Source organism: Eulemur rufifrons, chromosome 27, assembly GCF_041146395.1.
Source record: "Eulemur rufifrons isolate Redbay chromosome 27, OSU_ERuf_1, whole genome shotgun sequence".
Lineage (NCBI taxonomy): Eukaryota > Metazoa > Chordata > Mammalia > Primates > Lemuridae > Eulemur > Eulemur rufifrons.
Genome location: NC_091009.1, coordinates 31,209,380 through 31,279,588, shown reverse-complemented (window position 1 = coordinate 31,279,588; position 70,209 = coordinate 31,209,380). Strand labels below are relative to the sequence as shown.

Below are 70,209 nucleotides of genomic sequence, written 5' to 3'. Positions count from 1 at the left end.
ACAGAGAGAGACCCTGTCTCAAAAAAAAAAAAAAAGACACCTTATCTAATAATTTAATATATATATTGTTGATTCATTAAAACTGAACTCACAGCCATCAGCACTATAACTCACACCTACACATGCTTATCTTACATATCCATTTCCTAAGTCACAGCCTTCTTGTGCTTATAAACACCAGGCAGCACTTCAGCCCTATGCTTGGTGGCAGTTTGAAACAGTAAAATCACCCACAAAAAGCACAGATATGCAAATGACATGGCACTAAATAGACCAAGAAAAGGACGCTTGCTTACAGGATGAGAACTAAAATGAGAAGCCAGAGCGTCACCTTATTCGACTCCAATTTTTTGACATTCTGTATGACTGCAAATGACCACAGCTCCACAGGTATTGACTGGGGGCTTTAGGGTAAATTTTAGCAAGTAAGCTAACTTGCAAATATGAAATTCACAAATAACACGGATCAGCTGTATTACCCTCACCATCTTACAGGGCAAGACGCTTTGGCTCATTGGGGTAAGCGCCTTGCACCAGACAGCAAGCAGTAGAGCCAGGATTCAGACCCCACTCGCGAGGCTTTCACACCCAGGATTTTAGCACTGCTGCACCCTGTGCTCCAGGCCATGCTTCGTAGCTAAGGCCCTGAGGCCCAGAGAGGTTGCTGAGCCACCTAGGGCCACAAAGGTGTTGGGGGCAGTTCAGGGGCTGTTGATTTTTTCACTTCTTTCATGAAGTGCCTTACCTGCCTGTGCTGTGCCTTCTCGCCTCCCATAATCTTTCTCTTTCACTCCACCCGGGGCTCCTGGGAACGGGCCGGGGGCCGGGGAGCTGCGATGCGTGGCCCCGGGAGATGCAATCAAGACCGCTGCGTTAGATGCTGGGCTGGGACACCTGGCGGGTATGTGCAGATCGGCCGCCAGGGGGCGCGCCCTCCCTCCCCGCTCCCGGCGCGCAGCGGGCGTGGCGCGGCCAGCCCGAGTGGTCCAGGAAAACGCGAGCGGAACAAAGGGGTAATTGATGCAAATGCACCATGAAAGACAAATTGTTCAGATGAAGCGCATTCCGGGCTCCTGCCAAACGCCCAGGGTGTGTGGAATTTCAAGGAAAAGCTGAGCAGATTCAGGCTGTCCGGCTGAGCCGCTGGGCCTCCCGATCCAGCTTGCAGCCGGGGCCACACCCCACTTCCCTGGAATGTTGCGGGCTTGGCCGGGGCTCCCCGGGCCTACCGCGGCGGCGTGGGGGTGGGGAGGCACTGGGAGAGGGGGAAAGGCGGAGAGGTGGGAGGGGGCTCCGCTGGAGAACTGACCCTCTGCAGGAGGGACCCCCCCCAGCCCCCCACTCTCAGGTGGCCTTCCGCCTCCGCGTCCACGCAGCCGCGAATAAACTTCCCGCCGCACACCTCCTCGCCTCCTCCCGGGGCCGGTGTGTGTCCTGGAGCTTCCTCTTACTGCCCGGGTGGCCTCAAGTAAAGCCTTCCACCTCCTAGAACCTGTTTTCTCATCTGTAGAATGGGAGTGATCAGCCTTTGCACGTGTGCCCGGCAGGGTTGTTTCCAGGATCAAATGAGAAACATCTGGAGATCTCAGCATCTCTCCGTTCCTTTCTGTTCAAAGGAGGCCACTCCTCACGCTCCACCAGAAGTCGCCCTGGGCAGCCAATCCCCTGCCTCCCCCAGACTCCAGAAAGCCGGATCTTGCTATCCAGTCCCAGCCCCGGCTCCCTGGAGACCTCCAGGTGACCCCAGCCCCAGCACTGGCCCTGTAGTGTGAGCTCCCAGCCTCCCTCCCACCCCAGGATCTGAACTTCCGACCACCCCCCAAGGCCAGGGAGGGTGGAGCAGGATCTGAAGCCCAGGCCTGCACAAGGGCTCCTTGTCCTGCTGGGCAGCCTGGCACGGCTGTCCTGTCCCAAGGAGGCTCTCTGGGACTACTTTCTTTCTCTTGTGGCTTGGGGGAGGGGCAGATCATGACCCATCAGGGCCAGGCCAGAGTGGCCAGGCTCCTGCCCCAGTTCACCTCCTGGAGTGCTGTGACTATAGGTTTTGAAACCTGCCCCCAACCCCACAATGACCAGGATTTGTTCTGCAGCTTTTGGGCTGCCAAGCACTGTTGTTAATCAAGGTGGCTCTGCCCCTGCCTCCTGCCCCTTGCCGCTTCCAAAAAAAGCTCAATTCCCATCCTATCCTGGTCCCTTTGCTGTCTTCATGAAACTAGTATTTAGTAATTCATACGATGCACTTAGCGGAGTACTGGCTCACAATCAGCATTCAGCAAGATGCTAATCTTGACTAGTCACCACCCTACGTCATCCAGGATGGGGATTTACAACTCCCAAGCCTTTACTCTGGGCCCCATATTCCACTTTTTGTTCGCTTTCCCTCCTGTTGGCCATACTTTTCCTATGTCACCTTCTGGGGACCATTCTCCCACCCCACACCCCTGGGTCCTGATCCCAGCTCTCACACCACACAAACTGTGCAATGTTGAGTGAATTACATACCACCCCGCTCTAGATTCTCAATTTATCCACAAAGTGAGAAGGGATCATCTCCACTCCAGGTGGTGGGGAAGATCAAATAAGATAGTGGTTATGAAAACGCCATAAAAATTTATTACCAGGCCACACAGCACAGAGATTATTACAATTATCAACACGGTAATGAATGGCCTTCCCACCTGCCTGGAGGAGAAGAGTGCTCTCTCCCAGCTTCTTGGAGACCATAATAATAATTATCCCTGAAGTGTGTAATGTCCTAACTTTACTAAGCATTTTCACACCCTTGGAACCAATATAACTTTCCCAAATAGATATGATGTCAGATGAGGGAGAGAGGGAGAATAATTTTGGAGAGCTGGAAACTTTCAGCATCACTCAGGTCATTTACAGAGAATTTGTCATCCACCAAAGATAAACAGGCTCCCGCTCCCTAGACACTTAGAGCCCAGTGAGGAGAGCGCTAAGTAAACCGCTGGATCTCGGCAGCCCCGCCCTGGGGCCAGTGAGCAGATTTCCAGCAGGTCCAGGGTTCATCCCAGGGCCTGACAGAGTCTAGTTCTGAACAAAGGCCTTTTGGATGCCAGTGATGGCTGGAGAGAAGGCTCACGTGGCCCAGACAACATCCTTCCTGCCGTGGTCCAGGCCAGCCACACCAGGGTTAACCAGACCCAGCCCTTCCTGGCTGCTGGCAGCATGGGAAGTCTCCAGTCCCCTCAATAAACAATACTGGGGCCACTTGCCAGCATCACACACACTAGCAGGAGCTCTGCTTGGACCCACAAGCCCCCGACCCCTTCCCAGCTCGGGTGCAGGGAGGGGTTATGCAGGCCTGGAAAGGGTTAAGTCCACAGTATATGCCCAGGCCCAGCTGTTTCCCGTGGGCCGGGGGGATTTACAGCCTCCCCCACTGTGGGGCTACCAAGCCTGTGCTGGGAAAAGATGCGTCTCTCAGGGAGAGAGAAAGAAGAGTCCTTGCTCTGAGGCCAGACGCCCCTGTCACGCAGCCAGGGCCTCCCACGCAGGCGCCAGCAGAAAGGAGGGGGCAGGACAGAGGAGCCAGGGGATCCACGACAAGCAGGCTGGGCCCTAGATACCAAAATGGGCAGAGGTGGAGCTGGCCCTGTCTGTCCTGGCCCTCATCTCAGTTGGGGATGGCTGCGTGTGGCAGAGAAGTTGGTCTGGGAGTTCAGACACCAGGCTTCAATTTCCAGATGAAAATAACGAGGTTGTGCTGCTCTGTGCCACGGTTTCTCCCCTTCTGGCCACACCGTTTGGGGTAGCTTAATAATGGCCCCCCCAGGATGTCCACTCTCTAATACCTGGAAACTGCGACTGTTACTTACATGACAAAGACTTTGCAAATGGGATTGCCTTAAGGATCTTGAAATGATGAGATTAGTAACATGCTGGACAGTCCAGGTGGGCTGTCAGTGTTTTCACAGGTACCTTTGTAAGAGGCAGGCATGTGGGGGTTACAGACAGAGGAGAAGGCAGTGTGAGCACAGAGGCAGAGATGAAAGAGCCATCCCACAGGCCAAGCGGCACCTGCAGCCACCAGAAGCTGGAAGAGGTGAGAAACCTATTTTCACCCAGAGCCTCCCGAAGGACCACGCCCTGCCAACACCTCGACTTCAGCCCAGTGGTGCTGACTCCACACATTTGGCCTCCAGAACTGTGAGAGAAGAAATTTCTGTTAAGTCTGGATAACAGACTTAACCCTGAGGCATGAAACCTTAAGAATACTAGAAGAAAATGTTGTGAGACCTCTTATAGACATTGGCCTAGGCAAAGAATTTATGACGAAGACCCCCAAAGCAATCACAGCAACAACAAAAATAAATAAATGGGACCTGATCAAATTAAAAAGCTTCTGCACAGCCAAGGACACTATCGTGAGAGCAAATAGACAACCCACAGAATGGGAGAAAATATTTGCTCTCTGCACATCCGATAAAGGGCTGATAACAAGAATCTATATAGAACTTAAGAAAATTAACAAGAAAAAATCAAACAACCCCATAAAAAAGTGGGCAAAAGACATGTACTGAGACTTTTCAAGAGAAGACAGAATAATGCCCAGCAAACATATAAAAAAGTGCTCAACATCTCTGATCATTAGGGAAATGCAAATCAAAACCACAATGAGATATCACGTAACTCCTTTGAGAATAGCGTTTATCAAAAAGTCTCAAAACAACAAATGCTGGCATGGATGTGGAGAGATAGGAACACTCTTACACTGCTGGTGGGACTGCAAATTAGTACAACCCCTGTGGAAAGTAATTTGGAGATACCTCAAAGAACTAAACATAGAAATACCATTTGATCCAGCAATCCCACTACTAGTCATCTACCCAAAGGAAAAAAAGACATTCTATAATAAAGACATCTGCACTTGAATGTTTATTGCAGCACAATTCACAATTGCAAAAATGTGGCAACAACTCAAGTGCCCATCAATCCACGAGTGGGTCAATACAATGTGGTCTATGTATACCATGGAGTTCTACTCAGCCACAAAGAACAGTGGTGATCTAGCACCTCTTGTATTATCCTGGATAGAGCTGGAGCCCAGCCTTCGAAATAAAGTATCACAAGAATGGGAAAACAAGCACCACGTGTGCTCACGATTAAATTGGTACTAACTGATCGACACTGAGGTGCTCACACGGAAGTAACAGTCATCAGGTGCTGGTCAGGTGGGAGGGGTGGCGGGGGTGGGTAAACTCACAACTAATGGGTGCCCAGCGCACCGTATGGGGGAAGGGCACGCTTGCAGCCCTGGCTTGGGCGAGGCAAAGGCATTACATGTAACCAAAATGCTTGTACCCCCATAATATTCTGAAATTAAAAATAATAATAATAATAAAAAGAAAACAGTACTGTACCTGCATGCAGCCAGTTTGCTTTGTACTGCGTGCTCACCTGTGTCATGTGCTGGACCTTAGTGATTTACATAGTATTCCTGCACGGAGGGAGGACAATGGTTCCTACTCTGTATTTATGGAAACTGAGGCCCAGACCAGTAACAGTGTGGCCAAAAGCCAATTGCCCCTAGGGGCTCCCTTCTCCGGGGAACATTTTGGCATGGGTGGAATCCGACAGAAAACTACAAAAGCTGAGCCCCAGTCTGAGGGAGACACCAGAAATGGGGGAATGAGGTTGCCCGTGTTGCCAGCTGGCGCTCCGCAGGACCCTGGCACGGGAGGCGAAGTGGACGCATGTGAGCTTGCAGTGTGTGTGTGTGTGTGTGTGTGGCACGCATAACAACATCCGGTTCAGCAGGCTCCATTCAATAAATCTCCCCCAAGCACCTGGGCCTAAACCCTAGGGCCAGGACAGTGGCCTTGATTTTTCTATACCCTGAGCTCCTGAGGAATGTCACTATCAGAGATCACTGAGCATCATCCCTGCGGGCTGGCAGCTTCTGAATCACCATGGGAACGTACTCAGAATACGGATTCCTGGGCCCCAGCTCCCAAGGTTCAGAATCAGTGGGTTGCAGGCAGCGCCAGGGCTCCAGGGCTCTGTGCTTTTCACAAGCACCCAGGGAGTCTGACCCTCGGCTGGACTTGGAACCTACTGATCCACTTCGACTCCTTTGTTTTACAAGTGAGGAAAATGAGGCCCAGCAAGGAGGGACTTGCCCAGGGTCACGGAGCTGGGTAATGGCCCAGCCTGAGTGAGGGCCCAGAAGTGCCGCCTCCTGCCAGCATTCCCGCTGAGAGCCACCTGGGTGTCCTCTCGGTGCTGCGTTCTGCCTGACTACACACCTGCCTGGTGTCTTCCAGGCCCTGCTCATTTGAAGTGTGCCAGGAGCTCCCAGGAGCCCAGCCCATGTGCACCCACTCACAGAAGGCCCTTGCCCTGGGAGCAAATGAGCCCCTAACTCGGTACAGTACAGTAGACACACACGCTCACACACACACTCACATGCACTCACAGCGCAGTAAGCAAATGCAGGCCCTGCCCTCTTGCACTTTCCAGTCTAGGGCAGTGAATCCGGGGGCTGCTTCTCGCCAGTTCTAGCAGGCGGGCTCCGCCCAGGCCCAGGAGCAGCTGAGCAAAGGAGTTTGGCTGCTGGGGTCAGGGTGGACCCCTCACCAGACTATGCAGGCAGAAGATCCCTCAGCTCTGCATCTGGGGACTCTGGGGGCACTGAGCAGAGCAAGGTGGACCCAGGTCCCCTGCGTGCTCCCAGGACCCTGGGCTTACTAAGGTCTCCCATGTTGAAATCTCTGCCCGGCAGTGGGCACTGGCAGCAAGTGCCGACAGCACACGGGACCGTTCGGCTAGCTTGCAGGAGCCCCCCAATGTCCTGCAGAGGCCAGGGAGACAGAGCTGGAGACTGTCACCTCCCTGCACTCCCGACTGGCCCAGAGGCATGCATGCCGCAGCCTTCAGCAGAGGACCTTGGATGGGAACATTTGTCTTTCTAATTCCAGACTCAGTGTTAGACCAGGGACCCTGGCTCAACCATGGGGAGGACAGTCTACTTCCCAGAGCCTTAGACTGACCGTCTTTAATCCTCCAGCAAATACTCCCGGCTCTTCCGACCTCACAGGGCTGTTGTGATAATATGATGAGGTCACATCCGAAGGTTCTTTGAGTCAGAGCCCTGGAAAACAACACAAGGGTGATGACGAAGATCACAGGATTGAAAGGTGAAGATGGGGGGGGGGGTCTTCCAGAGCCCTCACGGGAAGGGGCCTACGTTCTACCCGGATGGAGAAATAGACCGTTCTGGGCTAGCAGGAGCCACGTAGGAGACCACCCAGACCGTGAGAAGTGCTGGTTGGCCGTGTGTGTCTTGGAAATGGTGCAAGCACAGGGCGCCCTGCAGCCCCCCTTTGCATAAATAGCTGAAAATCCAAACCGCACCCCTGACCACCCCAGTCAAGTATAATTAATAGATGCTGTTGGCTCTTTGGGGCTGCTTTCCGAGCACAGCTGGGCCATCTGCGCCGTCTCGGTTAGCGTGGAGGTCCACCTCCCTCGCAACAGGGAGTCAGCCAAGGGTTCTCCGGGGCCCAGCTTGCCTGTTCTCCTCCTGGCGCGGTTGGCAACAAGCTCTGTGAACTCAGATGAGTTGTGCAACTTGCCCTCTCTTCCCTGGCAGGGGGATGGGGCCTTCGTGTGTGCGAAGGGCTCCGAGCCATCGCAATGGAGCGTGGTTAGCGGTCCCGGGGAAGAGAATGACAGTGCTGCACAACCCGATGACAAAGAGATCGTGATGAAGGGATGCCTGCTCTCTCCAGCCTCGCTGCTAGCCAGGAAGTTTAAATGCCAGGGAGCAAGAGCTGAGAGCCCCAGTGAAAACAAAAGCGAAAACAAAAACACCTAAGAAACAAACAAACAAAAACCACCAGGGAGGTACAGAGAGGTAGCAAGAAGCCATGGGATCCAGGCTCAGGATGCGAGAAGCCATGGGATCCAGGCTCAGGCTGCAGGGGCAGGAATCCACGCTGAGCCCCTGGCTGGCTGGGGCATCTCAGGCAGCTGCTCTAACTTCTCTGAGTTCCAGCTTGAGCCTCTGTAAGATGAGGATACTTATCTTGAAGGGGTGTCGATCCAGCATAAAGTCTGAAATTTAGACCATACTTCATGAAAACTAGGAATTAGGATTAGATAAAAGCGCTCGGTAAGTGTTACTAATTTAAGTTGTTAATTACATGCAGTTTTCTAAGTAGGGAAAAGTCGCTGAGAGATTATTATACTCCTGTAATAACAAACATTTATCGTGCACTATCTATGTACTTTATCTCCTTCACAGCCATTCTCTCAATTAATTCTCAAAATGATCTTAGGAAGACGGGCTATCATCATTTCCATTTTCATGGAAGGCCAAATGACGCGCCCCAGTCACAGGGCTGGCATGAGGCACAGTGGGAACGCACACTCGGGTCTGTGATTAGAGCCTAAGTTCTTTGCTGCTACCGGAATGCCTCCGCCTGGTTCCACGGGCGCTCACGCATCTGCTCCCCGGTCGGCATTTGCTGACTAGTCGCCATCTCGTCAGTAACGCCCACTCCCCTTCCGTTCCCACTGCTTGTCCGTGGGCTCTCATTACTCATTATCCAGACCCCTCATTGACTCCCCTGCTCCCAGGTCTCCCTTCTCCATCACCGCTACAACCCCAGGTTCTTCCTAAACACAGTGCTCACGACACCTCTGTCCCTCCTCCAGTGGGGACACGGCCATTCCACCTGAAGAATCGTCCTGAAGAAACAACCACAGACAAAAACAGATTTACATAGGCAAATGGTCATAGAAGCCTTTTATATAACAGAGAAAAATATGAAAAAGAACATGAATGTCCAACAATGAAGGATGAACTTGCTGAATAACTAATAGTAAATATAACAAAATAACATACAGACATTAAAAGAACATTTAATGGCATGGCCTCATAACCACATTGTATTGACACATTAAAAGCCAGGAAATAATAGAGCACACGTCGTATGACTCTACGTGTGAAAAACAATTACATATCATATATATGTAATAATTACATATTACTCATTTGCATAGAAATACATGTAGACGGAAATGCACCAAATGTTAACAGAGATGATCTGTGAGAGACAGGAACGTGAAGGTGATTATTTGTTTTCATCTTTATAATTTTCTGTGCTTTCACATTTTTCTTCCAAGAACGTATTTTTATTATCATAAAAATGAAGGGCTGTACCCGTGTGCGTGTGTGTGTGGGGGGGGGTGGGGAACAGAGCTCTGGGAGGGGACCCCACTGCCTATAGAAAGAAGCCAAGACCCCCCTAGGCCCTCAGCCCCCATCTCTGCAGGCTGGGGTGACCCTGCGCCAGGCTCTGAGACAAAGAGCATCTCAGAGCAACAACGCCCTGAGCCTGGAACACCGCTCATTGCCCGCAGTTTTCACTGCCCCTTCCCAGCCCGGGGTCCCCTCGTCCTTCCAGGCTGTTCCTGCCCGGGCCTTGCTCCTGTGGGCACGCACAGATCCTCCCAGCCCGTGGGACACCTCCCGGGGTCCTTTCCTGCAGTGAGATCCATCCTTGTTTAGGACCTGGCTCCTGTCACCTTCTCCACGGAGCCTCTCCCATCCTCAGCCCACAGACTCTTCATCCCCTTCTTGTCCCCTCATGGTCCCCACTCCTCAGTGCTTAATCCTCACCAACTGTCTTGCCTCTGAGCTCCTTTCTCCCAGCAAAATGATGGATTCATTCAATCAATCATTCACTCACGCAGTAAGAATTAATCTATTCGGTACTGGGTTAAGTGCACCTACCTGGAGTCCCACTGTGATCAGATTGACTCCTGGCTCCGCCACTTACTAGCTGCTGTGTGACTCGGAACAAGTCACTTAACCTCTCTGGGCCTCAATCTCTTAATGTAAAACATGGGCATCGTAACAATGGCACCTAACTCACAAGGCTACCGGAGTGTTACATGATTTAATAATTGTACAGTTCTTAGATCAATGCCTAGCACAGAGTAAACAGTATATACCATTTGCCATTATGATTATTATTATTAAGAATCTACCGTGTGCCAGATACTCTGAGGCACCAGGAGTTTACAATGTTAAGTCCAGGAACTGACCAGTCTAGTTGGACAGGCAGATACACAAACCAGCTATTGCAACACAGCGTGACTAATAGAGGAGATATGACAGCACACAGCGGGGAGAGCAGGGCAGTCAGGGGAGGCTTCTCGGAGGCGGTGACATGAGAGAGAGAGAGCTGAGCCAACTATACAGAAAGAAATGTGCAGGAAGAGTGGGGGTGCGCAGGCCTGGCAGTGTGAGGCAGCCTTCGCAGGTCCTGGAATGGGGGCAGTTTGCGTGCTGGGACCCGGGGTGCGGAGCGTGTGGGGTCAGATCCTAGAGAGTGCGAGCCCTGACTGTGGAGGGCAGGCACTTTCAAGGAGCTTGGCCTCCTCCCACTGCACCGGGGAAACTGCCGGCAATCAGGGCAGAAGAATGAGCTGCGTCGCGGATGGAACACTTTGGCCGGCCGTGGTGGGCAGACTGGAGAGGAGACTGCAGGATGCCAAAGCAGGGCTCTCTGTGCAGCCACAGGGCAGCCTGGCACACGCCAGGCACGATCTGGCCAGGGTCCCCAGGTCCCGGCCCTGGTGGGACAGCTGCCCGCAGTGCCTGTACAGCCCCCACAGAGCTCAAGATGACACACCACGGTGCCCTGGAGGTCTGTCCTCGTGCCTTCCTGCTGTCATTCCGGCTCTTCCCACTGGTCTCCGCTCTCACCGTGCAACAGGCTCACTCTTGCCAAGGGCTCGGCTCCCAACCCCAGCTCTCCCTGGCCAGAACAAGCCCAGCCCTTCTCCCCTCGGCCTCCCCACCCCACCTCGTTGGACTCCCGGTTGCTCAGCTGAGACTTGCCCTGTCTCATTTTCCCATGGATGACTCATGCATCGGGCGAGGGTGAGGCCAGGGCTGCTGGGGCAGGGGGAGAGCTGGTGGCAACAGCCCCTCCCTGGCCTCACAGCGTCCTCGGGCCCAGCTGAGCCAAGTTTTTCCATCTCATGCATGTCTGCTGGCACAGTTGGGGCCTGTTTATGACCCCAGAGAGGCCTTGACCCTGCCCTGCAGTCCAGCCAAGCCTTCCTAGGGGGAAGGCCTATGGTCCTTCTTCGAAATTTAGAGCAATGAGGACAGCCATGAACCCAGGAAGCAGGGTGCCCTCTGCCCCGTCAGAGGCACAGGCTCCCCAAAGAGGTTAAGTTTCTTTCAAAAACCTGGTCTTGAGGCCCAGACCTCTGTGCCACGAGGGTGCTTGGAGCCCTCAGACAGCCAATGGGCTTTTACAAAAGATAGTAAGTGATGTGCATTGCAGCAACCACCGCCTATACTTACGGACGCTGCGAGCCACTGCGTTCTAGGGTCTGTGCCGCGGTTCTAACTCTTCAGAGGGGCTGGGACTCTCCAAGAAAGAGGAGAGACTGAAGCTGGGTTTGGGCAAGAACCAAAGCATACTGGAACTGACAGGGCTGTGCGTTCCAAAAGAGCAGGGAGCCCCAGAAACCGGAGCCTGCTTCCCCCTCCGCCCTGCACCTGCCCCCTGCCCTTGTCACCCCATGATGGCTGTGCCCCCGTCTGCCCTTTGCAGCCAAGCTCCTGGAAGGTCCCTAGTGCTGGACAGAGGAAGTATTCCCCAGGGCTCCCCTGGCTCCTGGTGGCCAGCTCTATTGGCACCAGTTGGCACTGATCTCCCCACCGGCATCTGGGCTCCTGGGGGCAGGGACTGGATCATGTCTTTCCTTCTCTGCATCCCTGGGGTCCAAGCATAGCACCCAGACCACAGAGGCATTTAGCTTACTGAAAGTGTGCCCCACCCCCCCATTTCTGAGTCCCTGAATACCTCTCTATGCCTCAATCCCCATCACCAGCCACCCTGGGGTTTGATGGGAAGAGCAAGGGTTCTGTTTCAGAGGCTGCTGTTTTATAGGAGGATGGCGATGCTAAGTCTTTCCCATTAACACAGCCTGAGTCAAGGGAGGGGTGGCAAACGCCCTCTCTCCACCACTACCTCCCCACCTCCCCACCTCCCACGGAAGTGCTGCCGTTCTCCCCATCTTTTGCCCAGAGCCGGTGGCAGACATCACCAATTGATCACAGCACTCAAGTGAGCCCAGATTTTTCTCACCACTGAGCAGGGTTGACATGCAAGAAGCTGATTTGCCATGGTGGGATTATGCTATCCATGGACAGCTGTACAGCCTAATACGATAATAAAGGAGGTATCTGTCAAAGTTTCTTTGTAATTTAGAAATTCTTATTCCATTGGGAGATGTAGTTCATGTATCAGATGAACGAGATGCTCCTGGGGACCCCGAGAGACCGGGACAGGACAGAGAAGCTTTGACTGGAAGGCAGGAAAAATCTGAAGCAGAACAAAGCAGGCTGGAAGCACAAAGAGGATATTAAAGAGACTTCAAATTGCTCAAGGGGGCCACTCAGCCTCTTTGCTCAGGTGACTGTGACGTAGGCCACGGCTTCGCCAAGGGAAGGTCATACGTGTGTGAATGAGGGAGCAAAAGGAAGGCAGAGCAGCTATTTCTCTGTACCTCAGTTTCCCCTGTGTTGAAATTATTCCTTCTAAACCAACCAGTAAGGAATACCGGCCTGAGTGTATAAACGACAGGGGGACAAGCTCTGTCCAGAAAGCTGACCCTCTTCCCCGGTAGCATCGGCAGGGTGACTTTCTATAGAAGAGGCATCTATAGGGACTGAGCTGGCCAGTGTGACATCCCCTGGTCCAGGCCCAAAGGCCCCTCCTTCCTAGAACTGCTGAGGCCACATCTACTGGGGTTGTAGTATCTCTGCCTACCCAGACCAGAGATTTCAGAAAGGGCTGTGGGTTGGGAAAGGGGCGGTGGAGAGAGAGATGCTCCAAGCCCTGGGTCTCTGCGGGCAAAGAATCTCACTCAGCAAACAGTGTGGTTACTGCCCTTTGCCGGGCAACTTCATTGTGGGATAGGCATGAAATGGTAATGGTCAAACCCACCCCCGCCCCCACCACTTCCAGGCCTAGCACTGCAGTGGGGGGAAGATGGGAAGAGTGGGGGGAAAAGTGTGCAAAGAAAAGGCCTGGATGGGTGGGGGTCCCAAAAGGACCTAAGCAGCAGGAGACCCCCAAGTATGGGCCTCAGGCCCAGCAGTTCCCCTCTCCTGAAGGTGAGTCCAGAAGCCGTCCCAGCATAGGTTCCCCTCTGGGTACCAGGCTGGCCTCCTCCTCGGCACCCCACAGAGGACCGCCCTCCTCCAGGCATGGCTCAAAGCCAGGGGGCTAACAGCAGTCTGCAGGACAGATGGCAGGACCGCGGCAGGGAGGGGGCTTTGATGCCAGCTCTCCATCATGCTGTATGAGGCCAGGCCTGTGGCCAGAAGACCCTGAGCTGGGTATGTCCTGAGAGTCTGAGATGTCCAAGGGCTGAATCTTCATCCTCAGCCCCTCGCAGCCTTCTGCCCTCCTCCCGGGGCCCGTCCATTCCCTCAGCTCCAGCGCCTCCTCCGCACGTCCCCGGCTTCCGCCTCGCCACGTGAAGCACAGTCATGCCCCCTCGAGCCAAAGAGGGCAGGGGAGCTGGCAAGAGAGAACAGCAGTTACGGAAGGGCAGCCCCGGGGAAAGAGCACCCACTGGGCCTCCCAGCCTTCCCCACTCAGGACAGACACACAAAGCAGCATCTGTGCACACTGTGGGCAGTGGAAGCTGCTTCCCCCCAGGCCCCCCGAGGCCTGTGGGATCCATGTGGCTCCAACCTCAGCACAGGGGTCTGCCCGACGCCCAGCCTCTCAGCTGAGCCTCACTACACCGTGGGAGGGAGCGGACCCGAGGATCAAAGGGGGCACTAAATGGGCCCCCCGGGCTCACTGGACTCTCCACTTGTCGCAGTGGAGAAGATGCCTGCAGGCAGGAGAGGTGGCGTGGGAGGTGGCTCTGGGGGTGAGGGGGGTATAGGTTTCCACCGCAGGACTTAAGGCTGGAGTGGCATAAATCCCTCCTCGGCCCCGCTCCTAGTTCCCACGGGGAGGGACGGGCATCTGGGGAAGAGGGCACGGGGCTGAGCGCCAGGGTTTCTAGGTTCTATTCCTGTCCCTCCCCTGGGCCTTCCTGGCCGCACATCCACCCCCACCCCCACCCTACTGCTCACGGAGGATTAGGACATCACAAATAACAACTAGCAGCTCCATCCTGCGCCCGCCCCAGTGCCCCTTCCCCTCCTCCGGCTTCTCCTCCTTCAGCCCGGCCAGGCCTTGCCCGGCACCCATGGCCCGGCCCGCCCTCCGCCAACTCCCCGCTCTCCCAGCAGCTCAGCCCCAGGGCCCAAAACCCACTGTCAAGAACGGGTCGCTACACTGCACACCTAGGCTCTGTGGAAACAAATTAAATAATAATTTAAAGAGAAAAATAAAAAGAATGGGTAGCTGGAGCCCTCAGGCCCAGTCGGGTCAAGCCCTCCCACTGAGGCCTCGCCTTGGGTGCTGGGCTCCTCGGCTCTGTCCCCAACCCTTGCTGACTCCTTTGCTAACAGGGATACTGTCTTTCTGCATCGATTCCATGTTCAAACTCTAAGACGTGCGTTCATCCTAGAGGAAGAAGGGTCGGTCTCCACCATTCATCTCCGCCCCTGGTTGCCCCCGGCTGCCAGAAAACCAGTCCAGGAGCCGCCCTGGGTCAGGGCAGGGGCCCAGCAGCTGGGGGGTGTGAGGCCAGCCTCCTGCCACCTGAATCCTGGCTCAACCAACTCATGGAAAGGCCCATCCCCAACCCTGGGCTCCCCTTCCAGGGCTTCCGTCTTCCTCTCAGACACCTGGGTCACATTCAGGACCCTCCTGCCTGGTGGCCCAGGGGAAGATCCCGCTCTGCTCGGTAGGCCACTGGCCCAGGCCTCCCAAGCTCAGCCTCCTCGGTTCCTCATCTCTGTTGGCCACAGGAACCTTCCCTAGGATTGTCCAGCTTTGACGTGGAATGCTGTTGCCTCCCTCAGGAGGGGAAAGAGGAGAAGGGAAGGAAGGAGAAAAAGAGGGCGCAGTCCCCTGGGTCTCACCTGGCATGACCTCTGGGCACCGCGGTGGTGACAAGCATGAAGGTAAGATGGTGCGCCTGGTGCTTTAGGATACGAGGGTCCCGGTCCCCAGGCTCTGCCGGGCCCGCACTGTCTGGATGGCCTGCTGGTTCTTGAACTTGACCAGGCCTAGGGTGATCTGGGCGTTCCAGCCGGGGTCTTCCAGGGGGCAGCGGAAGTCGATCTCGCCACCGCCCTCGGTCACCAGCGTGAAGTAGATGTGGCGCCCGGTGCTCTCCACGCACTCCACGGCCTTGATGCGGGCGAAGCTGAGCTCCTTGGGCCGGCCGCCGGTGCCCTTGGCCTCGAAGAGCTGCAGCCCGCGCTCGGTGAGCACGCAGCGCTTCCGTTTCCACAGCTGCAGCAGCCCGCCGCTGCGCTTCTCCAGCACGCCCTCCTTGAGCACGGTGGCCGCGGCCGTCATGGGCGCGCCGCGGGTCCGAGACAGCGGGAGGCTGCGGAGGGCGCGGTGCCCCTCCCGGCCCCGCGGCGCGGGATTCTGGCGCCCGGGGCTGGCTGGCTGAGCCCGAGCCCTCACGGCCCCGTGCGCCCGCGCCGCGGCCCTCGGGACACCGCTGCCCGGGCGGTGCGCGCTGGTGCCCCTGCCCGCTCCGCGCCCGCCGCTCCGCTTCGGCCCGCACCGGCGCCGCCGTGCGACTCGAGCCGTCCCGCCCCTCCTCGGCCCGCTGCCTCCGCGCCGCCCGCCCGCCCGCTCCCCTGCGCTCCGTGTGCGCTGGGCGGCCGCTTGCGGGATGTGCCCTTACTTGTCCCGCCGCTCGCCGCCTGCGCCGCCCGCCCGCCGCGCATTCCTGCCCGGCCGGCCCTCCCCCCGCGCCGCGCCGCCACCCGCTCGGGCAGGGCCCCGGGGCGGGGCCGCGGCGGGCTCCGGCGCTCACTGGAGGCGCGGGGCGGGGAGGGTGGCGCGGGGCGGGGAGGGTGGCGCGGGGCGGGGAGGGCTGGGGCCGGGAGGGGAGGGCTGGGGCCGGGAGGGGGGCTGCCCGCCGGCTGCCGCTTCTTGGAAGCACAGCTCCACCAGGCCTGGGGCGGAGGGGAAGTGGGGAGGAAAGGGGAGGGCGCATCTCCTAGACGGCAGTGCTTGCCGGGGGTGGGGGGGGGGTGCGTTATGCCTTCCCTTCCCCAGTTTTATTTTCTCCAGAGAAGGATAGGGACCCTGACATTAGGCCAGACACTGGAAGATGGCTCTCCGAGGTCCCATTCTGCCACATTTTGGTCAGCTCCTCCAAGCCTATTGTTTCTTCAAGGCCCATTCATCCACATGTTAATGACAGATTATTATGGGAATAATGATACGTGATAATGACAGTAATAAGACCTCTCTGTACAGACACTTTGTGTTTCCATCTTCCTGCCCAGTGAGCCCAGCCTAACGGGCACGGGGATGGCCCAGTTGTGGGGGAAGGGTGCCTTCTTCTGCCCCGCTCCCAGCCCCAGCCCAAGAGCCAGGGGATGGGGGACAGGGGCTGCCAGTTTCCCATCCATAGTCCTCCACACACACGCTCACACACACACACACACGCTCACTGGACAGCTCCCAACTCCCAGAATGCCCTTCCAGGAGAGGGAGTAGACAGTGCCATAAGAGAAGAAAGGTAAACAAGATAGGTGTCCCCCGAGGCCCAGGGGACAGCCATGGAGGCAGCTGGAGGTGGCCACAGCCCTGCCTGAGGCACCCCCAAGGTCTCAGCCCGTCTGCCCTCCCATGGCTCCTCTTCCCCACCCCTCCATAGAAGTGTCTGGAGTGCACCAACCTGGCACAGTCCTGCCACGATCCAAGCTTCTCTCCCCGAGGAAACAAGGCTCTAGACCAGGCTCTGCCGCTAACGCTGTTTAATCAGTTCCTCCCCTTCTCCCACTGGGCCTGGGACTCGCTCATGCTCTCTCCAGTTCCAGGTTAATTCTCAACTGTATGCACTTTTGAAGTTTACAGAGCCCTCTCACATGTTTTAGATTCTTATGACAGATAGGTATTATTAGTGAGAAAAATGAAACTCAGAGAGGTCAAGCAACCTAAATGAGGTCACACAGCTTTGTAAATGGCAAAGCCAGGATGAGAATGTGTGGTGGCTAACAGGGCCCAGGATCTTTTGATGATACCAACAAAGCCTCTACGTAAGCACCTGAATAGAAATAGTTCCCTTTAGAAATGACCCAGCCACCCACTCTTTTCTCTTCAGCTTACTCAGTGGAGGCATGCCAGGCTTTTAGACACAGAAGGGCAAAAAAGGAATGAACTATGGATGGCAAGAGTGAGTAGGCCAAGAGCGGCCGTAGGAGGGAATTCAGCAGGGCATACTCTGCTGCTGGAAGGGTCTTCACCAGTTAAACATCCAGTTCACAGCAACACTTCTCCCTAGTGGCCTGGGTCGGTCCTGGAAACCTGGAGTCCTGTCTCCCAGTCTCACGACCTCCTGGGACTAGGGGAGATGACTCATTCTGAATCTTTCCCCAGAACTGGCATCCTTCCTGGTAGCCCCATCTGGGAGAGGCTCAGGCCCAGGTTGGATTATTTAGACCATGAGAAGAATAAAGAAGCATTCAAGAGCCAGGGGGGAGCGGGGTGCAGAGGGGGCTGGTGCTGGTGGGCACCCTGGTAGCGTGTCCCCATACCTCTCCGTGAACGGAAGCTCTAACTCAGCCTTCTGGGCCACTCGGCCGAGGCAGTGTTGGGCCCCACAGATACTTACTCAATTCTTAATGACTTGTTGACTCCATTGATGGACAGAGTGTCCCCCTGGTAGCAGCCCAGAGCTGGCTCCTCCTCTGCCCACCCCAAAGGGAAGCTGGTCTGCACTGTCAGTAGATCTGAGTCCAGCTGGGACAGGCCAGATTACAAAACAGCCCCAGGAAATGGTACGCTGGAAGTGGGTCTAGCTCGGTCTGAGCCACCCCACATTGGATGGGGAGGAGGGAGCCCCCCTGGGGAGGAGGACCCATTCTGGGGGCTACTGGGACAAGGTGGAAAGAAAGATGGGGATAAGGTGGGCTGGAGGCAAGAATGGGACCCAGAGAGACGCAAAAAGTAACGTAGCTTCTGTTTCCTACAATACTTGCTCAATCCCGTGAATTCTGTTTAGTGGTCATAAATTGTTAGACTCAGTCTAAAGAGAAAGCATCGATGATAATTTTATTAACAAAATAGAATGCATGTTAACACCGTAGAAACTTTAAAACTGAAGATGATGTCACTCCTTTGCTCCAAATCCACCAGAACCTTCACATGTCGCTCTGAGTAAAGCCAAAGTCAATGATGCCACCTGCCTACCTGCACGGCCCTCCGAGATCTGCCCTTTACTCTCTGACCTCACCTCCCGAACTCGCCCCTCCCTCCCCGGCTCCAGCCATAATCCTCACCATCCCTGGAATCCGACAAACCTCCTTCCTCAGGGGCTTTGCACTTTCTCTTCTCACTGTCTAGAACATTCTCCCAGGATCACCCTGTGGTTCATTTCTCCACCTCACTCAGCTCTTTGTTCAGGTATTACCTTCTCAGCGCGGTCTTCCCCAGCACGCTGTTTAGAGCCACAGCCCGGTCCCCACAGACGCAGACACTCACACACACAGTGTCCCCTCCCTGCTTGGTTTTCTCCGTAGCTCATGTTAGCATCCGCAGCTCCTTATGTTTCTTATTTATAGTTTATCTCCTCTCCTAGAATGTAGGCTCTCTGCCAGCAGGGAGTTTTATCCGTTTTCTTCACCCCTGTGGCTCCAGCAGCTAGACTGTTGCCTAGTTCACCGTAGGCCTCCGTGAGTAATTGCTGAATGAGTGAATGCAATGGCAACGCACCTGACAAAAACTGGGAGGTGGGAAGGATAATGCAATGTTTCCCCTTCTGTCATTATGCAATGACAGAAACAAATGCAATCTAGAGTTAATGAACTAATAAAAAGAGGTCTAAGTATATTATTTAAAACAATGGAAACCACTGGGTAGTTGCAGGAGATTTTTAGGGCAGTAAGACTGTCCTGTATGACACTGTAGTGGCAGATGCCTGACATTATACACTTGTCAAAGCCCATGGAACTGTACGACATCAAGAGTGAGTTTACTGTAAACTATAGACTTTAGTTAATAATATGTGCACCAATACTGGCTCATTAATTGCAACACATACACCATATTAATACAAAATGTTAATAATGGGGGAAAATATGGAGGAGGGGGAGGTATACAGGAACTCTGTACTATCTGCTGAACTTTTCTATAAATCTAAAACTGTTATAAAAATTAAGTATATTAATTAAAAGCAAAAATAAATGATTTAGGTGGTTCCTTTGGGGAAGAGGGGAGAAGTAAGATAGAGACTTTTATTTTTTCAGTATTCACCATTCTGTACTGCTTGATTTTTTCGAACTCCTGATCTCGAGCGATCCTCCTGCCTCGGCCTCCCAGAGTGCTAGGATTACAGGCGTGAGCCACCGCGCCCATCCTACTTGATTTTTTAATCCTGTGCAGGCATTGCTTCCCTTAAAAATCTAATTAAATGCACAATACATAAATGCTCATGCAGTGGAGCCATTAAAAATAATGAAACAGATCTACAGATCTTAATAGAGACATCTGAAATACGTTTCGTGGGGATCTGTTTCAGTACAGGAAGTGTACTATGGTACATAGCATGACCCCCCACGAGTAAAAGCCCTTCTCTGTTGTACAGGTTATCTGGAAGGATTCATCAATAGGTTACCTATGGCATCTCCGGGATGTGGAAGGACAGCCTGATGATGCTTGTCACTTGACGAGCATGCTTCTATGTGGTTTGGATGTCATACTCATGTATCACACATACTTTTAAATAAAATAAACACACACACATTACATACACTTTTAAAATAAAATTTCATATGCAGGGCTGGCTTGAAACCAGGGATTGATGTAGAGGCTTGAATGATGGTTGCTGGACTGAGGGCATTCCTGGGGTCCTGGGGGGGGCGCTGCAGAGCCCCCCAGTGTAGGGCGTGGACCTGAGCAGCGCAGACCCTCTTGCCTCTGCACTTCTCTCCCCCATTCCTCAACCTTGGGAAACGTAGAAAAGGGGCCGCTCCCCCACTGTCCCCTGGCAATGTGCAAACAAATCACCTGGGCATCTTATAAATGTATATTCTAATTCAGCAGGTCTGGGATCGGAGCTGAGATTCTGCAGTTCTAGAAGCTTCTGTGTAACACTGATGCTGCTAGTCTGTGGAACACACTACATAGCAAGGGTCTAGAGCAGTGGTTCTCAGAGAGTGGTCCCAGACCAGCAGCATCAGTATCACCACGGGGAAACTCGTTAGAAATGCAAATTCTAGGCTCTACTCCAGAACTACCAAGTCAGAAACTCTGGGTTTGGGGCCCAGCGATCCGTGCTTAACAAGCCCTCCAGGTGAGTCTGATGCACACGTGTGAGAACCGCTGGTTTGGAGAAGACGATCAGCTACGAGACAGGACACTCGTGCTACAGCCCCAGCTATAACACTTGGTGTCACCTTGGACACTCAATTCCCCTCTCTGATCTGAGTTTCCTCACCTGTAAAATGAAGGCTGTCTAGCTCTATCTTACAAATTTAGTACAGATTTGCAAGAAAGCCCGGCTAGTTTATGGCGGTTAGGGAACTCTCCATATAGACGAGAAAAATCATCGCTACTCCCTCCTCAACCTGCCCCACATTCCTAGATTTGTCAGGCCAGGTATCTCCTCCTCACCTAGACGGGGCAGGAAAATGGGTCCACAGCCCTGCTTCTCCCCACCCACCCCCCTTCTGGGCTTCTGCACTCACCCTCCAATCCACAGGTCCCTCCCTGGGAGCCTGGGGGCAGGGAGACCCACCCCCCAGCTGACCTCTCCCTCAGACTTCTGACCTGCTCAAACCCCTTTGATGTACAGTTCTTTGTTCCAGAGCTTTGGGGTTTCTTTGGATCTCTGTTCTAAAGGGAAACATGGGGGGGGGGGGAACCAACCATGGTTTTAAGTCTCTAATGACTGAGGTTTTATGGGCACCATTGCAACAGACCTCAAGTGGGCAGCAACCCTGCAGCCGACCCGCCCGGGCTTGCTCCTGGGCCTGGCGCTCGCGGTGGAAATCCCCTCCCATGCTCAGCCCTTTAATCACTTTCCAGCCCAATAACTTCCCTGATTCCCCAGGGATCCCTTTCGTCCCGAGAGCGCCCACTGCCCTCTCTGATGGGGCTGAGTCTGGGCTTGAAGGCATTTGATCCCAGCTCGGGCTGACCGAGATTGGACTTGTGGGCTCAGGGGTCAGGTTGGGGCCTGCAGAATTTTCCCTTTTCCCATGCCATCTTGGCATCTGGGTGCCCATGTTGTAGGAGCACGGGGGCTGCCCTGGAATGACCCTCTTCCTTGGGGACACTGGGGCTCAGGGATACCAGAAGGAGACTGACTGATGCCCAAGGAACTAGTGGCCTTGACCAACCCGCCAGTAATAGCTGTGCAACCCTTGACGTAGCAATTGCTTTCTGTTCCGTAGCTTCTCTTTTCTTTTAATAATAATGTGCTTCAAATGCAAGCAGGACTCCACCCTTCTTGTCCCTCCAGCCCCAGAGACAACAATCACTTAGGTTGGTGGGGACCTTGCCAGACATTTGTCTCCACTTTTCACGTTTGCAGCCAGACCAGTACAAAGCAGGATTCTCACTGGTAACGGGAGGGGGTTGGTTGGGGGATAAGGGGATACGTCCCCTTCCAGCTCTGACATTTTCTGCATTTGTGGGTGGCTCTTCCCTCTTCCCCTAAAGACCAGACATTTGTAGGCTCTCTCTAAAATTACAGGGGGCGGGAGGGAGAATGCAGGAGGAAAGGTAACCGTGTCAACAGTAGTTCCTTCTCACTACGGCCAGGGGATTATGGATGAGTCTTTCCCTGCTTGCCTCTGATCTTCAAATGCTTCATGGTGAGAGTGTATGAAGACTATGATTCATGAGTATTACTGTGGCAACGGGGAAGTTTCTCCGCAGTGTCATTGTTGAGATCAGGCAGAGGAGAAGGCTGTGGGCTGTCCAGCCTGGGACCGGGGCCCAGGAGAAGTTACCAGGTAGGTCAAGGCAGAGGGACACGCGAGGGGCTGAGGGAGGACAGGGAGGCTCACAGCACGTTCTTAGATGTGATCTATGGGGAGATTCCTGGGAAGGAACTTTAGAGTAGGTCCTACTGTGTGTGAATTAAGTATTCTGTGAGCCAGGCCCTGGACTAGGCTCTAGGGATACGATGGCAAATTGCTGAATCAGAGTTCTCTTCTTAATAGGGACTGGCAAAACAGGGGGAGCTGGCGTTCACATCCTCAGGGAATCCCCTCCTACCTTTGGCAAGATGTTTCCTCCTGCTGACGAAGGTCCCAGAGGTGAGTATTAGATCTTTGACAGGCCACCATCCTGACTTTGCAGAACCATTGCCTCCCAGTACTGGACACGGCCTGTTCAAGGTGACATCCCCACGTCACTGCTGCTATTGGCATGCGTACTATTCAGGATGGGCTAGGTTATTCTGCACTAACAAGCCTCCCCCGAAACCTAGTAGCTTACACAGCGAAGCTATCCCACTCACACCAGATGTCCTGCTTGGGCTGGCAGGGGAGGTTCTGCTCACTGTGGTACACTCAGAGCCGTCTTGACATCACTTCCACCCTCTCCACGACAGAGAAAAGGGATGAGTCACTTCTGGTCTCAATTAGAGGCCAGAGAAAGCCACATGGCCACATCTAAATTCAAGGAAGGAGGAGAAATGTAAGCTTATCATGTGCCCAGAAGATGAGGAATAGCTCAAGGACAGACAGGGTGGTTGCCATGGGATGAGTGGGTGGCCCCGGGAGGCAGGACCACAGAGACTCCTCTTCACTCCTCCAATAGGGAGCAACAAACCTCTTGGCCCAGGACCAAGCCCTTGAACTCTCCGGAAGAGTCAGGCTGAGGTCAAATGTAGAAGGCCCAGGGGCAGGTGCTGCAGAAAAGGCACCAAGGATTTGTCCAGGCATGAAAAATGCCCACTAAGGGCTTTGCTCATGACCGTCTGCTCCCTGAATTTCCATGGCCTTTGGGGTGAGTCTTCCTAGGCCCATAAACGCAGAACATCAGAGCTGGGCGGGTCCCCTGGAGCCCAGCGGCACAAGTGCGGTCCCAGGGGAAGCAGCAGCAGTACCACCTTCCCTTGGGAGCTTGTCCGAGATGCCCGATCTCGGGCCCCACCCACAACTACTGACCCAGAATCTGCGTTTTAACAAGATCCCGGGAGGGAGATGCATATGCTCATTAAACCTTGAGACGCACTTCCCTGGAACGAATTTAGGCCAGCATCTTCATGTCACAAATGAGGAGTTCACACCCAGAGGGGAGGCGGTTGGCCCAAAGACACATAGCTGGTTCCAATCCTGGCTCCGCCACTTACCAGGGACTTTGAGTAAGTCACTTAAAAATTCACTGAATCCGTTTCCTCTTCTATGATAAACAGATACTCTAACCACCTTCTAGTGCTTATGTGACAATCAAATAGGACAGGATCTAGACCAGTGCCAGGCATACCGTATGTGCTCAGTAGATGTTAGCTACGGTCCTAACTTGTTCTAGCACCGCTCCTCATGCCCCCAGTATGTGGCATGACAGTGCAGGGGTGGGACCTGGACCCAGCTGCCTGCAGTTAGATGCCATTTGACCTCGAGCCAGTTCCTGAATTATCCTTTGGTTCTTGGCTTCAGTTTGATCATTTGTAAACGGGTATGATGATAGCACCCACCTCACAGGGTTATGATGAGAACTAAATGAATTAATACATTTAAGGTCTTCCTACAGTCTATGGTACATAGTAAATGCACAAGATGGATGAATGGTGTTTCCAAAATGTGCAAAGAAAGGCTAGTGTGGATGGAGCTGGGTCGCAGGCACCGTGAGGGTCTGTCTCAGGGTAACGGTCTTCGCTGCCCTGACCCACTGCAAGCCCCCAGTCCGCTTCTCTGGCCCCTGGGCAGTCTGCAGCCCCTGGCTGTTTTTCCTCCTCGACTGATGAGATGAACTCACTGGGCCCCCTGGTGTCCCCATCAGGGAGCACTGAGAGGCCAGGCCAGGCTTGTGCTGGAGGGAGAGGACTGGGGCAGCCCATCAGATCTCTGAAGCCCCGAGAGGGGGGTTAGACCTGCTCTCTGGATGACTCTAGGACACAGAAAGGAAGTTCCAGGAAGGCCTCTCTTACCATCAGGCCTGTTCAGAGGCAGCTGCCGGGCGGGGCGCTGAGCTGGGCAGCTAAGTGGTTGCCCCATGGGCGGGTAGCGGCAGGGCTGGGAGGCTGGACCAGCCCGCAGGTTCTCGAGCCGAGCCGGGCCAAGCTTGGCCGCCGGAATCACCGGAGGAGTCTTTCAAATGCAGATTCCCAGGCCCCGCCCGCGCCAACAGACTCTCCAAGGGTGGGGCCCTTTTAAAAGGCTTCCTTCTCTGACTCTCACGATGCGGGGGTGGGTTGGAGGCGGGGCCGGAGTCGTGCGGTGGTCGCTCGAGTTCCTCACTCTGCCCCACCCACCTGAGCTGGGTGCGGGGACCGTGCCTCGCTGGGTTTCTGCCCCTCGGGGAATTTCTGTGCCCTCGACTCAGAGGTCACTCCCACCCCTAACAGCAACTCCCCTAAGGATCTCTGTCCTCGCTCCTCCAGTCTGCCTGCCTCCGGTCTCCCTGGCCCTCCCCGGCCTCTCAGGTGACCCAAACAGGTTGCCGGAGGGCAGCCCGAGGGGGCTGGGCCTGCCTCCCCGCAGCAGGGTCAGCTCTTTCCCGCCACACCCTAAAGGCCCAGGGCACAGCCACTGCTGCGACTGGCTCTGCTCCCACCAAACGCATTCTCCTGGGGGCGCCCTGGACACCTAGTTCAGAGATCACAGAAACGAGAAAAGAAACACCTCAATGGACATAAATATCGTTGCTCACCTCTCGGCCAAGTCCACGGTTTGGTACAGCACAGGGCCCTGTGCGCAAACCCTCCACGGGAGAAGCCAATGTCAGGGAAGAGTGTGCGGCGCGCGCAGGAGCTCAGGGCCCTCGGGGCGCACGGGGAGAGGAGGGCTGGGACGCGCCGACCGAGCGCCTGCCTTGGGCCACGACCCCACAGCACCCCCTGGTGTCCCCTGGCACAGCGCGCGCGCCGCGCCTGCGGATGCCGCCCCGCTCCGGGCCAGGGGACCCTCCTTGCCCGGTGCACCCGGCCCCTGGGTGCCCCTCCCTCCTCGCCGCCCCTCCCGCCCCGCCCGTCCGCGCCCAGAGGGTGCTTCCCGGCCCCGCCGCACCTGGCTTCCAGCCCCTCTGCCTCTCCCCGGGTCTCACTCCCAGGAGGTGCGTCCAGGTCCCTTCCCCACCGTGGGGCCGCCCTGTAAGAACCGTGGTCCCCCATGGGGCCAGGAGGGTGGGGCGCCGAGAGGCCGGCCCGAGCCGCCAGCAGAGGGCAGCCTATTCCAGCTTTGGGCCCCGAAGTCTCCCATCCTGGCCACTCCCGTGGGCCCCTCCCAGAACAGTAGGAGGATCCACCTGTGTTTGTGGAACCATCCAGCCGTTCTCCCCACGCAAACCTCTCCTCCAGCACCTCCCCGTGCCACGCCCTGTGCTGGAGCTGGAGGGGATGCCAGGTGAAGGAGCCCTCGACCCCACTTGGGGAGCTCCCAGCCAGCGCCCACCCTGGCTGGCTTTCTCCTTTGGACTCCTCCAGCTCCTTTCCCTGTCACCTTGCGCTTTCCTACTGCTCTGCATCGTTGGCGTGTCTCATATACGTACAGGCCCCATTCCCAGAGTCAGGAGGGGGATCTGCCAAGGCCAATGTTGGATCTGCTCATCTGGGTAACACGTACACAGGCCTTGCTAAAGCATCTGCTTCTTGTTGTTTTCAAAATTCAGTGGGGGCACGTTTTGAAGAAGGGCTGAAGCAGAGAAACCCAACCCCAAAGCATCAGACAGGTATCTCCATGATGAAGGGCACAGCAACCCCTCAAATGAGCCTATTTCCAAAAAAAAAGGTGGCCTTCCATGGGCTAGGCTGTGGGGGCCCCCACAATGTGGAAGGCTGAGCTAGGCCCCTCCAAGGCAGAAGCGAGCTTTCTGTATTTGACATGCAAGTTCCTCTGGCTGAGTTTCCCTCTCTCACTGAGGCTTTCCAAACTGGGAGTTCTGAGCACAATTTGGGGGTCTGGCTGAGCCCCTCAAAGTCCAAAGCCCACACAGTTCCCATGCCCAGATGTGGGGGAGGAGGCCAGACAGGGTTAGGCAGTGGCATTTGGTCGGTCAGGTCACTTTGGGCAGCGTGTTCAGTTAGAATCGATACTGAAAAGTAATCGGTCCTTGAGAAAAAGCAGGAACAAACCCACTTTGACTCATTTCCAGCCGGCCTCCTGCTGATTTGACTGTTCCAGCAAGTTCCCTCCCAGCCCCAGGGGAGTGGCAGTGCTCCATAGACACCGGATTGCAGGATCGGACACCAAAGTATTGGTCTAAACAGCTTTATTGACCAGATGAGAAATCAGCTTGAATATGGCCCATGCCTGCCACCTGTTCAGTCACCAGCCCCTCCCCCTCCCCCACTGCTCCTGACCTGGGGCCTGGAAGGGACAGAGTGATGTGGCCAGAGAAGGGTCCCTGGAGAAGAGTGGAGTGGAGGGGGCAGGGTCTTGGCTTGGAGGGAAGGTCCCAAGGCTGGGGCGCAGAGGGACTGGGGTGCAGTCTGGACGAAGACTGAGGCTGCCAGCCTCCCTGCACATCTGAGGATCAAGCAGTTGTGGCAAGAACAGAGCCCTGGGTGGTGCCGGGACAGGCAGAGCTCCCAACCGCAGCCTCAGGACCCAGGGGCAGGGCCAGAGCTAACTCCACGGAGATTCGGGCCACTGATAAACATGAATGTGTCGTGGGGGCGTTTCATTAGGATCCCCCCACCAAGCCTGTCTGAGGTCAGACAACATTCCGACTTTGGGGGCCTCAGACCTGGGTCGTTCTCCTCCAACTCCAAGTGGGGGGACGCCAGTTGCACAAAGACTCACAGGCAGGTGGCCTAGAGAGGAGGAGCCTCCTCCAGTCCTGCCTGCACCCCCTCTGCCTCCCACAGCGACTCCCCGAGCTGGGACTCCTTCTTCGGAGGGATGCCAAGAAGCCCACCCTCTTTCTCACAGGGGAGGATCTATGGGATCCAATGAACCCCAGCCTTCCTCCACCCCATCTTGGTCCTGCCGCCTGCCCCCTGCAGGCCTGTTGCTGCTGCTCCCATGGGCGCCACAATGCGGGCGCGGGCGTCCCGGCCAGCTGATGGTGACACGCAGCCTAACAGGCTGAGAACGGAGGGCTGTGGGGTGAGGTGTGGGAGCCAGCAGCGGGCAGCATGGGCTGACCCAGATCCAAAGCACTGCCGTCTCCTACTGGGGATGCCAGGAAGGGGGAGCCCTTAGCGGGGCGGGACCTCAGGCAGACGCCCAAACCAAAGGGAGCCAGACGACCAAATTGACATCATTAGTGATGTGTGGCGGGGCTGAGAGAGAGAGAAGCATCCTGGAGGCCTCCAAGGCTGCAGCAAGGGAATGGCCGTGGAAAGCGCAGGAGTGGGCAGGGTGCGGCAGGCGCTGGTGGCCTCACTCGGAGTGGACCAAGGCCCCAGCTCCTTGCCCAAAGCCAAAGCCTTTGGGCCCGAAGTTTTTAGCGTAGCATCCTGCAGAGAGAGGAGAGAGGTAAGAGCCTGCTCCCCTGCCCCAGCCACGCCGCCCACCCTCCCACTGGAGATACCCCACCCCACGTGCCTGGCCGGACCTCTGGAGAAGAAAGTCCACCGGCGCCCCTCACCTTTCCAGCACCCCCAGCCCCAGCAGGGCGGAGGCTCCAGGCTGTCAGAGCATCGGGTGGAAGTCAGCAGGCCAGGTTCTAGCCCACGCCTGCCCCGATTTGCCCCCTGACTCTGGCCAAGTCGCTTTCTCTCTCTGGGCTTGTTTCTTCATTTATAAAATGAAGGAGTCACACGAGATGCTCTGGCTCTCAGGTCCTAAGGCCAGGAATGGCCTTACATTCAGCAAAGACACAACTTCTCAGGACCCTTCCCCCTTGGGCCCCATGACCCTCACCCACAAGTGAAAGCACCCACCTTTGCAGTAGATCTCGCCGTCCTTGTCCGCCAGGGTGGTTGACTCAAGGCCTTTGCCACACTTGGCACATCGGAAGCAGGACTTATGCCAGGACTAGGTGGGGAAGGAAACAGTTAGTGCTGTGGGTGACCAGGGCTCCCTCCGCCCCGGCCCCACTCTCCTTGACGTAACCGTGGAGGCAGGCAGGGCCGGGACACTTCCAAAGTCTGCTCAGCTGGTACCGCAGACAGGACAAGGCCCGTGGTGCCGGGCAGTGGAGGGCGCAGGCCAGGGACCACACGCCACTTCACACCATGTTCGATGAGGTGTTGCAATGGCTCGATGGTTGGTGGCACCAGCTATAGCACCCAAGGCAGCCGAGGGGACGGGATTACTGCCAAGGTAGCTGTTGCTGTAGGTGGGGCCAGACGAGCCTTCTCCTGCCCGTGGATTAGTGGCGTGAGCGAGGGCTTTGGACTCCCCCTGGTACTGCCACTTGCTAGCTGCCCAGCCTCCATGGTTTCCTCAGGTGGGAGGCCTGCCCACCCTGCAGAACGGATGTCAGGGCCAGGTACTAACCGCATGAGGCCTAGCCACAGAGCGGGCGTGTGCATGGGGGCTCTCCAGAACCAGCCTGGCCTCTGAAATTCTAGAACTGGGTGTTTCATTTGCCCAAAGGCCATCACCTCTCTGGCAGTGGGTATCCCTCTCACTAGGTAGCCGTGAGCATGAAATGATGTCACCAGTGTAAAGTGCCTGGCACGGGGCCTGGCACAGGGGAGGCTCTGAGTCAATGTTTTCTAGTGTTACTCTAGGAGGAGAAAGGGTCTATGAAATGCATTAGTCTTGGCAGGAAAAGGCTGAGGAGTGTGGTTTCTGCCGAGGTCACAGAAGGCCCCATGTGGTTCAAAGAGGTGCCCGAGGCAACCCAGGGCCAGCCTCCCAGGGAAAACGGGGCCCGGGTGTGTACACAGTGATGGGACCTTGCCCAGACGGACTTCTCAGCAGCCAGCTCCTGTCAGCAACAGCTGAGCCGGCTAAGAGGCTGATATGTAGACAGCTCTGCCAAACCCAGGAAAAGCAAGAGGCAGACAGCAGTCAGACAGGAAAAAACAAGGCCTTTTAAGGGCAAAGAGATTCCCTCAGCACAGCGGCCCAATGTCCAGGCGAGAGGATAAGAAAGGAAACTGGATCCCCTTGGATTTCCTGGCTGCCTGAGCTCACACAGTGGCTCCTCCTCCTATGCCCGAGAGACAGTGGAAGGGTCCAGAATGTTGAGATGGGGGCACCAAGGTCTCAATCCTCCCCTTAGCACCAGGTGCAACCTCAACAGTCACCCAGCCTTTGCCGCCTCCTCTGTGAAGCAGGGGCTGCTACCCCAAGCTCTCCAGGCTGGAGAAGGACTGAGTCACAGCTAGACCCCCGCATTTCCTAGGCAACCCCCCTTTTAAATAAGCTCAGTCCCTTTGCTCATTCATACAGCACTTAAAAGTACTCCCAGCTTCTCAATGTCTTTCTTGACACAGGCAATAGAGGTGACGGCTTTGCCTACCTTTCCGAACACTTGAATGCAAAACTCTCTTATCCTACTCCTTCGTACAGCCTTAACTTTACCGTATACCCTGTCTAAATAATAGAAATAGTGATTCTTAAGTACTTTTCATAATTTTCTATACTCATGGTGAGACAGAGAAAAGAACCCAACTTATTAATAATATTAATGTCCCTTGTTTTCATCCTTTAAACAGCAATCTTCATTCTGACCTCACGACAAGCCCCCAAAGCAAACAACAACAGTAACAACAATAGCTGGCCTGTACGAGCACACACCAGGCACTACTGTGCGCCATACCGGCATCATCTCGTTTAATCTTTAAAACTGCCTTGTTTGTCGGGGACCATCATGTGCTCCACCATCCAGGCCCACCGGATGCAGAACTGAGGCTCAGGCTAAATTTGCCCGAGGTCAAACAACTAGTAAACGGCCAAACTAAGATTCAGACTAGCGTTTGTCTAGGGTCCGAGCTCTTCATCACCGTGCTGGGATGAACAATGCCTGCCCATTTTCCAGCCCAAAGTAGAGTTACCAGTAGTAAGAGCAGTAAGAACAAGGGCTTCCGAGTCAGACAAACCTGGGCTTGATCCTGACTTAGCCGCTTCCTAGCTAGCAGATCTGGGCAACTCATTTAATCCTTCTGATTCAGTTTCCCCATCTGTACAACAGGGCTAATATTATCCATCTCCAACTGAGATTGTGAGGGTTGAGGGCCTGCTATGGTCTAGACTCGGCCTAACTGTTAGTTCCCCTTCCCATTCCCGTGACCCCATTCCTCAAGGTCAAAAGGCCTTGAAAGACAAGAACCGAATCCAGTAGAGCTGAAGGTGGGCTCTAGGCCCAGCTGTCCACGAGCTTGTTCTGTGATCTTGGCCAAGTCACCCTCCCATCCTGGGCCTCATGTGATGACCCAGAAATCCTCCCTGGCCACAGAGCTTGAAGATACCTCTTCTGTGATTTTTCTGACTGCTAGTCTAACACTGCAAACCCCTGGGGCAAGAGTTCTCGTGCCCTTTCCACCCCCCAGCCTAGCTGAGGGATGTGATCAGCTCAATTTGGAACAGTTGTTTGCTACAGCGATTCTCACAGTGCATTGGTGATTGGGGCCTGTTACCAGGATTTCATGGGGGAAGGGCATGCATGGCTATGATAAACCGGGGTATATGGATGAGTTTCTGGGAATCCATAACCCATAAAACAGAAAGTATATTTTTGGGTAGTTCTCAACATTTGGAGAATCACAAATCCTTTTGAAAATCTGATGAAAGCTATGGATCATCTTCCCGGAAAGAGATATGATCCCACAGAACTCTGCGGATAATTTCAGGGGATTTGTGGACCCTCTGAAACCCATCCATGTACCCTTAGACTCTGCGGTCCCCAGCACTAGAGATATAGATTGATCCTTGCAACTTCCTATGAGCTGACCTAGGCAATCTATCGATGCTGGGATGTTACTGTTCGTTGGAGACTGGAAGCCACAGGTGCAAACAACCCACGGGGACAATGGCTTACTCCTTCTCTACAAGGGAAGGGGTTAAAGCCCAGTGCCCAGGCTGCCTGGCAAAGTTCTGGAATCCACATTTCAGGAAGATGTCTCCCTCCCCTCTCCCCGTCATGCCCAGCAGCCGCCGTACCTTCCCAGCACCGATCACCTTCTCCGCAGCGTAGACTGCCTGGGTGCATCGGGGGCAGCGCTCGGAGCCGCCAATCTTCTGGGCAAACTTGGACGCATTGGGGTTGGTGGTGGGCCTGTGGCCAGGGGCCCTGCATGGAGAAAGTGAGATGACTTACACGGAGATATACGGCTGCGGCTGGCACTGCGAGGACACGAGCCTACCTTCATCTCATGCCAGGGCAAGGAGCAGCTCTCTCCACCTGAGTTACAAAGGCTAGGGCCACCAGGGCCTCTAGGGTCATCTCCCATTTTACAGCTGGACAAACCAAGGCTCAGCACAATGTTATCTCCATTGAAACATCACACTTCCCTCAGTCACCCCTTTAACGCTGGAATCACTTGACACCTCATTTGCTAAGAATCGCCCTCCTCTGCCCTCATTCCTGTAGCTGGTCTATCGCAGATTCTTTCCAGGAGAAATCTGCTGACACTTCACTCCCACTGGGGCAATGACCTTGGCTGAAACTCGGTAACTCATCTGTCATTTCCGTCCATCCCCTAGGGCCAAGGAGCTGGCTGGGCTGATTGCCAGTAGCCACTGTTTACTGCAGGTCAGTGGCCGGGGGTGCCATGGATGGGGACCAGGGGACTCAGTGACACCCTGTGGCATTTCCAAGGGAAATGACCTCCCCATAGCCGGGGTGATAGGTAGCAGGGCTGCGAGCCGCCACGGTGCTGCCTGGGTCCGGCTCGGACACTCCCTGGCCGTGGGGCCCAGCAAGTCACTGACCCTGGGATGGATTTTCTCCTCTATAAAAAGAGGAAATTGGACCAAGTAATCCTTGGGGCCCCTCCCAGCTCTGAACTTCACACAAATACATGCTGCACTTGGTGCAGAGAGGGGCCTGTTTCGGTACCCCCTGAACCCCAGCTCCTCCGGCAGCCTGACACATGGCAGTACTCTGTGGCTACCTTTTAGATAAATGGCTTTCTGAGCCTTCTGCTGCTTAACCAAAAGTGGTTGAAAATGTGTCCGACGTGGGGGCAGGGGGAGAGAACACAAGAAACAGGGTGGGGGGGTCGTTACTCACTCCTCAGGTTTGATGCCCAGCGACTCCCCCTTGTCGGTGCTCAGCGTGCCTGCACCCTGCCCGTAGCCGTAGCCTTTTGGCCCATACTTCTTGCCATAGCAGGACTTGCAGTAGATCTCCTCGCCGTGCACGGCCACGGTGGTGCTGTCCAGGTTCTTCTTGCAGACCACTGCAGGGGGAAGCAGGTGTGGTGCGTTGAAGCTGGGCTGAGCTGCTTGCTCACTGCAAGCCCCTGCAGCTGACGCTCCCTGGGCACTCAGCTTACATAGTCCCTCATCTTTCAGAAACAGTCCAGAAATGGAGGCAGGTGGGGCGGCCAATGGGCTGGAGGACAGAGGGGTGACAGTTGCATGTCTGACTCCGGAATGCTGGCCAAGCAGCCTCTTCCAGGAATCAGTATGTCTTCCTCAGTCCTTGCACCCCTGTACCTCCTCAGGCTGCAGTGCACCCCAGGGTCAGAGGCAACAGCCTAGGCTAACCCTAAGCCACAGGACACCTGTTGCGGTTCTTTGCCCTTGACAGAGACCATGTATCCCAACAGGGGAATCAAGAGAGGAAGGAAGAAGGACAGGGTTTTCCTGCCTGCAACACTGGAATCCAGAAGAGACGATCTGTGCATGCTGGCGGGAGGCGAGGGGGAGGGATGCAGGTAAAGTGATACACCCAAAAGAAAAGAAAAGTTTAACATGTATCAGACGTCACACATGATGGGCTTAGACATGAGATGCAGGTCATGTGAATCACAAATGGATTTGAAGTTTCTAATCTCAGAAATCATTTTGCCACAGGAAGAAATAGGGCAGACACTGGGAAGAATTTCCGGACTCCTGGGGTAAGAGGGACTGGAGTGGGATGAGTTAGAAAGCCTGTGGGCCTCATACACGTTCAGGTTAATCGCAGAGGGGCGCTGTGCCCAGCTCTCTGGAGAAAAACAGTTCAGAGCCTGGGATCACGGAGAGTTAGACTGCCCAGAATCAAATCCCAGCTCTCTCCTTTTCCAGCTGTGTGATCTCGGGCAAATTATTTTGCCTTTCCAGTCTCTGTCCTCATTTGTAAATGCAGATAATAATGTCTGCCCCAAAAGGTGGTTGTAAGAATCAAATAAGATCTGACATGTGAACTGCTTAGCTCAATATCCTGCATGCAATAGGTCCATAATAAATGTTGGCTACTCTTACTAGTACTATATAAAGTTAGTATCACTGGGAGACAAGGGAGGGGAGGGACAGGCCCAGACCTCAATAGATCACTCCTTCTAACCCCCAAATACTCCTCTCAACTTCACCTGTGTCTTTAGGGCTCATCCGGTAACCCTAATCTGGTTCTATGCTATTCTGTGATACTGGAGTTCTGCGTGCCCCATTAGACTGCATCCTCAAACATGTCCTTCTGAAGATAGAAACCTACAGAAACCCCAGGAGAAACCACGCCTCTTATCGCCCTCAGCTCAGCTCCTTGCAACTGCCATCCTCTTGCCTTTAAAGGGTCCAGGCCTCTGCCAGCTTCTCTCTCACCCCGAGCCCCAGGTTGGAGACTTCAGACTAAATAAGGACCCTCTTGTCCTGCCCTGGAGATCTCCATCTCATTCCAGCACTCGGGGCTGCCAAATATGGAACTTCCCACCGCGTCCCATGGGGCTCGGCTCCCGGGAAGAAAGGAGAGGGAACAACAGGCCAAGGGCTCCAGCATTCCCTTCTAGGGTGGGAGGGAAGTCAGGAACAGGCCTGGAATTGTTTCCTTGCATGACCCGAAATGAACTGGGAATTCCAAGACCAGGGGGAAGGCAGCAAGGGGAGATAAGAGTGGCTGGGGGAACAGAGGTCTCTTCTGACTGGTCTCTCCAGCAGGAGACCCAGGAACTGAGCCCACAGGAGACAGCAGGGCCTACAAGTTGACAGCCTCCATGTGGCTCCCCTGCTGAAGAGCTTCCTGCTCCCCTCTGCTCTGCCTTGGCCTCCTGTCCCCCAGAGGCCCAGTCCTCCCACGCTGGCCCTCTGCCCCTCCACCCCAGTGATGTAGTTGGGGACCCTCAACTCACTTGTACAGCCCACCAAAGACTCAGTCAAGGGCAATTTGGAAGGAAGGCCTGCATAAATTTCTACCAAATCATGGTAAGCCAAAAAAAGATTGGATTCGTTATCGCATTTGTTGGGAAAATCTACTTCCAGGTGTCCCCTGCCCTGGTGGGGCCTCGTGATGCTGTTTGGAAATACAGAGAAGAGCCCACCCCAGGGGAGAGGTCAGAGCTCCCTCACCCCACTTGAACGTGGAGAGTGATTCTCTCTGCTTCTAGAAGGAAAACCGAGGCCCACAAAAAAGCTCAAGCTCACATAACTGGCCACAAGCAGGGCCAGGCCAGAGCCAGGTGGACTTCCAGACCTGGTTGTTCTCCGCCAGCCCATGGCTCCTCTCGAGTAGGCTGAGCACGTGGGTGGGAGGGTGAAAACCCACAGGAAGCCTTGGCCTGAGATGCTGGTGTTAGAGGCATGCAGGGCCTCTGCGAGCTACCCATGTGCTCTGGGATCCTGGGGAGTGGCCCGGGGCCAGCCATCTGAGCCCTGTTCCATCAGCCTCCACCACAGGGTTAGGACAGGCTGGCTGCACAACCCGGACCTGCCGGAGGAGGGAGCTGGTTACAGCTCGGAGGTGGACACACGGCCTCAGGGCAGGTTCCCAGCCGCAGAGCTGAGCCTCCTACCAGCTTCTGCCCTCCTGTCTGCTAATGGCACCTGGCAGCCCCTACAGAGACCATGGGAGTGCGCCGCGGGCCTGCTGCTCCCTGCTCCCAGGTCGAGGTGGCTCTCCCAGGCCAAGGACCCACATGGTCAAGAAGAACTTCTGGGGACCCTCCCAGGCCCAGCCAACAAGGGAGATGGCCCTTACTGCCCCGCCCCGGCTCAGACCCTGCTGGTGGCTTTCCCTTAGGAGGGAAAGTCCTTTCATGCCATGGGTGGCCCTGAATTCAGGCTGGATATTTATCCCCCACTGCACTGAGAAAGAGAAATAATGCTCCCTCCACTCATAAACGAACCTTTGCCAAGAACCCACCACGTGCCAGGCCCCGTTCTAGGCACTGGAAATAAGCGAGGCGTGGATACCTCAGACTGCGGGGACACGTGCGTGCTAAGGGGTCCACTGGGAGCTCTGACACCCAGGAACTGCACTGGCCCTGAGACCCCAGACAGAATGAGACTGTTCCCCAGGGTGTTATTACACAACACGCCCCAGCCCTGCTCCCCGCCTGACTCTGCACACCCTGCCCCAGGCCCTGCTCCTCGCCCTGTGCCACCCTGCATTCCTGACTTCCCTCGACAGTCACTCCTCCCCCTAAGCGGCCTGCAGGCAGGGCTCTCCCCACAGCTGGCCCCTTTTAGGTGATGATTAAGCAACATTTGACAGCAGAGAGGGGCCCTTAGGACCCCAGCAGCCTGGACCCTCTTCCCAGCCAGAGCCAAGCCCTCTCTTACGCCTTCTGAAAACATAAACGGCCTGAAAATTCTTAAGAGCAGTGAACTGCTGATAACAAGACGCTGCTGTTTCCGGCCTCCATTGCAGGCTGGAAGCCAAGACAGCTCCGGCAAGCCCTGTTTACTCTCTGCTCATCAGACTCGGTGCTGGGGCTGGGCAGGGTGTGAGGCCCCTGCTGCCCTGCGCTGGGTGGCCTCAGGCTGGGCTGGCCAGCAACAGGGAGAGACGTGGGGAACCCGCAGTGAGCAGGTGGGCCTTGGCTCCTCTGGATCCTACTCCGGAGCACAAGTCACCTGGGGACAAAAAAACCTCAGACCTCCTGACTTTGCTTCCTGTGATGCCGGATGGACAGGACCTGCTCTCCAGGGGGGCTGGGACTTCAGCCCCAGGGAGGTCTTCTTTGCGTCACACCCTCGTGCTAGAGATCCCCTGGCAGTGTGTGTGCATGCGTGTGTATGAGCATGTGTGTGCGTGTGTGTGTATGCGTGTGTGCGCGCGCGAGCGTCAGGGGAGTGTTCATTTATTGAACACTCACAATCGCTTTAAGTGCTTTGGTTTACAAACTCCTTTCATTTAAGTCTCACAACCACCCCACGAGTGAGTATTATTACCTCCACCATAGTAATAAGACGGCTCTACCAGAGAGAAATTGAGTAACTTGTCCATCATCGCCCAGACAATAAAAACTGAGTTCAGATTCAAACCCTGATCAGACCGGCTTTGAAACCCAGGGTTTTGCCAAGACATTCTACCACCTCCCACTCTGCCTGCTCTCAAGGAAAATGCACTTGCTGAAGTTGCCTCTTCTAACCCAGACCTTCTGCTCTGACCACAACGAGCCAAACCATTTAGGAATCAGAGGAGAGGCTTCTCCGAGTTGCCACGTCCTGGAAACGTCACCTGGCCAGGTACCAGTCAGTGCAGCATCATGGAGTCAGGGTCCCTGGGCCAACCTGCCCTCTGTCAGGCGCTTGGTGTCTTCTACCCGGTTTCCTGCTCATCCAGGCTGGCTACTGGAGCGAATCTTTCTCTGGATTATTAAGAGTGGGTATCAAAGAACCTTGTGCTCCTTCTTCCTCTCATCCCAGGCCGTCGAGTCGGATGGGAAGGGAAGGAAGTGAATGGCTGGTTTACGAGGGGCCGAGGAAGGAGGAACCCGGCTCCTCCTCCAGACTCTGCTTCACCCTAAGCTGTGGCCGCTGTTGCCCTTTAACAAGGCATCTTTGGGGTCCAAAGGCCGGTGAAGCTTTGGGACGCTTACGTGCTAAAAGTGTCTCCTCTGAGACGATGGGATTGTGGCAGAGAGAGAGGAGAGAGTGGAAAGTTTTCCTAACCGAGTCCTTACAGCTTGGCTCCCGGCCCCTGAGCGCCTGCCACCCCCGCCCGCCCTGGCCCGTTCAGCCTCAGAGAGCAGCTTCTGAATGGAACAAAGAGGCCCTTAAGTGTTCCCCTCCCCAGCTGCACTTCAGCCAAATGTCAAACTGTTTACATCCCAGGGGACCCGTTCCCTGGGGTGTTGACAGGCCCAGCCTGTGGGGCAGGCCCCGTCCCGTGTCCATGGCAACAGCAGGGCCTGGGCGTACTCACTGCACAGGAAGCAGGACTTGTGGAAGCTATTGCCTTCGCACTGAACCTCTTCGGCAAAGTAAACCGTCTTCTGGCACACCCCGCACTTCTTGCCTCCTCCCCAGTTCGGCATTCTGAAAAGGGACACGGAAATGGGAATTAATCTCACAGGGAGAGGAAAACATCTCAGATTGCCCACGACAGAAAAGCAACAGGCAGAGACTGAGCAGAGGAAGACGAAGGCAGAACTCCTACAGGGCCACCAGCCCTGGCAGAGCAATTCCTGCTTGTTCTCAACGACATCCTTGAACTCTCACTTTGGGCCCCCCCACCCCGCAGTCTAACCAACAGATATCCACCGAGTAGCCGCTGTATTTGCAGCCCTGTGCCAGGCCCCCTAAAGGACAGAAATCAGCATAGGACACAGGCTTTCTGAAGGAGGCTGCAGTAGCAATAAAAATGGACCACCTACTCCTACCGACATGCATCAGCATGGTCGAAGCTAACAAAAGACTGTGGAAGGAAAGAAGCGGATAGACTAGGGCTGGTAGAACACGAGTCCGTTTGTGGGACGTTCACAAATAGGCAAAACCCATGTTGTCAAGGGTGAACATACGGGTGACACAGTTACTACAAGGGATGATTAGCACAAACCATTACCTTCGAGGAGCTGCCTCTAAGAGAGGGAGGGACCATGACTGGGTGGGGTCACCAGGGAGCTGCCAAGGCACTGACTATGTTCTCTTTAACTTGGGTGGCTGTCACATGGGGACTCACTTTGTAATTATTCTCTGAACTGCACACATAGGCTCTATATACTCTTTTGTATGTAAAATACAGCTCACCAAAAAAAAAAGTTGTTTTTTTTTAAAAGAAAAAGCAGGAAGCAGGCACACAGGGCACAGTTTTCCCACTTTAGAGTATATTCGAATCAGGTTGAGGGCTTTTGCAAATCAGATTTAGTAGCACCACCCCAAACCAGGTTGAGGACTTTTGCAAATCAGATTTAGTAGCACCACCCCAGATAAATCATAATGTCTGAGAATGTGGTACAGGAATCTGAATTTTCAATAAGTACCCCCAGGCAAGTCCAAAGCAGGCAGCCTGGACCAACTCTGAGATACTCTAGGTATTGGTTCAGACTTGGGGTCCTGATGCCAGACAGGTTTGGCCCAGCCTTGACCCTGCCCTTCACTGGCTGTGTGGCAATGGGCAAGATAGTTGGTCTTCCCAAACCTTGACTTCTGCATCTGTTAAATGGGGATAAAAATAGAAGCTACTGCATAGAGTATTTCTGGCAATGAAATGAGATATGGTATGTCAAAGGCACAGCACAGAGCCTGGCACATAGTAAGTGTTCAGTAATTACTGTTAACGCAGAAGCCCAGGGCTGCGAGACAGGCAATACCTCAGGGCAGTGTCTGGTTCTCCGCAAAGCAGCCCGGAAGGTAAATGCTGTCGGAGCTTGGAGAACAGAGGGGGCCTGCTTCTCTCCTCCCATCTCAGTCCCTCACTCAACAGACAAATGACTAAAGAGGAAGATGGCAGAAGTTCACGAAGGGAAGAGGTGGAGAGGGGGCTCTACAAGGCACCGCCAACTGTGGGTACGAGCCGGGGGCCGAGGCCGCCCAGGACGCGGTGCGTACAAGAGGACACAGGGTGCTGGGGAAAGAGGGGCCGGGAGCCCGAGGGGTTTGCTGCCTCAGGAGGCAAAGGAGCATAAGGAGACGGCTCAGGAATCTGTGTCGTGGAAATGAAAATAGGGATGCAGCCACCAGAGCCCACCCTCCTGGGCTTGGGCTGGCAGCCAGAGAGCCAATGTCAACAAAGGAGGGGGAAAAACAAATACAATAAAAATAAACATAAAAGAAAAAAGAAACAAAAGAAATTAAAACAAGAAAAAAAAGCTGGCATGGTGGCACACACCTGTAGTCCCAGCTACTCAGAAGGCTGAGGCAGGAGGATCACTTGTACCCAGGAGTTCGAGACCAGCCTGGGTAACATAGTGAGACCCCATCTCAAAAAATAATAATAATAATACAAAATTTTAAAGAAAGAAAAGTAAATAAGTAAAAATGTCAAGGATAGAGGGAGACATGGTCTCCACTGCTGGAGGTACGGGCCTCAGCTCAAGAAGAGGGTCAAGGTCATGTTCACCATCATGTTCCCATGCCAAAGCTGATAACTGGGAAAACAGAGCAGAGAGACAAAGGAAACTGAGTCTGCAATGATAGATAAAGCCACCAAATTAAGCCAAACCTAAAGTCTGACCTATCTCTGAATTCTCCAGTTAAACAAAGCAACACGGTCACTTCACTGTGTGAGCGAGTGGCTTCACAACTGAGCGCATCCCCTGAGAGACAACCCTGACAGCCAGGCTGCTTCTGGAACCTCCTTCCTGACCCGTCCTCCGCACAACTGCCAGATCTTTCTCCGGGTCATTCTCTTGTTCAGAGGAGTCAGTGAGTCCCCACGGCCTGGGAGCAGCCAAAGCCCTGGCCCTGGCTGGCATCCGACATTCCCACAGCACGGTCTCCGCGTGTCTCCAGCTCTGTGTCTGTCACCACCTCACACGTCCTCAGGGCTGGAGACTTAACTGCTGTGTTCGGCCCCCAGAGTGACCAGCCGAGGCCTGGCACACGGAAGCACCCGGGCGGTGCCCGTGCACAGAGCTGGGGGGGACGCTGTGCCGAGGTGGGGGGCTGGGGCTGGGGCCTACTGTCCTCTCCCAGGTGGGCGAGGTGGACCAGCGCCCACGGCATAAGCCCAGTTTGCCCCGTTCCGGATTCCCGACCGGCCGCAACCCCGCACGTGTCCTTCCTCAGATAACCCAGGGGGCCTGAGCTCCCAAGTCCTGGGGCCAGTCCCCATTTCCAGCCTCTGATGTCCCTCTGTTCCTTCTGCCCCTTTCTGTCCTGAGGACCCCAGGGGCCAGCTGCTCTTGTTGAACAAGGACTCAGGGCTGCAAACCCGCACCGCGTGGAGGACCGTTCACAAGAACAGCAGTGTGCGTTACCGTCTGCCTAACCACCGGCCATTTCCCCTTCCTACTTCCTACAGAACCCCGATTTTATTTAGGCAGCCGAGTGACCCAGGAGAGATGCCCCAGCCCCAGGGCTAGGGTAGAGCCTGAGTCACCTAAGCCAATCCTGGGGATTTCTCTCTCCTGCCAGTGGCTGGTTCAGGAACAGGCCGAGCCCGTTTCTGGACAGTGAGATGTGAGGGGAGCTCTACTTCGGAAACTTCTGGGGAAAATGTGTTCAGTCACATGGCACCACACAGGGGAAGCTCTTCTCCCTCTGATAAGGGGGCTCCACGTGACCGGCGGAGGCACCCGGACTGCCACAGTCTACATGCCGGCATGCGTCAGGCAGTTTACATGCACCGTCCCAGTTCACCCTCGGCATCTGAAGGTAAAGAATACACGCCCACTTCGCAGATAAGAAAAACAAGGCTCATGGACATTAGGCAACTTGCTTGTAGCCACACAGCTGGAAGGGGTAGAACTGAGATTCCAATGCAGGTCCAACTATTTCTGAGTCCTCTGTGCCCCCAGTCGCTGTGCTGTGGCCCTGGCATAGTTAAGAGTGGCTGCACCCAGCGGGCACCCGGCACATCCGCACTGGCTCTCTTCCGTGGCCTCTCCTCTTCCAACCCCGTGGACCAGCAGGAGACAGACTCAAGCCCCCAGGAACACCCCTAAGGGAGGAAAGTTCCCCCAACCGCGTGGTTGGGAGCCAGTTCCAAGCCGTGTTTTGTTCCCAGACACAAAAGCCCTTCTCCCTCTGGGAGATCCACATCTCCGTACAGGCCTCCCTTGTTCTCCCTGGCGGCACGTCAGGGGCCCACGTCCAGCGCGGCCCCAGGGAATCAGGAACATGGGCGGAGAAACGAGTGAAACCCAAGGACCTGCCAGGAAGGAAAATCCACTCAGGACCTCTCTGCCGGGCTGTCCCTTTGAGCCGGGCCATTTGGTTTGGTGTCAACCCTCAAGAACCCAGTGAAGGGACGGGACTCTAGTGCCTTGAGCTGATGAACAGAGACTGTGTCCACAGCCAGCGAGAGCTCCAGGCAGCCCCTGTGGGTGGGCTCCCTCTGCCCCTCTGTGCACAAGAGGAGCCCTCCAGGGTGCCCGCCTGCGGGGGAGAGTCTCAGCTAGAGGGAGCCCAGGCCACCTCCTTCCCTGCAGGGGGGGCGGGGCTCACTCCTCACCCCGCCCCTCCCTCCTGCCCAGCCCTTTCTTTCCAAGGCCGACTTCTGGCTGTGGGGAGGTTGAATTGCCTTAAAAGGAAACCTGTTTCTCGGTTTGTGGAGCGCCTAGAGGGACACTTGGCTCCTTCTCTATTGCCTTTCCAGGTCTGGGGGACGGAGGAGGCCCCGCAGGAGGCTGGGACAAGAGAAGTTCCCAGGTCAGAGTTCAGGCTGTGCGGTCTAGTGGTTAGGAAACGGGGACTGGGGTGAGGTGTGATTCACCCCTTCTAGTCACTTTCCTCTGCGAGCTTCAATTTGCTCATCTGTAAAATGACTGCACATGGCCCCTAACGTCGTGCTGTGAGGATCAGATGGGCATGTATGAAAGTGGTGGCCCAGTGCGGGCACACTGTAAACACTCAGGCTTCCCGTCACCACCAACGGGACTGGCCCAGCCTGGCCCTGACGCCTCGATGCCAGATGAGGGGCCAGGTGTCTACTCGCCTTCCCAGCTAGGCCGCATCTGGAAGGAACAGGCTTGAGAAGTCACATGCCAAATAAGGACCAGGAATTTCTGGCTGGTCTGTCAGCCCAGCCAATGAGTCTGGGACAAGTCACTTGCCCTTCTTTGGGGTTCAGTCCCCCCTGGCTACCTGAGGCCACAAGCAGGGACCTCTGTCTTCGTATCAATGAAGAGTCCTCACTGTCTTCCGTAATCACATCAGCCACCTGCAGGGCATACAGCGGGTTTGCGAACTCTGTTCCCAGTGGGAAATGCTGTCTGCGTTCTGGTCTGTCCTGTTTCACTGCGCTGATAATCTCAACAAAGAGCAGAGCTTGGCTTTCCCACTGAATGGCTGGAAATATCCGGTCAGCTGTTTACCTGAAACGTCAGGATCCTCAGGGCTGGCCGGAAGCCAGAAGCCTGAGTCCGCTGCCCACGCCTTCCTGCCCGGTTGTCCCATCAGGAGCTGAACCCAGATCCTCAATCCTGAGAGGAGAGACCCCAGAGGGTGGCTCTTACAGCAGCAGGGAAAGGAGTGGACACAGGGCACAGACCCTCTCGGCCACCCCCAAGCTCATGAAAGCCGAGCTGGGGTGATGGTTCCATGCGGTCATGTTTCAAGTTCAAGGAACTATCCCAGAGATACAGAGTCCTCAACTGCCAGCCCCCAGTTCCTGCAGGACGGCCTCCTCTCACCACACCCTGACAAGCCATCCTACCCCGCGTCTCTATCTCTCCAGCGGAAAATTCCCCTTTCTCCCATTCCAAAGTCATTTGTTCCCTAGGGCCAAAGAGCGGCTGACAGGCACAGGACTTCAGTCCCTCCCCACCCCTTGGTCCGGTAGAGACCTGCAGTGTTTATCCAGCGAGAAAGGCACCGCTCACATTACCTGCGCTGTCTGGCATCTGCCAGGCACACAAGAGTGCTGCTGCCTTCCACCCCCGCTCAGCCCTGCCCCCGCACCCCCGTGTCCAGAGAGCAGCTGAGGACAGGGAGGGAAGGAGGGTCCCTGCTGGTGAGGACTCAGAGCCCATGTTCTGGAGGTGACAACACCTCCCTGAAGGTCATGGTCACTGGTGGGGGATGGATGACCACCAGGGGGGCGGGGCAGCCTTGGCCCCAGCTTTACACATCCCACCATGTGGTTTCTTCAGAGCCCTGTACATGACTCGCCTCTGAGCAGTCAACCAGCATCACTGAGCTGTGGTCACTCCAAGCCCCCACAGTACCCCAGAACTGGACTGTCATTCAGCTCAGGGCCCCGTCTCCAAGGCATGAGTTTTCTCTTTCCAAATCCATGCCCGTGGCCCCCGCAGGGCTGTGAGCTGACACGGGCAGTGCCGTGTGTCTCCTCTTCCCACCGGTCCCGGGTGTCTTCCATAGCACAGCTCTGTGCCCGTGCAGCTCAGATGTCTGAAGGTCCACAAAGGTAGAAATGGGGGTCTACGACTTCTTTTAAGTATTTCAAAACTGTTACAGGAAATCCTATATTATATTAGTCTCAGAGACTATATTATATTAGTCTATATTATAATAGTCTCAGAGACTAATTAACAGATAGAATTTCTTTGCTTTTATCTGGAATGATATCAACTTAGAGTGGTAACGGTTGGTTATCCCATGCTGAACAAAAATATCTGAATGATTTTTTTAAATTAATTTTTAGAGTGAAAAGAAATTAGTGCTTAGGCTTCATAAACACAGGTTGCTTGCGGCTGACCCCTCAGGAAGCTCCAACCCAGCCATGAAGAATGCCAGGCACACTGGGGGACCGGGGGTGGGGGGCTGCAGGGAGGCTGGTGGCCTGGCTGGGGCTGAGCCTGTGCTCAAGCTGTTAGCCTTCCATGTCTTCCTCCCTTGTCACCGTTGAGGACTCTGACTCTGCCTTCTGGCCCCTGGGAGGCACTGGCAACGCCAGCGTCTGGAAACGCTAGCTGCCCCCGTATTTACACACTTTACCATACATGGGAATGACTCAATGCTGGCGTCAGACGAATTCCTGGGGAGCTGCGTAGTAGTACGGGCACGTCATTACCATATAAATTCCTGACAACTGGAAACCGCAGGCCAGGCGGCTCCTGTCAGAACCCCGACCCCCTCTCTCCCCTCCACCCCCCCCCCCCACAGCTTCTCTCTCTCTGTCTCTCTCTCTCTAGCAGGCTCTTTTCCAGGCCTCTTTTCTTTCCTGCAAACCTGGCCCAGAAACTCAAACATGTATCAGATCTAGTGAAAGTGTATCCACCTGGTCCTGGGAACTGACTTCCAGGGGTCCCCTCTCCTCCTCCCTGGCCATGCAGCAGAGAGAAAGCCTAGATGTCGTGAGGTCTAACCCTGATCCGCCCGTCTTAAAACCGGCAAAGCCACGTCTTCCTTGAACAGTTTATAAGCCGCTGTAAAGTACCTTGTAAAGCTGACGTGTTTCACAAACGGCAGATATTTCCCTAGCGAGTCGATCTGGAAAAAGGAAGTGTAGAGAAAGTGCAAAGAGAAATAAGGTAGTGACTGAGGGTGGGTTTTAGAGCCGTCAGCCGGTGTGGGAATGGCAACTCCACAACTGACCAGCTGCCATCGCAAGCCATCACCCCTAAGCCTCAGTTTCTTCATCTGTAAAATGGACAGCATTCATACCTACCTCGTAAATTGTCCAAGATCAAGCACGTGAAGTGTTTAGCCCAGTGCCTGGCACGCAGCAAGTGCAGAGACCTGCTTACTACTATCTTAAGGAAAGGCCAACTTTTTACACTCATTGTTCAGTTTTGTGTCTCTTGTGACATTTGCCAATATGCCTGAGTAATGGCAAGTGGCAGACTTGGAGGAAAAGTCTTTTTATTCTCATTAGCACCTCTTAGGATCTCAAAACGTTTCATGCATGCCTCATTGTAGTCCTCCAGCAAGCCAACTCTTCACAAAAAGCTGGGCTTACATAAACATCTAAACCTTTAGCAACTTACCAGAAAAGCCTTCCCAATTTTTTTCCCCCTCCAGGAGATCCACAGTGAATAAAAACTACACCTTTTTTCTCTCACCTGCTCATCAATCTATCCACATGCAAACTGGCCAGTAACTATTTGCAAGGTTTACAACGTCCAGTAGGGCAACTCGGCCGAAAGCCTACTGCCGCCCCAGGAAACATTCACCAAATGTTTACTGATCGTCACTCGTCACTACACTCCCAGGCTGCAACTCTGACCCAGTGAGGACGCGCCAGCTCCAGAGGCAGATGTGTGCAATTAAAAAAGCAAACTGCCTAGGGCGGGAAGGAAGGTGCTAGGGCAGACCAGAAGCAAAGAGCCCACAGCACCCTTGTTATTCTCATTTCATCAGCCAGCCACTTGCAGAGCTGGTGGGCGTCCTCCCCAGAGCCTCCATACTGGGCATCTCAGGTCTTGCAGACGTTCTCCCCTCCCGCTCTCTGACCCACACCACACCCTCTGCAGGAGAAACTTCCTTCCCCGGCTGGCTGCCCCTGCCCCGGATATCCTCTCCAAGGCAAAGGGTCATTCACCAGGCTGGATTTAGATGGGATAAAAGCTGCCCACCAGCAGCGGAGGGCTGAGCACAGACTCTCAAAAGACAGACCAGCTGGAGAGTCAGGAGGCAGCAGCGGAGCAGGAGCGGGGGCAGCTCAGCACCCCGTCCCCAACGCCACTTGGGGGAAATCCTCAACCTGCACTGAGAGGACAGAGAGAGGCAGCTGGCACTTCCAGCTTCCCCGCGTTCTGGGAAGAAGGGTAAGGATGCAGAGAGGACACGGAAGAAGACAGTGACTGAGAACTACTGCCTTCTGCATTGCGTTCCCCAAGTACCACCCTAAAAGAAATTGAGAAGTTAAGTCACTTGTCCAAGGAAACCTGTGTATTAAGTGGCAAATTCAAGAGTCACAACTTTGCCTTCCAAACAATCTCTCACTGAGATTCCAGGCCACCTTTTCCTGATACACTTTCGACCAGAGCCCAGTGGATCTCCCCAGTGCCACTGGTGACAGTATCCCAAGGCAGGGTGCTGTCATTGCGGGGAGGGCCTGCCCATTCATTCACCCCAAGAGAGCAGGGGGTGGGTGGCTGGAGCCCAAGGCTCTCGGGAGGCCTGAGCCCACGCTAATGCTCCCAGCCTGGACCCAAAGCCTGATTAGATTACGACAGCGCCAGCCGCAGGAGCTTGCAGAATATTCCCAGGCCTGTGCCCACAGATCAAACACCTGCTTTTAACTGCGCTCAATACCAGCCCCTTTCTTGCTCCTCAGCTTTCAAGGACTGAGACCACAAAACATCTACTGCAGGATCTTTCAGGTTCCTGCGATGGTAGCCATCCAGGACCAAGACTTGGGGTGGGCGTAGGTTTCCATCAAGTGCTTTCGGAAGAAGGAAGTCGCACCTGCACCCAGGGGCACAGACGCCCAAGGCCAGACCCGTGAGCCAGATGCTCCCCCTCCCCACGCGCCGGCGTTTTCTCCTAGAGCGGGAGGGTGATGGAGGGGTGGCACGGCTGCCCTCATCGCTGGCACACAATGAGCGTCAGTGGCTGCAGAATCGCCAATTGTTCTGCCCGACCTGCTGGCCGTGGCGGGGAGCCGGGTCGCCCTGGGTCAGGGGCACGCGGAAGCCAACTGCGTCCAGGAAGCTCCGGGTGGGGAGGGACCGACCCAGCGCCTCCTGGAAAGAGAAGCACCGCCCAGCTAACTGTGGCCATTTCTGACAATTCCTTGCCCGCCACTTTCCCTCCAACTTCCTCGCAGCTGCCAGGGGCGCGGCGGGGGAGAAAGACCAGGAGGCGCAGGCGCCCCTGCCGCGGGCGGCCCAGGGGGCAGGGCTGGCGACGCTCGGGCCAGGTGGCCCGCAGGCGAGGAGGAGCCGGCGCGGCGCGGCACCGGCGCACTCACCTGGCAGCGGGCTCGGCGGCGCGCGGGCGGCTGGCGCTCTCGGAAGTGGCTGCTGGGTGCGCCCGGACCGCGCGCCGTTTTGTTCCGCTCCGGGGAAGGCGTGTCCCCCGCCACGCCAACCAGTGGGCTTTGCACACCGCACCACACCAGGGCTGATGTCATGGCGCGGAGCCCCGCGGCGCTGCCCCCGCCCCAAGACCCGGGACAGCCCGGGGGCCGGCGGGGCAGGGGCGGGAGACACCTACTCCTCCGTGCCTGGCGCCCGCGCTGCGGTCCCACTGTGCGCTCTGTCGCCGCCACCTCCCCCGCCACCACGGAAAGGCTTTGCACTTTCCAGGGACCTTTCGGGGTGTTCCTGCTGGGCCAGAGATAGGACCCGTGATAAACTTATGCCTCCAGGGAAAGGGGGGTCTCGAATGAATTTGTGTGTCCTGGTGACACCGTGAGCGCCAGAGTAAGACAGGGCCTTACAGGGCGCGTCTGATCCTATCTGTCCACTCACTAGCTGGGCCCCTGGCCTAGACACGCAGCCCCTCTGGGCTTCAGGCTCCGCCGTGGAAGGGGCATGATCCACGGGAGTGTGGGGGGAGGAAAGGAGATCGCGTGGGGCCAGGACACATTCCGCAGCACCCACCATGTGATAGACAGCAAACGTAATCCCTCTTCCAGCAGCTCTGGGCCCCTCAGCTTCCCCAGTCTTCCTTGCCACCCAGAGGACAATGCCTGCCCCCTCCTCGGAGGCAGCAGTTCTGAAAAGGGGGCCTCCAACCTTGCTCACGACAGACACAGGCTCAGGCCACTCCAAGCTGCCCTGGGGCAGTTAGCAGTGGGCATGCCACCCCGACCCCCTCGCCCAGGTCCCAGCCCTCCTGAGTGCCCGGTGGGGGCATGCAAGAGGGCAGAGAAGCTCACAGCCCACAGAGCTGCTGCCCGGGTAAAGGAGAGACCCCACCCGCTTCCTGGCAGGGAAACAGCCCAGAAACCCAGTGCCCTAGACAGACAAGGAGCTCCCCGGCCCTTTGGCAGGGAGGGCCCAGGTAGAGGAACAGAGACAAGCTCTAAAGGAAGGTACCATTTTCTCTTCCTCCTCCCCACCTGCCAGTCCTGCCCTGCTCCAAGCAAGGAGCACTGCCCTTTGTTTGGGACGTGTGAATTTGGATTTGGGGACACTGCAAGAGAGACTGATGTTCCCAGGAACAGGAGAAGCAAAGAAGGGGTGAGAGCCTCTGGAAACAAAGCACCAGGTACCGGTTTGTAGTCTTTTGTAACTTGTCTGCTTTATTTCTAAGACCAAAGGGAAACGGGCTGGTATTATGTTTTATTCTCGAGGGTTGAATTACATTATTTTCACCCCATACAGACAGTGATGGGAAATAAACCACATTCAGATCTTGAATCTAAATTTCAGTGTGATTGTGTGTGTTGCATGGGGGTGTGCGTGTGTGTACGTTTCTATTGCTTTTTTGCCATCTAGAGCATTCTCAGAAGGAAGTACTGCAGCCTCCTTCAGTATATTGGGGATGAGGCCCTGGAGGGTTACTGGGCAGCCAGTCACCCACCTCACCCCAGGTCACCCATAGATAGAGCTGTCACATTTTCCACCCTGGGCAGGTGTCAGGGCTCAGGCCCCCACAGACTTCATTTAAAGCCCCAGTTTGCTGAATTAACTTTCTTCCAGGCGTAAAGTTAAGCATCTTATGATCCAGACGATGAAGTATTTATGAGGGTTGTCGTTGCTTTCTACCATAAAAAACATCTTTCCTTTCGCCAGGCCCATCGTATCAACAAGGCACCCAACCAGTGCTGCTTGCAGATTGGGCCATCTTCATCTGACCCAGCTCAGACGTAGAGCAGAAGCCGGAAGAATTCCTGGTCATTCCTGCACTGAGCAAGCAATAGGTAAACAGGTGCATGAAACTGTAGAACTGCAATCGATGTCAGAGACCACGGGCCTGCTGCCCAAAGGTGGTGATCACCTGGGATTTCCCCCTCTCCCTTCGGTTCTTAGTCTCCTGGAGAGATGAGTGTTGGAGTTTGCCCAAAATCTTACAAAAGGGCAAACTCCTGCATTTCCTTCTTTGGTCTGGGTTTGTCTTCTCTGGAATTGTGGGCTTGTTGATAGATTTCCCTGTGAGGACATGCCAACCTGTGCTGCGAAAGGTCCTTAGGGAAGGTCCAGGAAAAAGAGAGCAATAACTACAGTCACACCTGGGTTTCCCCCAGAGGGTCTTAAAGTGCCTTGTAAATAGAGTGGCTGTACAGTAATCATCCGAACCGGAATGCTTTTGATAGGGAGTAGTATAATGTAGTATTCATGACTACACTAAGGCAGCAGGACTGTCTCGGCAATCCAGGTCAATGGCCACCTTGCTTGTTCACCCCAAGACTGTCCGTGCACATGTCTTTGCAGCTGTCTGGGCAGCGCTGCAGATAAGGAGGCCAACCTTTACCTGTGTAGGACCTCTCTGCCTGCTGTTTTTCCAGAACTTCACACCCGTTGGTTACGTTGCCCTCCCTGCATGCTGCCAACCACTTGAGCTTGGGCTTAGCCCATTTGTAGGCAAAGAAGACTCGGCGGGAAAGGAAGGACTCTGGGACTGAGTCAAGTCAAAGGGGATGCTGGCATTGTCTACCAGGCAAACAGGAATAGCCTGATGTTGAAATCACAGAAAGGCCACATACTTGGGACATCCTTAGGGCAGAAATACACATTCTGGCTGACCTCACTTATATAACTGTGCCTAGACTGGCTCCCCCAGCCAGCAGCACCCGCATCTGCAGAGAGAAGTCAGAGTGTACACCAAGAGATTCTCTGCTGGGGGTTCTAGAAGGCTTGGCACACTTGGGAGCTTGGCTGCTTCTCTAGACTCTCACAAATGTCTAAAGTTTTCAGTATCCTCATGTCCTCTCTGTACACTCTCCTGTCCACTGCCTCTGGGTTGGTCCTCAGTGGTTACCCCTGACGAAGTACTCAGGTGCGTTACAGGCCGGCAGTAGGACTCCTGCCCTCCAACTTCCTCTGCCACCTTCTCTGGCTTCTTCTCTTCCCTTTCCTCCCTCATCAGCGTTCTGATGTCGTATCTTCTCTCTCTCTTCCTGCTGCAAAATCTTTCTTTTTCCTATTGATCCCAGGTGAGGGGGTTCTGAATGTGAGACCGAGGGAAGAGTACAGTAATCCGGCTGCTTTAGCTCTGGCCACCATCCCAGAGACATCAGAGATCCCGTCTGGGCCAGAGATTTCTCACTTGTCCATCCATCCATCCATCTATCCATCCACTCAGCCATCTGTCTGTCTGTCTCTCCATCCATCCATCGTCGTGGAGGGCAGAGGCAGCAGAAAGCAGGAGAGGAATGAGGGATGGCTCCTCATTTCTGGGTTGGGCAACTCACTAAGGTAGGTGATTCAGGACCAGCTGCAGTTGAGGGCAGGGAGGGATGGCGAATTTAGTTTCATTGGCTTTGAGGTGCTTGTGGAACATCCAAGTGGAACTGTCCCATAGGCAGTAGGACATAGAGCAAAAGAGGGGCCAGGGTTGGAGATAGAGGTTTGAGGGTCTTCAGTCTAGAGAGAGCTTGAGAAGAGGAGCAGGCTCAGGACCCCAAGGGACATCATTTGCAGGTAGCTGAGAGACCACAAAGGAAACTGAGCAGGAATGACCAGAGACGTAGGGAGGAAACTCATGGAGTGGAGGCCAAGGGAGAGAGGATTTCAAGGACATGCACGTGCGTCTCATTGTTGAGCCACAGGTGGCCTGGGAGGGGTGCTGGTGCCTGGGGAAGAAAGTGAGCGGTGGGACCAAGAAAGGCCAGCGCTGGCAGGTTAAGGCGTTTAGGACTCCCTGCTAAGGTAGTACTGATCCCTCTCGTGCCAAAGCGTTTGGTATCTCTTCCCCTTTCCCACACCCGGAAAACGTGTGACTTGTTCCCCCAAGTTCTTCTTGGAGGCGTAGAGGATTCTGTAGAGCTAAAGAAATGAATTTGGGGAACACGAAGGGTCAGGGAATAAAGGCCTCACTGCGCAGGTTAGAATGTTCGTCAACAGACACCGCCTTGCATGCTTCCCAGGGAGTGGGGAACGGCCAGTGCGTGGCTGACATGCACCCCGGGGAAGAGCAAGGCCACTTAGGTCACCAGGGGCCTGTAGGCTTTGGAAGAATCCAGCATTAAACTTGGAGTCTCAGCTCTGTCAACAATGACTCAAAACACTATTATTGATGACAAATAATCATTGAGCTCCTACTGCCTGTCAGGCACTTTACACAGTTGTCACCTGCGGTCGTCAGAGTCACTGCGTGATGTGCTATTTCCCCCTCTGTTTTGCATGGGAGGAAACCGAGGCTCAGATCAGTAACTAACTTAGTGGGGGCAGGACCATGACCCAGGCCTCAGCTGTCCTCACGTTGAAATGGCAGCTTGTTCTCCGTCAGCGTTCCCGAAGTTTCCATTCAGGTCCCTGTGACAGCAAAGAGCGGGGAACGCGTCCCTCCCGAGGAACTCAAAATCCTGGCAGAATCGGCCCACTCCCAGTCCTTGAAGTCTTAGGTTTTGTTATAAAAATTTGTTTGAATTTTGCATTCTCCTTCACACATAGCTGTGTTTAGCTTCATAACAAGGTATTGTTTGGAATCACTTACTGCTGAGAGAAACGGAGGTTCTTGGGGAAGGTGTCGTGCTCACTGCGTGGCATCCCTGTGGGCCCCTGGGCGTAGGAACAGGCCCACCTATCCACACAGGCGACCTCCCCTGCTCTTCCTGGTCCCGGACTGTTCTGCCGTGAGGAGACCACTCAAAGGGGGGTGTGTGGAGCGGGCCCCGCGTTGCTCACCGGAACCCTCTTACAGTCCCTGTATTCGTGTTTCCCAAGGAGGAATCCTAGAATCTCTCAGGGTTTGCTGGAAAAATGACCATGGTGACCAAAGGCAAAAATAAATAAATAAATAAATAAAAAAGCCAGAAAAGGCAAATGCCTGAAGACAGGAAGGGGGACTCCATCCAGGAAGGAGCCCAGCGCTGCTGAGGGGGCTCCTTGTCCGGAAACCTGCTCTGACTTTGATTCAGAAATGCAGGGGGTGGCTCAGCGTTGGGTCCTCAGGGACTTTGTGAAACTGTCTGGATAGGTTTTTAAATGACCGCTTCCTCTTCCCCTCCCCTGAGCCTGACAGCCACACAGGGCCACTTCCCTCCCACTCCCTCTGCGGCGGCCTCTGTGTTCCAGCTCTGTGCACAACAGGCACAACTGTGCAAGGCCCTTGCAGGCAGAGTGTGGGGGAGGGGAAGCTGGGGGAGCGGGGAGGCCAGGGCAACGGCAGGGAACAGGGAGCTCCCAGGGAGCCCGGCTGTGCACAGTGCCACTAGCCCCAGCCCCAAGGCTCTGGGGGCCTCGTGGATGGCTCAGGAGGAAAGTCTTTTCCGACAGGCTCCGCTGCAAGCACTCCAGCTCCTGATGGATCAGTTTGCCTCCCTCCCGCTTTAAAACCTGTTTTCCCTGTACTCGTGGTCTAGGACACCCCACCTTTGCTTCTCCGCTCTTCCGCGTGACCATCCGGCCGGTCTACCCAAAGCAGGGAAGCGGATTAACCAGACTTAGGCAAGCTCCGGACACCTCCGGCCCAGCAGGGTTGACAGTATGAAATTACGCTCTGAGACAGAAGAAACGATTGGATGACTTTCGGAGAGCCATTTCAACCCGGAGACAGGCTCAAGCAACACAGAATTTACTAGACCTGAAGGTCTTGCAGGGGAGGAATCGTGGCTCACCCTTCTTGGTGGCTCACACGCGGCCTTACGCGGAGCAGGAGGTGCTTAGCTAATTTCGTGAGTGCGGCGTGAGCAAAGCCGCCGTTTGCGCGGAACCGCGGGTAAGGCCGCCACCTGCTGGCGAGTTTGCGAAACACACCTCTCGGCCGCCGCAGTGGCCGCACGCTCGCTCCGTAAGCGTAAGGAAGCCCCCAGCTTAGACAATGTTTCGCCCCCCGCCTCCCCAAGGATCACTTGACACTTAAGTTCTCTTGACTCCGACTGATATCCTAGCTTCCTGGCAGAGATGCAAAAAATTTCCCGGGACACTGGTCAGAGAAAAAGGCGTTGGCGGGTAGCGGAAGCTGTTTTGCAGCTCGGGACCCTCTTGTCTCCATTGGCACACGTGCTCTCCCTGAGATCCCATCCCTATCAGCCGTCCAGACAGACAGAGAAAACCTTTACTGAGCACCCACGATGTGCCAAGCACTGGGCTGGGTGCCAGGAAACTATGGATCGGGACTTTACAGGGAGGGGGAGGTACCGTGTGCGTCTGGCTGTGGGCCAGGAGCCTGGCACAGTCAGGGCGCTGGGAGTTTGGGGTGCAGGGAACTGCACTGCAGGGGTCAGGGAAGGCTCACAGGAGAGGTGACGTGCCAGTGAGCTGGGCCACAGGGGTGTTAGGCCTGTAACATGTGGAGATGGACAGTCTTCTGGTTATCCAGTGCTGTGTAACAAAGCATCCCAAACTTAGTAGTTTAAAACAACAGTCGCTTGTTTTTATGTCCCATGGTCCGGGGGTTTACCAAGCCCAGGGAAATATTTCTTGCCCAGGATCTCTCCTGTGATCGCAGTCACATGACGGCTGGCTGGATTCATCACGAGGACTTCCCTACTCCGGTGGCTGGAGTCTGATGCTGGCTGCCGACTGGGATCCCAGCCGGGGCCGTTGGCCGGAACACCTGCATGTGGAGCCTCGGTGGGCCTGGCCTGCCCCACGGCATGGTGGCTGCTCACAAGAGCACGTGTCCGGAGAGCGCAGGGAGAAAGCTGTCTTGCCTTTTGAAACCTAACCTCATACATAGCAGAACTTCCCCTGTGCTCTACTAGTTGAGACAGTCAGAAAACGCCACCCAGTTTTGAGGAAAGTGGACATAGACTCCACCTCTTGATGCAGGAGTGGAAAGGTTCTGGAAGAGCGTGTGGAATAGCAGGTGTTATTGCAGCCATTTGGGGAAAACACAAGTTGCTGCCAGCAAGAAGGTCATTTCAGGTGGACACATTCACTGATAAAACCTTCGGAGGTGCATTTTCTGAGCAAGAAAGCAGTTTTTACAGACTGGACATTACTAAGAGAAAACACAAGGTTTCAGAAGTAGTCACGGTGTCATCTTCACTAAGACGTATGAAAAACATTTCTCTGAGAAAAGGGGCGACGTCTACAGAAGCAGATGCCCAGGGGGAGACGGAGACAGCTGGGCGGCCAGGGCAGTGGACTAGAGGTCACTGGGAAGGGCCTGCCGAGACTGATCCTTAGAGGGCAAAGAACTGATTTTGTATCATCATAGCAAGTGGCAGGAATAACTGGAGGCGATATCCAAGCTGAGTCTTGGAGAGCAGCAGAGGGCAGGGCAAAATCAGGAAGCAGCAGTTGACAAGAAGCTGTAGAGTAGCAAGAGAGGTAAGGGGCGCACACAAATAACCACGGCACATGGCAGTTATGGGCTTTGGAGTAACACAGAAGCGGGGAGCAGTCATCGTGCGGGAACAAGAGCTTGGACAGAGGCAAGATACAGCCTGGGTTAGAAGGCAGTTTGACATGAGATGAACAGGGAGTGAGAACAAGGACCACGGCAGAGGTTGAGGGCCCCAAACCGGTGGTGGCACCAGGATCTGAATGCCCAGCATGGTCCATGTCAATCACCAACCTTATAGGAAAGGACGCGTGAGCCAGGGACGTGGGCATTCAAGCTTGCGCACCTGGCAGGTGCTGAGTGTCTCACTAGTGAGAGTCCAGCGACACGATGGCTGGGCCCTGAGACCCAGATGGGAAGAAGAAACTTACTTCCTTCTCTGTTCTGTGATCCAGCCTGGAGGGGAGAAGGAATACACAGCTGCAAGTGTTCTTCACTTGCTTGTAAGCACTGAAGCTCCATCACCTAAGCCCCCTTAAGTGCAGATTTTTTAACTTTAGAAAGATTAGGTTTATTCTTCATAGCTCAGGATATATAGAAGTGGTCCCAACAAGTTTCCTTTGCTACAAAGGGCTAAGGAGGATCATGAGGTTGTGAACCTTTTTAGGACAGGGTTAGATCTTGGCCAACTTCCATGTGCTCAGTGCCTAGGGTAGTATCTGGCTCGTAGTAAGTGAGAAGGAAGGAAGAGCAGAGTCAGGTGATATAAAAAGCCATATCGTGATTCCTTAGTCACTCCTGGTCTGGTCACTCCAGGAATGTTAGAGGAGCTGCTGGAAGCCCATACAGACATACAATACATAATGAAATTTCTTAAAAAAAAAACAAAACAACAACACAGCTTTATGGAGATATAATTTACATGTCATATAATTTGCCCATTTAAAGTGTACATTTCAATGGTTTTTAGCATATTTACAGTTTTGCCACCATAATCCATTTTAGAACATTTCGTCAACCTAATAAGAAACCCTGAACCCATTTGTAATCACTCCCCCATTTTCCCCCAGCCCTGGGCACCCACTTATCTACTTCCGCTTTCTATAAATTTGCCTATTCTGAACAATTCATATCAGTGGAATCATACAACACGTGGTCTTTGGTGTCTGGTTTCTCTTACTAACATGATGTTTTCAAGGTTCATCCATTTCGTAATACAGGGGCCAAAGGCAAACTTCCCCTTTTCCCTCTGAAGGTTCGCTGAGAAATCAACTGACGAAAGACAGATCGGAAGAAAGGCAAACAAATTTATTAACATGCACACGGGGTGGAATCACAGAGTGATTGCCTCAAATCCCCCCATGGGGTTCAGAAGCTTATACGCCATCTTGAGGTTACAGAAAGGATGGGACCTCGGAGCTCAGATAGAAGCAGGTTCTGGTGGCAAATCAAGTTCTAGAGGGGAGACAGGTCATGGAGCGGGTGAAGAGGAGGCCTGGCCGGCAAGGTGGTCTTGTGAGAGAGCTGAAATCTCCCAGGTGGCAGCCCTCAGAGAGAATAGGTGGTAAAGGTTTCTTTCAGATCTTTAAAGGTGTAGGATTCTCATTAATCTTTCCTAGATTTGGAGAAGGGAAGCCTCAGAGAAAACCTGGCTGCATCAGTGTAGATTTTCTCTGCAGATGCAAATTTCCCGCCACAAAAAAAAAAATCTTTGCAGGGCTGCTTCTGTGTGCAGGCCCTCTGAACAGCCACCTCAAAATACAAGAAATATGTTGTGGGGTGAAATATTTTGATTTCCTTCAGTAACATGTATCAGTACCTCATGCCTTTTTATTGCCAAATAATATTCCATTGTATGGATATATAACATTTTATTTATAAAAGCATCAGTTATTGACATTTGAGTTGTTTCCACCTTTTGCTGTTTTGAATAATTCATATCAGCTGTTTTGCTGATATGAACATTCATGCATAAGTTTTTGTGACCTAGACTCATAAGAAAACTAGACCCTCAGATGATCTGGTTATGGGAAATGGTAGAAAAACACTTTAGAACAACTATTACAAATATGTTAAAGAATTTAAAGGTAAAAAATAGGCATGGTGTGTAAAGTGGTTATTATAAGAGAAATGGAAATTCCAAGAAAGAGCTAAATTGAAATATGGAACTAAAAAATACAGTATCTCAATATAAAATTTACTGGATGTGCTTAATAGAAGATTGGACACAGCAGAAGAAAAAACAAGTGAATTTGAATACGGGTCAATAGAAATCCTCCAAATAGAAGCAGAAAGAGAGAAAACGGTGGAAAATAATGAATAGACCATCATCAAGCTGTGGGGCAACAGCAAGCGGTCTACCATACATGCAACTGGAGTTCCAGAAGGAGAGGAAAGAAACAATGAGGCAGAAGAAGTATTTAAACAAGCAGTGGCTGAAAAGTTGATGAAAAAATAACAATCCACAGGTCCAAAGAGTTCAACTAACCCCAAGCAGGACAAATACCAATAAAAATCATATTTGGCATGTCATAGTAAAATTTCTGAAAACCAAAGATAAAGAGAAAAGTCTTAAGAATAGTCATGGGGCAGGGGGAGGACACATTCCACACACGGGGACAAATATAAATGAGAGTTATTTCTCATTAGATATAATATAAGGCAAATATCCATTAATTGGTAAATAAACAAAATGTGTTGTACTCATACAATGGAATACTACTCAGCTATACAAAGAAAGATCTACTACAGCCATAGCATGAACGAACCTTAAAAACATTTAAGGTTCCAAGCGAAAAAAGCCAGATGCAAAAGACCACATAGTGTATGATTCCATTTACATAAAATGTCTGGAAAAGGAAAATCTATAAACACAGAAAGCCCATTAGTGGTTGCCTACAGCAAGGGGTGAAAAATGAGATTGATTGTAAATGGGTGGGAAGAATCGTTCTCAAGTATTAGAAATGTCTAAAACTAGACTGTTAATAGTTACACATCTTTAAATTTACCAAAAATTATTGAAGCATACATTTAAAATGGGTGAATTTTAAATGTCAATTATACCTCAATAAAGCTCTTAAAAAGGTGATGAGAGAGAGAAGCCACCAATTTGGAAAAGACAAGTGAAAATCATCTAACTGAAAAAGCATTCTTGGCCACACTGTAGAATTATTACAAATCGAAGAGAAAAAGATTAATGATATGACTGGGTAAAGATTAGGACATAGGAATAGAGGGATACCCTAATGTCCAATAAAATACATGAAAAGATGCTCAACTCTATTAATAGTTGGAGAAATACAAACTAAAAATCACAATGATCTACAATTTTGCATTCATGTGGTTGCCAAAAAAAAAAAAAGTCTGACAATATCAAGTGTTAAGATGGATGTGGTAAAGTTATAAAGGCATCCAGACTCTACAAACATCAACTTTACTCCTGGGTAGATTCCTGAAGAAATAGAAATGTGTGCAATACGATGTGTGTAAGAATTTCCATGGCAACACAGTTTATAGTAGCAAAAAATTGGAAACAATTAAATTAATAAATTGTAGTACAGTTGTAAATGGAATATTATACAGCAGTGAAAATGCATAAACTAAAGCTACATAATCAACATGGATGAACTGTACAAATACTGAGTCAAAAAACAAAGTTGTAGAAGAATATATACAGAATGATGCCATTCATATAGTTAAAATATGCAATGCAAATATAGTGTATACTGCAGTAAAGGTATAAACATGTGTGGGAGGGGCTTAAACTACATTTGTAATGCTTTATTTCCTAAACTGTGTGCATAATGTTTGCAGGTGTGATGGTTAAATTTTATGTGTCAACCTGTCTGGGTCAAGAGGTGCCCAGATATTTGGTCAAGCATTATTCTGGATGTTTCTGTGAGGGAGTTTTTGGATGAGATTAACATCTACATCAGTAGAATGAGCAAAGCAGACTGCCATCCCCAATGTTGGTGGCCTTTGTCCAATGAGTTGTTTGCCTAAATAGAAAAAAAAGGCTGACTCTCCCCCTGCTAAGAGAGAATTCCTCTTGCCTGACTGCCTTCAAACTGAGACATTGGCTTTTTCCTGCCTTCAGACTCAGAATGAAACATTGGCTCTTCTTGGGTCTCAACCCTGGTGGCCTTTGGCCTGGAACTCCACCATCGGCTCTCCTGGTTCTCGGCCCTTTGGATTTGGACTGGAACCACTACACGATTGGCTCTCCTGGGTCTCCAGCCTGTGACTCACCCTGCAGGTCTGGGCACTTGTCAGTCTCCACAATTGCATGAGCCAATTTCTTACAATAAATCTCTCTCTCTCTCTCTCTCTCTTTCTCTCTATTTTATTCTATTCTATTGGTTCTGTTTTTCTGGACAACTCTGACTAATATAACAGGGATGTTTGTTGTATTATTCTCTACACTTTTTGCATGTCTAAAATATTTCATAATAAAATTTTAAATGAATAAATAATGAGTGTTAAAATGTCAGATGCTATAGAGGTCAAGTGAAATGAGAACTGGAACATGCACATTAGATTAAGCTTTCAAGAGGCCAGCGATGGCCCTTGCAGGGCTGTTCAGAGAGGAGGCTAATGGTGAGGGGTTGTAGAGGGGCGGGGAGTACACACACCCCTGATGGAATTTAATGACAACGTGAAAGAGAGCGCTGAGTCTAGAGGGGAGTGCAGAGTAGAGAAGAGGTTTTTTAAATGGGTAACTTCACTTCTCCCTGGGGCTTCCATACTAATTCTGTTGGAATTATTAGAGTCCTTGTTCTCCTCTGGTCCCTATGACTATTCCAGTAGAGATTCTGGAAGACTTGAACTTCAACCCTTTGTGCATACGAAGTGATTTTCAAAATATCTCACCACAGAGGCATATACTCTAGAAGTCAGCTTTCTTAGTTGAGGTTTTCCAAAGAGGCCAATACCAATCTCTCTCATAGAAAGAAAGGTATTAAAGCCATGTTGATCACATCTTAGCCCCAAGGGAATAGTAGGCCCACAATAAATTAAGCTAAAACTTCATGGGGGCTCTGCACTATGAGGGAGGAGGAGGGAGAGAGAGAGGTGTCTTAGATTGCAAGATTGTGATTGGATTGTGATTGGAAAATATTGGGCTACTTGGGTGTCTTTCCTTTCTTTCTTTTTCTTTTTCATTCTTTCTTTCTTTCTTTCTTTCTTTTTTTCTTTTTTTGAGGCAGGGTCTGGCTTTGTTGCCCTGGCTAGAGTGCAGTGGTGTCGCCATAGCTCACTGCAACCTCCAACTCCTGGGGTCAAGTGAGCCTCCTATCTCAGCCTCCCAAGTAGCTGGGACTACAGGCGTGTGCCACCACATTTAGCTAATTTTTCTATTTTTGTAGAGACAGAGTCTCACTCTTGCTCAGGCTCTTTATTCTTTTTCTTTCCCCCCCCCCCCTTTTTCTTTCTTTCTTTTGGTTTCTTTTTCTTTTTCTTTCTTTCTTTTTTTTTTTTTTGTCCTCCTAGTGGTTGAGCTTGGCTGAGGGAGCGTTGCTAATGGCTTCCCAACTGAGCTTCAAGGGGACTGGCAGCGCGGTTTTCCAGGACACAGAGGCTGAAGGGGACACACTGTTAGTCTGTCTCACTCCTCCCAGTAAGTCAGTCTGGGTTTTATTCTAATTTCTTCTCGGTCGCATCGAAGGAGCTGCAGATGAGGAGATTCCGAGAGGGGGTATTTCTTCCTGCCCCTCCCAGACGGATTGCGAGGTTTTTCCAGCGCTCCGTGCTCCCGGGGGGCTCTCCCGGGTTGCCGCAGAGAGAAAAGCGCCAGCAGGGGTCAGCAGCGTCCCACATCTGGCCGGGGCCGCTTGCCACATGTGCCGTTCCTCCGGGCACTGCCAGGGCTGCTGGGGGCCTGGCGAGCCCCTTCCTGCCGCGGCCGCGGCATCGCTCCGAGCACCGCGGGCTGGAGATTCCCCCCCGACGGCGGGGCGGGCCGGGAGTGGAGGGCGAGGCCGCGAAAGCGCCGGCGCGGGTGTGGGCGTCTGAGCCAGGCGTCAGCAATGCCAGCTCGCCATCTGGTTTTCTGCTGGGAGGTTTTTATGCGTATTGGCGCGAGTGATGTATTGTGTAGGTCTGGATGTCGGCGGACGCGTGTCTCAGATTTGCCTTGTGGACATTTTCCCAGGAACCTGGGGTTTCTGGACGGCCCCGCACCCAGGCTGTCCGCGAGCCGCGGTGCCCCGCGCAGCGCTCCCGCGGCGCCTGCCCGCGCCCGCCGCCCGCCCGGGGGAATGGAATCCTCCGGGGCAGCCGGGTCTCCGGAAGGAAGGTCTCTGCAGCCAAAGCCGCGCGAGGGCAAGCTCTGCTCCTGTTCCCAGGCGCACCCTCATCTCGGCTTCTCCCAGCGCCCGTTCTCTGTGACTCCTCCGGTCCACACCGCTCGGTTCCACAGCGCCCTCCACCCCCCGGGGCAGGTCTGCCTGCCTTTGACCTTACGGGTCCCAGGGTATCACACGGCGAGGGCATCCCGTTCAAGTCTCGCTGCCTCCTTCCTTGCTCCTTAGTCTTCCCCAATGTGGGGGGGAGGGCGGGGCGAGACGGGAGGAGGGGTACAGAGGAGATGATCAGAAAACCACAGAGCCCCTGGGACACGAACAGCTGGAGGCAAGGCCGGCCTGGAAGAGGATCCCACTTTGCAGCCGAGACTCCCAGGGCCCCTGGACCTTCCAGGCACCCTCCACGCACTGCTGTGACAGGCAGATGCCTGACTTTCCACCTGCCTTTGGAAAGGGGGACTTTGGCAAGGCCTGGGCACCTGGCCTGCTTTCCCGGGAGTAGAGTTACAGCAGCTGATCTCGGGAACAGGTGTGGGCTCCACATCACAGCTGCTGCCGAGCACATCTGTACCCACAGGGAGGAGGCTGCAGCTGCCGCAGGGCCTGCGTCAGTCCCCCCACACTCCCCAGAGTTTAGGTGGGAAGAGGGCCAAGGGGTGAGAGAAACTGAGGTCAGCATTCACAGAGCCCCTTTCTCCTATAAGTCCCACAGTGGGACCCCTGATGAGGTTTCGCCGAAGTCAGCCTCACTGGCTCCGGCAGCATGGGAGGAGGAGGGCTGGCTTCTCCTCCTCTGCCTGCTCTTCTTCCTTCCTGGCCAGCTCAGCTCAGGCCTTTGCAGGGTGGAGCTCAGAATCCTGGCTCTCAGAGGCTCTCCCAGAAAACTAGGAGGGAGGTGCTTGGAAGAAGCGCTCTTTATTCATGCAGAGGATCTGTTGCCATTTGAGAGCCTCAAGCCACAGAATCAATTAAAGAAAAGGGGGAACATTTTGGGGTTCCCAGTCCGTGCCAGCCACGGGATCCAATGCTTTACCCACACCATCTCATCAAATCCTCCCAGCAACCCTGCCACATAGGTATTGTCAGAATCATTTCTGCTCGGTAGGGGAGAAATCAAGGTTACAGTCACACAGTTAGGACACAGTGAATCTGGAACTTGATTGTGGCCCTGACTCCAAAGCTTATATCCATCCCCTGGGCCGCACTGCCTCAAATCTCCCATTCCCAGGTAAATCCAACATCAGGGCCCCATTCTTCCTCTCTGTGTAGGATTCACCCGCCTACTCCCACCGTAGCCATTTCTGTGCACCAGAACCAGGGTCACCTCTGCAGCCTTTGTCTCTAGGCTCATTTAGCAGTTCACAGCTCACCCTCCCATCTCTTATTAGCCTCCCCCACCCCACCAAAGTGACATCACAGCCTCTAAATCCTCATGGGGCTGATGCCCAACACGCACCCTCCTGCTAGTCACCTCTGGGTGCCCGCGCCCAGCATTCCCTTCCCCACATCCAAGCCCGCTCACCTCGGCCCCGCCAGGGCCCGAAACTCTTTGCCTCTGTCTGCCACTCTTCAATGTCACCCTTCACACCTACTTCTTTTTCTCCCTCTCAAGACACTTCTCTTCTTAGCTTTTGAAGACTATTTACTGATGTAAGAAAATGTGCACAGAATATACTAGGAGTATCTTATAATTTTATTTGTGATTATATAAGTAATACATGAATACATTCTCCTTGTAAAAAAGCAAACTCAAGCACACAGAAAAAATTAATGACTCCCTTGATGACTCTCCCCGGAAGTAACCAGTACTATCAATTTGGACAGTCTTTCCACTCTAAGTACTTACATAGAAGTATATGCACACACAGAAATGTATATTTAGGTGGGGCATCTTTGTCATACATTGGATCATAGTATGCAGGCTGTTTTGCAACTTTTATTTCTCTTAATACTCGGTATGAAGACTCTATGCAGTACATATAGAGAAAGTGTGCATGTAGGTTCTGGATGGAGAGACACTATTCCCTACTGGGGCGTTAGGAGTCCGGCTCAGGCTCTGCTCCCTGTCCCATGGGCAAAAAACAGCTACATAATTTACAAGATCTAGTGCAAAAGAAAAATGTGAGATTTCTTCTTGAAAATCATTAAGGATTTCAAGACAGCAACAGCAACGCATTAAACCAAGCAGGGGCCCCTTTCCAAGTGTGGGGCCCTGTGCGGCGACGGCACAGGTCACATGCCCATGAAGCTGGCCCGGCCAGTGAGCAATACAGAGACTTGCTGACTGTTGAACTGGCTGTGTCCTGGATTCTTTGAGTCAATGCATCCCCTGTTCCGACAATGAACATTCCTATCTCAGCCTCCGCATTGGGTCTTGTCCCCTGATTCTGTCCCCGGTGTATCCCAGCTGCATTCCCTGATCCAGGGCCAGAGCCCTGGCATTCCAGCACTAGCACATCCCTGGGGTCCATGCCTGCCAGTCAGCATTGGCATCCTTGCGCCTGTCTCCGGAGATAAGAGAACACTGAACTGCCAACAAAGAGACCTGGGTCTCAGTTCCAACCCTGCCACTAAATTTAGTGTGTCCCGAATTGGCAAATTGCTTAATATTTTGGCACCTTAGTTTCTTTATCTGTTAAAGGAGAAGGTAGGGTTCGATAGTCTTTAAGACCACTCCCAGTTCTAAAGGTCTGTAGTTAAGTGATTCTACAAGAATATAATAATAATATTTATTGGCAATATTGTATGCCATTTACATGCCTATTTAACGCTCACAGCAATCATATAAGGCAGGCACTGTTATTCCTATTTTACCGATGAGGAAGTTGAGACTCAGAGTAAAACGTGTACTGAATAAGGAAACTTTGTGGGGGACGAAAATGTTCTAAAACTTGGTTATGGTGATGGTTGCACAACTCAGTAGATTTAGAGTTGTACATTTACAATGGGTGAATTTTATAGCATATAAATTATACCTCAATAAAGCTGTTGAAAAGAAAGAAAGAAAGAAATGCACTAAAACTAGTAAATGATAGAGCTCCTCACCACTACCCCACACTGCTATAGGCTCCTTTCCTCTGCATGGATGCATGGACTTGCGGGCCAGACTCGAACGCTAGGTTCAAATCCTCCTCCTGGCACTTCCTAGCTGTGACACCCAAACAAGATACTTGACCTCAATTTCTTCACCTATAAAATGGAGATAAAAAATTATGCCTATTTCCTAGGGTTGTTGTGGGGATTAAATGGGTTAATACATGTTAAGTGCTTTGCACAGCAGTTGGCAACCAGCAAGTGCTATGTAAGAGTGGGCCATTATTATCTTCTCTGGGATTGCCACAGCCAGAACCAGGCTTCTTAAAGGGGCACGCTTCTCCCTGCCAACCCCACCCCTGCTCTCCTGGCTTCTTAAAGAAACACTCTTCAAAGGCCATCTTTGGAAAAACACTGTGATGGCTCTCAGCACGTCTCACTTCCTGGTAAGAGAGAGAGAGGCAGAAACAGCATCTTCCCGATAAGGCAGTGACTTGCTCTCTCTCGTAAAACATTCATTACTGTGCCAGCTTCTCCCCTCGGACTTCGTCTCCCGGGTCCTCCTCCTGAGCTCCCACAATCAACACAGAGGGCTCTTTCTAAAGGGGGCCCTGAGGCCAGGCCTGAGGCCAGAGGGGCCAAGGATGAGGGCAACTGCTTTGCCCACGCCCCACTTCCACTAGCATGGGAAGCCCCTCGCTGGCCAGTGGATCCAGCTAGAAAGGACAAGGGTTTCTAGTGCACAGCCGGGTTCCTACCACTCAAAATGGGCGTTCCAGCACTGCGCCCATAACCGGAGTGAATTTGGCTGGGTGGGTGAGGAGCCGACGCTTTCTGTTTGATAATCCCACTTCTGCTTATGTTCCAACAGCGCTGTATGAACCATTCTCTCTTCCATTATCTCACTGAGTGCTCATCACAGCCTTGGTACATGGATATTTTTGTCCCCTGGGTGTCAACTCCTCTTCTGCCAACACTGATGAGCAAACCGAGGTGACGCCCTTCAGCAAGCAGCAGAACCATGGTGCACAGTCAGGTCTCCTGGACCAGGCCCAGCGTCGGAGGAGGAAGTCGGTCAGAAGCTGCCTCCGGACTCCGCCTCTGATGCTCTAATGACGTTTATTAATGCTCAAGAAAATAACGTGATGTACTGTCTTCGTGTCCCTGCCAAGGACCTTACAAACTGCTCTGGGACCCCTGAACAAGAGTCAGAAGGGCAAAGATGGTCCCCCGTGGGCCAGTGCAACGTAGGAGCTATGATTCTGTTAAAATCCCCAAAGTCCCGTGTCAGATAACCTAAGCAGTGAAACAAACTAGCATTGCTCCATAGACCTCAAGGTGGCAGGAAAACAGAGCCCCCCAAACAATCAGGTTGGGGCTGAAAACATCACTTACTATGCTTCCTGGGCTCCCGAGGCTCTCACCTCATCTCAAGCCAGGTCTGAGACTCCATGGGGGGTGACACCTAGCTTCTGGGCTGATTTTTTAAAACCCATGTGTCACGTTGACATTAATCCTCTTGTTAACAATCTCCTGCCCCAAAGTGGGATTGGCTCTAAGCTGTGGAGGAGGGGACACAGGGGAGCTGTTGGGATTTCAGGAGCCTCAGTGAGGTCAGCAGAGCCCAGAGGCCACCTTCTCGGTGGGGGATGGGCGTGTGGGTGATATGCCAAGGGTCCCCTGCAGTGAGCCTTAATCTTACTCCTTCATCGCTCACCGGCTATTGCATTCCCTAGCACCCTCTGGCTTTCTCCACCCTCCCCTGCCTCCAGCCAGGCCCTTGCATTTACCTTTTATTGATTTTCATATTTAAGGAAAATCCATTTGCTTGATTCAGAGCAACTGAGTCATCACTGTGTTCAGACAAAAACTGCTCACAAAGTAGGCAGTTGGCAGAGGCCACTTCTGGGATGGGCGGGGACCCTGTTTCTTACCCAGACGATGTTCTGTCCATAGTTGCTCTGGCTTCTCCTCTCTCCTGGCCTCTCCTATCCACCTTCCCTTTCAGTAGCCTTAATATACTCTGCCTGTCACCCCAACCAGACTGGCCTCCCCCAACCCATCCACATTATCATGTTTGTCTATACGAACAGGGTCACTGGTGGAGGCCTGTGATTGGGACATTTGGAGCAAGGTCAGGGAGGGCTTGTATGACCAGCCACTAGTAAAGGGGAGAAAAATATTGATCCTATGCACTGGTGGAAGAGATTTAACCCTTCCAAAATTATAGCTTTGGCCTTCTTTTCCATTCTGGGTAGTACTCAAGCAATGGCATCATGGCAACATTACCAAAGTGGATGGGGACCCTGTGTCTAGCCTCATGATGGGTCACGGGGTCATTTCAGTCTCTGATACCTGTTTGCACGCCCACTGCATGCCCCTTGATCCCTGGTCCTAGAGGGACCAAGGAGCTCAGCCAGCCCCGCCCTAGGAGCCCTCAAGACATGACAGTGCTTCTTCTTAAAGGACCAGTCTCCCCTTTGCAGGCTGAAGGGACTGTGAAAGCAAGAAAGGATTCCGGGTAGCACATCACTGAATACCACACTGGGTGATCAAAGTTACAGCTAGTGCTTATTACTTACTCTGTGCCAGGCACTAAGTATGTCACCTACACTATCTTATTTAATCTTCCTAACAAGCTTATGAGACAGGAACTATTATTATCCCATTTTACAGATGAAGAGACTGAGGTAGTCAGGGGTTAAAGAATTCATTCAAGTTCCCCTGGCTAGTGAATAGTAGATCCAGGATTTGAGCTCAGGCAATCTGCCTTAAGAGCCCACACTTTTAGCCAATTAATTATACACAGGGCAAAGGGCGCGTCTCAGGTGTCACTCTGCAGCCCCCTTCCTCCCCAAAAGGTAATCCCTTCGTAGACAAAAGTCATTAAAAAATCCTTTTCCCTGAGCCATTGGGAACTCCTTGAACGTCACTGCTTGTCTGCTGTCTGGTGTCTCCTTATCCCCCCCTTGTGCCCGGCTGGGTGGGGGCTCAGGGGCTCTCATCCTGGCTCTGCTCACACTGGCTGATTTTGCTGGCAAAGGGCTCTGAGACCTCCCAGAGAGTGGGCAGTGTTGCTTCCTATCCATCAAGTCTCCCCTCCCCCCAGCTTCCAACCCCATCACCCTGGAAGTAAATCAGACCTCATGTTTACTGTCTGGAGCTGGGGAAGTGTCTGAGCTCAGCCTGCTGGGTCCTTGGCCGATGCCCCCTTTCCCTCATGGAGCTCAGAGCCTGCTCCAGAAACACAGGCCACCTGATTTCCTTTTGCCCTTTTCCTGCAGAGCCTGGAAGCCCCCCCCCCCCCCCCCCCCCCCCCCCCGGCCAGGAGGCAGGGGTGGGGGTGGAATCCGTGCACTGCAGAGAAGTCACGCTAGGTTCTGGCTGAGGACCTTCCTCCCATTCACTTTCTAGGAAAGTGGGGAGAAGTCACTGTTTTACTGAGCACCTACTATCTGCGGGGCATTTCCGGGGCCTCCCCTCTCCGCAGCACCGAAGTGTCCCAGCTCAGACCGCAGGACAGTTTAGTGGGGTACAGAAAGGAAGGAAGGGGGTGGCCGAAATCAAAAGCCGGGGTGGGGAGGCTGGCCAATCCATCTGTCCCCTTCTCCGAAAGGATTGTGGCTGAACCAGCGGCACCCAGAGGACGTGTGGGGGAGGGAGGAAGCCCGGCCTGGAAGCGGTGGTGGCGGGTCCCCGGGCAGAGGAAAGGCTCAATTGTGCGAAGGCTTCCTGCCCTGCCAGCTCGCGGCCCCCGTCCCGCCACCAAGCAGCCGCCTTTCTGCGGCCAGCCGGGGAGGCGGGGCGGGAAGGCGAAGGCAGCAAGGGTTACGGGAATAGCTTTCCAATGACAAAGTCTGGAAGCGACCCATGCCTCCGCCCCTCTGCGGGTTAAACTGGCACAGGGCAGGGGAGCGAGCGAGCGACGGCGATCCTCAGCGCATCCCGCCCCCTGCCCGCCCCGGCCGCCGGGCACGCCCCTCCCCGGGCCCGCGGCGGAGGCCGCCGGCGTGTGCCTGGGGCAGCGGGTCACGAGGCTCCGCCCCGCCGCCCGGCCCGGGGGACGGCACTTTGTTCAGGACGCCGCCTCCCTCCGCATTGTGGGGCCGGGCCGGCGGCAGCCCCAGTGCGAGGCCCGAGGCCGGAGCGCGCAGCTGACGCCGAGGCTAGGGCGAGGGGCCGCCGCGGCCCGGGGCCCCGCAGAACTTTCTGCCTGCGCGGCGCGGGCTCCCGGACCGGCGCTGCGCCGGGGGATGCGCGACTCTGCGCGGCGGCAGTGGCGGCGGCGGCGCGGACCCGGAGCCGGTGAGTGGCCGGCGCGGGGCGGTCGCGGCGCTGGGGGTCCGCCGCTTCCCACTTTGCGGAGCTCGGCTGGCGGGTCCTGCGGGGCCAGGACCGAGCCCCGGGTAGGGGAGCTTGGTGCCCTAGGGAGGCTGCGGGCTGGGCTCGGGAGAGGCGCTAGAATAACAACGAAGATGCTGGCGGCTTCCCGGGAAGGTGTGTGCCCAGACGTCCCTATGGGACGGCGCGTCTGGTCCTGGAGTGGACTCTCTAGGGGCTGTCCAATTCCCACCCTTCTGAGCCTCAGTTTCCCTCCTTGTGAAATACCTACAATTCAAAGTGCGTTGAGATCTTGTAGTCAGAGACACCAAGTGCTGGGTTGTTAAACACACACACACACACACACACACACACGCACACCACTCTGCCCACATCTTCTCTCCCTTTCTTTGAAGCAAGAGTTAACTCTTCTCCCATCCCAGCAGGAGCCAGCGGAATAGCTGGGGCAGGTGACCTTGCGGGCCATTCCGGAAAATGTTCCCCGGGCCCCCAGCTCGCGCTGAGGAGCGCGCTCCCACCGGGCTCCCCGAGGCTGTCCTCTCTGGCGCCCGCCCAGAGCGTCTGGGAGGAGAAGGCGTCCCCGGAGGACGCGGGAGGGAGGGGAAGGGGGAGGCCGCGCGAACGCGGGGAGCTCACCTGAGCGCTCCCGGTGCTTGGGCCCTCGCGGTCCGTTCCAACCCTCGCGTCTGATGAAAACTGGTCATAGGATGAAGAATCAGACCAGTCTGCCGCGGGCAGAGAGGGGAGGCAGGAACTGGGGAGGACGCGGGTGGTGGGTGGTGGGGCGGTGTGCAGGGGTGACGCCCACCCCGCAGAGAGGGTTCCTTGTCCCCCGGAGCCGAACACAGGAAAATCAGCTGGTGAGTCAATGGGACTTTGTTAGGACAGTCACAGGGCGCAGCTGGCGCCGGCTTAAGGGAAGCGCTGGATCCCCCCTTGATAACATGCTGTTTATCTGGCTTCCTGTTTCAGTGATTGGGATACCATTGGCTCGTTCAAATTCAGTGCTGAGAAGCCTTCGGCCACGTCTGCTCTGCAGAAGCCGAGGGCCTGCCTGGGTTTTCGTCTCGTGGGCTATCCCTTGTTCCCCCTCCATGAGATCCCTGCAACTCTTACGGTGGGGCTGGAGGACTTCACACTGGGAACGGCCCCCTCAAGTAGGAGGATCTGTCACTGCAGAGACCTTGGCTCTCTTCAGGCCAAAGACGCATGTGACTCCAGCTTGCTTATGAATTTTTTTATCCTGCTTTGAGTTTTGGTTGGCGTGTCTTTGGGTCTCACCTGAGCAAGGAGACCAAGGGGAGCAGCTGTAGCTGTGGGTTTGCTTTTCCAAGATGAGCTTTCACCGTGGGTTTCTAGGGGAAGTTTGAGATCGGTTTGTAGTTCTCTATTTGGCTATGTTGCTAACCACGTGGATGATTGCAGAGCAAATAATTCCTCATGTCTCTGCCCTGGTTTTCACTTCTGTAAAATGGAGCCAGGGGAACTTGCTACTGCTGGAAGAATAGAGAAAGTTTTTCAGATTTGTGCTCCAACCTTTAGGGTTCATGTCCTGAACTTTCCAGGGAAGAGAGAGCAGCCCCTAATCTGAACCCCTCTAGCAATTTATCTGAACTCCCTTCAGGGCGGGTCTCACATTCTGCTTTGTATTGTATTGTATTGTATTTTTGTTGATTGTCAGTGCACAATGCTTTGTATTGCAGACATTTGGATATTTGTGCACATGCCTTATCTCCCTGTGAATGCCTTCCAGGCAAACACCCTACTGACTACCCACAACACCCAGCACACAGTAGGCACTTTATAAATGTTGCCACATTAATAAATTTGGGGGAAAAAAATCTAAGTGCCACCCAGAGGCTTCCTATCTAACTCGAGCACCCATTTATTCATTCATTCTTTGGGAGTTGATTTACTCCCCTCCCCTCTCTTTCCCCCCTCAAAAGGTGGTCCATAATGAGGTTGATTTGCCTGCAGGAAGGTGGGCAAGCTACCCATTTGGACCTTTTCCGGGATCTGGCTTCTTTAGTAAGCCTTGGCCTGGGGAATCTGAAACAGGAGTGCCGTGTTCCTTCCCTAGCCTGGGCTGGCCCCCTTCTGAATCCACGTGAACCTCTGGGATCAACTCAGTTTGGGCCTAATAGAAAAGGATGG

The 70,209-nt window shown here is 53.9% G+C and overlaps 2 protein-coding genes across 2 annotated transcripts; both read right to left on the bottom strand.

Annotated features, from left to right (window-relative positions):
* Positions 1–12,601: 12,601 nt before the first annotated feature.
* Positions 12,602–15,685, bottom strand: PHLDA3 (pleckstrin homology like domain family A member 3). Its single transcript, XM_069459444.1, has 2 exons — positions 15,050–15,685; positions 12,602–13,583 (listed from the first exon to the last, which is right to left on the bottom strand). The coding sequence occupies exon 1, from the start codon at positions 15,489–15,491 to the stop codon at positions 15,114–15,116; it is 378 nt and encodes a 125-aa protein (XP_069315545.1). The 5' UTR covers positions 15,492–15,685; the 3' UTR covers positions 12,602–13,583; positions 15,050–15,113.
* Positions 15,686–26,529: 10,844 nt separating this feature from the next.
* CSRP1 (cysteine and glycine rich protein 1) lies at positions 26,530–47,071 on the bottom strand. The gene is made up of 6 exons (XM_069459239.1): positions 47,013–47,071; positions 37,458–37,570; positions 32,403–32,571; positions 31,331–31,460; positions 28,159–28,252; positions 26,530–27,732 (listed from the first exon to the last, which is right to left on the bottom strand). The coding sequence occupies exons 2-6, from the start codon at positions 37,567–37,569 to the stop codon at positions 27,656–27,658; spliced, it is 582 nt and encodes a 193-aa protein (XP_069315340.1). The 5' UTR covers position 37,570; positions 47,013–47,071; the 3' UTR covers positions 26,530–27,655.
* Positions 47,072–70,209: the final 23,138 nt, after the last annotated feature.

Bases quoted from the DNA above. Each gene is read 5' to 3' on its own strand.
- PHLDA3 (XM_069459444.1), bottom strand. From the start codon at position 15,491: ATGACGGCCGCGGCCACCGTGCTCAAGGAGGGCGTGCTGGAGAAGCGC.
- CSRP1 (XM_069459239.1), bottom strand. From the start codon at position 37,569: ATGCCGAACTGGGGAGGAGGCAAGAAGTGCGGGGTGTGCCAGAAGACG. The intron at 32,572-37,457 runs GTGAGTACGCCC...TTCCCCCTGCAG, and splicing joins CAAGTCCTGCTTCCTGTGCA to TGGTCTGCAAGAAGAACCTG. The intron at 28,253-31,330 runs GTACGGCGGCTG...TTCCCCACCTAG, and splicing joins AGGTGATCGGTGCTGGGAAG to TCCTGGCATAAGTCCTGCTT.